The sequence below is a fragment of the Metopolophium dirhodum genome, chromosome 7 (genome assembly GCF_019925205.1).
Source record: "Metopolophium dirhodum isolate CAU chromosome 7, ASM1992520v1, whole genome shotgun sequence".
Lineage (NCBI taxonomy): Eukaryota > Metazoa > Arthropoda > Insecta > Hemiptera > Aphididae > Metopolophium > Metopolophium dirhodum.
In genome coordinates, this window is record NC_083566.1 from 25674917 (window position 1) to 25747005 (window position 72089).

The window sequence follows — 72089 nt, forward strand, 5'->3', positions numbered from 1 at the left end:
TTGAGTAGCATTTATTATTTTACTTAGTCTAAGTAACTTAGATTGCTGATTTATTTTTTAGTGATAACGATATTGGCTGAACGATGTTGAGAAAATTGTATTACAATATATGTAAATATTTCGAAGTGACGTCAACGTGTTCAACGGCTGACAAAATTCTCCAAACATGGATTATATACAATATTATGTGTACACATTTTATAAATCCCATTATTTTCGTACGTCATGGTACATATTTGTATATACTTTACTCTCTATAATTCTGTCACACATAATATAATTCTGGAAAAGATGGTTGCCGATTTTTGAAACTTGAGCTGACAATATTCTTCTAAATTACTACTCCTGATTAAATTATATTTGTTTCAAATATCGGAGTACGCTATTATTTTACTTTATGTAATTGTATACATTTTTACAATCGATACTCAAAAATCGAACGTTCTTTTTAAATTTGAATGTTGTGTTCCATATTAAAAATATAACATACATTTAAATTTGCTTTTAATTGTTATACAATAAGCAGGTATATTAATCATCGAGTGGAAAATGTAATATTTGTTCTTTTTTTCACATACCTAACTATTATTGAAATTGAGTTGTCATTTTAAAAGTAAAATACTAACAGAGATATAGGTAATATTAAAGACAATTTGTTGTTGAATAAAAAATCGTTTTGACCAAATAAAATACAATATAGAATTATTCTATAAAAATGTATATAGGTACCTAAAAGGTATGCCAGTCTCGGGATTAAACGTTGTAAATAGAATCAATTATTCTTTTAACGGTTTAATATTTTTTTTTGTCATCGAAACAATTTTATCACAAAATAATGAAATTTATAAGGACATTACATAAGGAAACATGAGTCACTCGAACGTTCTAATAATTTTTAAATTATTAATATGCAAGCCTCGATGTACCTATAAGAAGCTGCACGTATTGTTTTTGTTAACAACCGGATAGTAGTTGATTTTATATTTTGAAAAATGTCTTATAATATTTTGTTATGTATAAATTAATAATTACCTATATTATTTCAAGAAATCGTGCACCGAAAGTTTACTGCAGTAACGGTGCTCATTGAATAAGTAATTAATCACGTAAAATCATATTTGAGTGTCCATTAACGACGTTAGCGCAGTGCGACTCACAAGTTTCTCCTTAAAACCGGACTAATGTAAAAATCGACACTATAGGTCCGATATTTAGATCACGAACTGTATGTTGCGCTGTGGTTTGCATAACAAAAGAAGTTTTTATTTTAAATGGGTTTCCTTAAAATTGTATCAATATGATTTCTATAAAAAGTGGTTTGCACAGCGAGTTCAGTTTCAGAGAAGCTCCTACAGCTATCCTGCTAAGGACAATAAGGATTGCATTCAGCTGCTTTTGGACTTGACGCTATGACTTTTTTCAAAATTAGTGAGTTACACACTTTTATGTTATTATTATTTCTATTGTTAACCTACATTGTAAGTGACATTTTTTTTTATTTCTGAAAAGAGCATAAGGCAATAATTGGTTGTACCTACTACATTGATGTAGGTATTTAATTTGTTTCGTTACTATCATTTTGTTGGGTAATCGAATATGTAATAGTTTAAAATATTTAGATATTTATTTTCAATATAGGACCCAATGGCTTTGTAAAGAGATACTTTGTTGTTTTCACTTTGTTTGTCTTCTATTATTCTAAATTAAATTTAAGGGGATTCTTCGTCTTGGATCCATTGTTACAATACTCAACCTACTTATAGGATTTTTGAAACATCTTATTTTTGGTCACAACACTTTTTTTGATAAAGTCACTAAACTCACGTAACTATTTAGCAAAGTTTTTATTTTAAACTTACAAAATTTGAAATGTTGATTTTCTTATTCAACATTTAAAGTTTTTTTGGATATTTGATTTTATATATGGATTCGATTCTTCAACCTTTTCTTCGTAAAAAACCGATGATAAGCTTGGTTTTTCTAACAATAATTTTTCTTCTAGTTTGGTTTTTTCTAAATCAAATTTTTTTTTATACTTATATACAGATGATTGTTTTATCTTGTCATAATTTGATCTATGTTTTTTTTCTATGTCATCTAGTTTTTTTTCGAACCTCAGACGATAAGACAAAATCAATTGTCGATAGTATTCTTTGAAATCTGCTAGATTTTGTTCTTTAAAATATCCGAATTCCTGTTTTATATAATGTTCCATCCACGTTAAATATTTTTCAATACTTATATACATCATTTTCTCTGCGTCAATTTTATATTGCTTTTGTTTTTCTTCGCATTTATTGTTTAAGTCCATCGTAATAGCTGATACAGCGTCCTATAAACATTCCCAATTATAATAGTTAATTTAGTTTAAATATAATATGCGGTACTAAGAAATTATTGTGGATTATGGTTATTAACAGGTACGCTTTTAAACAAAATATTATTAAAAACACACAATTTTAGAAAAAAATTCAGATACATTTTTCATAATTTTTACATTAACATTACAACAATTAAGAGGATGCACAACTAAAATAAAAAAATATCATGCAACGCCCGAGAAACCAATGCGAATTGTATCTGTGGCGGTGATGGCTAATGGCTATTATAGCAGTATAAAGCCTATATTATTATCAACGCGCAGTACAGCACTTTGTAAGGGTCGACCTTTGGAGTAATAATCACTCGGGACTGTATTTCTAAACAATTTTATACTGTTAAAATAAAATTACAAATAAAATCATCGAAATTGCCAGAAAATTATGACTAGCCCCCCTCCCGCTAACCATGTATCTGGAGCCGCCCCTGTTAGCGCCAATGATAGGTGATCTATCATGCATTCGTGTTATGCATGTCGCGTCAAACTAGGTGATTTCTATAGCCATTACTGCAATGTTATTACTGCAATATTTTCATCGATGTTATTGAACTAAATGTTACCTATATGTATAGAAATACTACATAGATTATACAAATTTAAAACTACCTATGCAACAGCTCGCAGATTTCATAATATTATAATCTAATAGTATAATTAAATACAAATATACAACGCAATTAAAATGTTAATATTAATTTTCCAGCCAACGTATTGCGTCTTTTACGTTTTAGTTATAGTAACGCACTAGTAAATTGTAAAATATATCGTTGAACAATATCGTGCAGTTTTGAAATTTATTGGCCTATTTTAGTGGTTTGGTTAGTACTATTATCCAAATTGTTCGTTGGGGGAGGACTTCTAATTTCACGAAACATGACAATTGTAATTTTTTCTTCATACTCGTTTGTTGTTCATTATAATATTAATGCATCAGGTCTGCAGATTGTAAAATAAACAAATTTGAAAAAAAAACACTTGCTTGTGATATTATTATCAATTACAATAGATATGATAAAAAAATAAATAGGATTTTAATTTTATTGTTTTTAAACATGAAATCATTTGTTACACTTAGTATTGAGCAGTATTAATAGATAAGCTAATGTATCTCTAAAGGTCTAAATATTTAAAAATGTTACCATATATGGAAAATGCTAATATAAATATTTGCTGAAATTTTCAATCGTCTAGGTTTATTAGTTTTTGAGTTACACCAAAAAAATAAGATGGTTTTTTCAAAAATTGGTTTTACGTAAAAAATTTTATTTTTCCTCAATTTTTTTTCTTTTCCTGATGCTTTTGTAAACTACTGGAAATGTTCAATTTTGACCTCCTGAATACACCGAGTACCAACTAGATTCATTTTCTATCTAAATAGATGTTGAGGTCGAAAATTGAAAAATTTTTACCACCCCAAATGTTGATAACAGACATTGTAAATACAATACTTTCATTCGCTAATCTCAGAATTTTATACTACTAAGAAATATGCCTATTCATTTTTGTATGCATTCAAAACAAAAAATTGAAAATATCTATCAAATTATATTGTATTTTACTTTATTTTTATATTGATGAATATTTTGATTGATTACATCATAATATAATAATTCAAATATTCATCTTCATCTGTATCTAGATAATTGTAAACATAATGTTCATAATCTATACCATATTACGTTTATTACATAAAATATATCTATCTACTTTTGTTTTTATAAGAAAATAAGTAATTTATTTTTAAACTGTATTAATTGGTAGAATACAACAGGTAAAAGTTGAGTTAGAATAAGTAAACGTGTTATGCTTAAGGTTATTTAGAGCGAGACGTTTTTTCGTGAAATTAGTACAATAAACGGAAGAAAAATAAATATACTTCCAAAAGTCCAATTTTAACTTTGAAAAAATATTTGAATTTGTTCGCTTGTTGTCTGTGTTTTGAAGGAGATAAATTTATTTTTAATTTTTAGTAACACTAAAATAAATGTGAATTTTTAAAAAAAGAAAATTAATTTGGTACTATACTAATCAAAAAATATGATTGATCGAAAATCCATTTCTTTCATGAGCTAGAAAAGAGAATAAGGAATACAAATACGTTTTCAAAATTAATATCGGGTTTTTGGTACTGGGTTAATTTTTCTTCCGCTTTTTGGGACTTTCATGTTGAAAATTTTTTGAAAGCAAAATATTATAGTGACGTATGATTGTGCGTATGTACAGTTTTCTTTAATTACATAAAGCGTTCGGGGAACTCAGGCACACCAATAATCAGTTACTACACACACAGTCACACATCACTCACTAAGGACACAGAATATCGCCTAAATACGTCCCCTCAAAAATGGTTTGGTTTCAACTGCCTTAAGTGAAGAGTGTCCAGTGACACCACTTCAGAGTTCAGAATTTATCATTTAGCCATTTAGGTATGATTTTCATTTTAAAAATATACCTACCTCCTTTAGTGATAGGCATACATTTAAGGTGTCAAAAATTGTCTTCATTGAAATAAAGTTGAATAATTATAGCAACAGCTTAAAATACACATTAGTGAGAACAGGGAATAATAGTAACGTTTCATAAAATATTGCTTAGTAGTAAACATATAAATACCATGATTTAATTAAATAATCATTAATATTCTAGAAAATTTTGTTTTTTTTTTGGATGAATGTCTGAATGTACAGTACATCAGTACGTATAATATAATACAATTATTACTAAAATACATATTGTGTTCTAATAAATGTACACCGCACACTGTTAATGTTGTATAATGCATCACTGACTAAATCCAAAGGAATTGTCAAAAGGCAACCACAAGCTAACGCCTCGAGATATTCTTAATATCAATGGGTTAAGAGCACTATCAGTGATTAAGTACGGAAAGGGGATTAAACTATTTCAATATAATTTGTAATATCATTATTCGATATAATATTTTGTACAAACTAATACAAAGAATATATTATGAAGCATTATTTATTTTTATTTAGGCGGGAAGTATGCTTGAATAAAATTAAGATAAGAATAAATAATAACTGCAATATAATATGTGAATTAAATTTAAACTATCAATATCTATCCTGTACAAATGTATTAGTGTTACAATGATGTGTGTTTCTTGTGTGTGTGTCTGGCATCCACTTTTGGAGCAGTAAAAATTCTTTAATTTTCAAATTTGGTTCTGGTTTCTATAGTATAGAATTGGATCTAAGATCCTAATTTAACCTAACTTTATAATTTTGGGGGTCAAATGTAAAATAATTCTGGTTTAGAAAATAATGGGTAAACATAAAAATCGCTTGTTTTAATTTATAATACTTTATATTTAAACTTTATATTTTTTGTCTCTAATTAATTTGACATTGATTTTGATGCGCTTATACCTATAGATATACACTACAGTCTTTTTGAAATTGCCCAACTCAATAATCTATAATAATGATTTTGTACGATCCATAATATAAAGTCACGCAGTGGTCAAAGTGCATTAAAGAAACCTCTAAAAAATATATACCTAATATATTTATCTTTTAAGGTTGTTAATATATTTTGGTATTACTAATAGTTACTCAAAAATACAGTATCTATTAATCAATTATGACAGATTATAATATGATGTAAAATTGTCATGTTAAATTGGTCGAACTTATGAATTAAAAAAAATGTACATCGCGCATAGGTTATATTGTTATTTTTTTTAACTTGGTTAGTGATATTATTAAGTCAAAATATGAGAATATTTGTTTCTAAAAAACACAATAATTGTGATTAATTATAGTAATAAATGATAATATCTCCAAAAATGAAAGTTCAAAAATGTCAATTAATATGCCCTTACTATAAATACCAATATCAATAATATTATCAGTTTATAATATACTATTTAGATACTTACAAGTATTAAAATTAACGGAATATATTATATATAATACCTATAATATATAATAATATGTCCAATATACATTATTTGTTGAAACTAATTATTTTACCTAAGCAACTTTCAATATGAAATAAACCTTTGTGATTAACCTAATTAAATAATTAGATTAAAAATAAAATGTTTTACACCTAACCTATGACTTACACAATAAACGAGTATTTTAAGTAAAATGTTATTACTCAATATACAAAGAACAACCATTTAAATAATTATTTTAATAATTTTTCAACAAATTTGAGGTCAAACTTAGTAACAACTTTCCGTTTAAAATACGTTTAAACGTTTTTGTAGACCGAAAATTTAATTTAAAAATTTTTCCAACCATAGACATTATATTTTATCAATAATATTGTAATAATTGTGTTCATGTGTTATACTCTAATGTCAATATACCTTCCTTACAGAAATAAAGATGTAATTTTAGGATATATTTATTTTCGTACTTACGTTAAACTTATTAATCAGATATTTGGTATCCTGTAACAGTTTGTCGTCGTATTCAGTTCGTATAAACACTGAATCTTTCTCGAGTTGGTATTTCATTTTTCCCATTAGAATTTCTGTTTCCTGCTTAAATATTTGGTTAAATGTTTGATGTATGGGTTCAAAATACGTTTTTTCCTGTGTTGAACCCATTTCTGAAATTTGGATTTTTTTACAGTTTAATTTTATTTTACATACAGCAAACATTTGACGATAGCACCTAAAATATATTTGTGCACTTTCGCTTGGATCTGTTGTGCACGTCTCACAGGACCGAGCTTATTTCCAATTTCTTTTCGAACATTTTCTTTTTTGTTGATTTGTTTTTTCGACTTTGATTGAATTGGTTGATCTTTAAAAGATAATACCATCATCAACATTTACTATGCGTCAACCTGATTAAATACTCAGAAAATAAAAATACACCTGTATTTTTTTTAAGATAGGTAGATAATTAAATTCCGATGGATCAAATAAGTAAAATATCTAATAAATAATTCAATTCGTTTTAATTTGAAAATATTCTCAGTATTTGATGAATATAGTTTTCTTATGAAAGTTAAATACTTATAAAAACAACGTTTTATATTATGCATTTTTCGTACGTAGATCAATATAAAATATTGGCGAAAAGTGACAACTTTTGTGTTTATAATTTAACATAAAATGTATACAAACTAAGAAGTAGTAAGTACCAAACAATTGAGCGCTTGGATTACATCCTGATTTTTTCTTTCGAACACAACTCATTTCAATAAAGTAATATATAAAACTAAATATTTTTATACCAAATGAATATTACATTAATAACTACCTAATAATAATCGATATAAATATCTATAGCTAAGCAACAATTCTAATACGTTAAAACTTCAAAACAAATAATAAAGGTCTAATTTTGTGTAATCATACTGATCAAGGATTTTTTTTATCATGTTCGAATTCATGTGAAAATTTTATCGACATATATTTTTCTTATTTGTTATATACATATTTTTAATATTATTTTATTTGTACCTAATACCTACCACGCTAAGACGATTTCATGACAGTAATATGTAATGCCTACATAATAATATATCATCGATTATCGAATATGAGTTGCCTAGCTTAAACTCATATCGGTGCACACAAGGGTCATAGATGACATATTTTTTTAACGGTGATCTGTATTAATCATTCATATGCATAATTTAAGATATTTTTCATTGTATAAATAAAAATAAATTATAGTCTGTGTTTTAGCGATAATCAGTACCATGGTTATTACATTGGGTACAGCGTGGTCCGGTCAGTTTCCACAGTTTTACCACTCGTTTCCTTCACGGACGCCACTACCAATAGCATTTAGGCCATTCTACCAAGAACCATTGCTACCACAACGTTATTTTGTGCACCAACCACAGTTTCGGCAGCCGTTGGAGCTATACCAACCACCGTCTCCATCGCCGACTATGATACGGCCAAATCTGCAACCTTCACGCGTCTTACCTACCGCTCCATTGCCGTCAAACCAAGTGACCACGACCGGCGTTCATCACCACGTGTACTATTATTATTTTTATTTGCCATCAAAAGACGAAACACTGACCGGTCGAAGAGATGACGACGATGGTCGAGTGACACGACACCCATGCGGCGATCATCGTCCCACCACGACTGCCGAATGTCCTCCGGTATACCTTCCGCCTCCGCCACCTCCACCATCACCAACACCACCAACATCACCAACGACTCAAACTCCAACTTCTACCGTATCAGTGCCTCCACCGTTGCAAGGTCCTTGCAACGATGATACTGTAGTTGTGGACAACGTGGACTATTATCCTTTCAGTAGAACACCAATAGTTGTAGCACCAGCAAACGGCCCCCGAGATGGGTCTGAAAACGGAAGTCGAGACAACTCAGAACAAATTAAGCACAGGCATAACACCCAGCCCAACTTCATTTTGGCCAACTATTTGCTGCCACCGGACAAATGAACACCGTCGGTACCGGAATATCCCAAAATTACAGGATATTGTACATACATATCAATATCATAATATTATATACGACATACTTACATAATAATAATCATTATTTTTATACATAATAATATCGTTTTACGTTGATTATTATTATTACTCTTGTCTAGTGGTTGGTTCCGTTAGAATTCAATATAGAATTCCGTTTATTAACTGATTATAATAAAGTCGCTGCAATCGAATGAGGACCAATGTTATATACCGTCCACCATATAGTCATATAGACTTCGTTAATAATGTGTTAGGTTAATGGTTTGTCAAATATATAAATAAAAAATTTACAATAATGGATATTATTTGTATATGAATCAATTAAGTTATACTTATATTAACTGATAAAAGTATATAACGTTTGATATGTATAATGTATATAAAATGGTATGTTTGGTTTTTGTATATTGAACAATTCTTCACATCTTTGTAAATAATATCTAGATTAGGTTATAAGTATATCGAATTAAACATTTCGAATTTAGGTAGGTACCTATTAATGTTTTTGGAAGGATAAAAACTCAAAGTCCATATAGGCACCATGACTATACTCTTTTGTCAATAATAAGAAATAACGCAGCAGTTCTTCATAACTTGGTATTTGGCTTTAAATTTATTCGTGAATGTGTTATGAGATAGTACACCTACCGACCTTCCACCACCTACATTATTAACATCGTAGGTTGTAGTGTTATGAAAACAAAATAATATAAAATATACATAATTAAAATTAGGTTCAAATGTACGATTCTTTTCTTGTAACCCTTATTAAAATAATTTAATATACCTACATTATGATGAGCAATAATTTCTAATCGTTGTATAAGGAAACTAATCTATAAAAACGAAATGTCCAAACAATGTAATAATTTATATTATATAATAAAATATATTTCTACATAGGTAAGTGTATAGATTATAAATTTGATACTTATCACAAAAGTAAAAAAAAAAACAATAATAACACAAATGAAAAGTAATAATGTTCAACCGAGTACCAACGTTTAATAATAATAATAAATATTAATAACATGAAAATAAGTAATAACTACATTCTAGCTAGTTTATAATATCTATATTTAATTTTTTAATTAAATATTAGGTATGTTTTCTCAAAAAAGTTTATTTGTGGACATATAACTGTGTTTTGTAATCCAGAGGGCGTTGAGTCCATGAAGCGTAGTCACGAATTTAGCCATGTATAGAGTTAAATGACCTTAAAATTCACGAAAACTGGTGTTGAATCATCGTATATTTTCTGGCCAACTACCAAAATAACAAGATGAAAGTAAAATAATTCAAAGGAAAGTGACACAACCAAGTATGGCGAAATAGAAAAAAACTTGAATACATTTACGACATGTTATATAAGAAAAAACAATAATACTCGAATATATAAATATCAAATATAAACCATGTCAAATATCATATTATTTCAGAAAATAATGAAAAATGTAAAAAAGATAAGGTTTAGGTATGTTACAATATGTTAAATTTAACTTTAGGTGCTCCAATATCTCATATTTTTAATATTTTTTTTTAATTTACTTATTCAAAATCCGGTTTTTGAAATTCTTAAATATACTGGAATACTTAAAATCTTTTTTTTGGAACATATATAACTTTTAAAAAATGGTTCAAGTATAATAAATAAGTACTAGATCCAATATTACATTTATTTTATATTTTTGTAGAACCATTTTTTAAGGACTATAAGTATAATTATTCTTAGTATAGACATATTTTAATAGCTGAGAAACAACTCGTTCAAATTTCGAATTAGATACATCAAAGTTTTTTAAAAATGATCAACTAAATAATTTACAGTAAAGAGGAGAGGTTCTTATTTGAAAAACAGAAGTTTGTATCACCACAAGACACTCCTAAAGTAGTACAAAAAATCTCAAAAATTTTAAAATAATATGGTCTCGAAATATAATTAAAAATTTTAATAAGCTCATTACTAAAAGAAAAAATGAGATTGAGCATGCTTGGAGAATCATCCAGTATATATATTTACTTGTAAATAGTAATTGATTTTGCAATATAGTATAATCATTTAAATTATTTTAGCCTAAAATAAATAGGTAACTTTAAAGTAAAAAGTGTGTGCCAACTTTTTTTAAAATCAATATTTTATTTTTACTTTAAATAAATAAATAACTTTCCTAACAATTTGTTCAAAATAACTAGAAATTTGAAATAAATATTCAATTTATTTGTGTATATAAGTAATAAAAATGTAAGAAAAGTTTAATATTTAAAAAAAATCAAATCTGGTTTTAGTGTTATTGAACTTGATGTGATTGTATATATCAATTATTCATATACGATTGTAGTATTTTTTGAAATGATTTCTAATATTATACTTTTAACATTATGTATCAATTAAAATTTTCTATTATTTGACTTATGAAGTTATGCACAACTAAACTTGAACACAATTTTAAGTCAAAATACGCATAGCTAAGTCTATTCAAAATTAACGTACCAACTATAACGTATTGGTACACGATTTTATCAAACTTGTTCGTGGTTTTCCCCAACCCTAAACTTTAGATAACTTACTAAAAACGTCAACCTTTTACGCAAACATGTGGTATTGGATTACAGGATTACCTACTGTACTATTTAAACGATTAATAATTAAAATACACAGCAGAATTAATTCATCAAACGTATATACTAAAATATTATTGTTATTTGTTCATTTAACTGTCCAAATGTAAATCAAATCCTCATACGTCACCCACTTGGCGTATTTATAACTGTACAGCATAGGCGTGCGCACGGGTAGGGCTGATTGGGCTTTAGCCCCACCTGAGATTTTTTTATACGTGGCTGGGTTGGTACATTATGAAGATATGACTAAAAGTAGGTATATAGTCCTTTCAGTTTTTAAACGTTTGTGTTTACCAGAGAGACTATATAAAGCGATTCATTTAACACTGATTATTTCAAAAAGTGTAATTGTTTTTGAAAATTAAATTTTTTTTTACATAGTTTCAGTCTACAAGACAAATTTGTTATTAAAAAATTATATTTTTAAATATTTTTTATACTTCTAATTTTTTTAATTTTTTTAATGACAACATAGAACTTTAATTTCATATTCCAAAGCAGAATATTTTTCTAAGTATTTCGATACATAAAAATCGAATTTAGTGCGTGTAGTTTATGCGTTATAAGTATTTAAAGTTTAGATGAGCGGAGTTGAGTGGTGCGAAATGTATGTCCACTACTCCGCTCATCTAAACTTTAAATATTTATATCTCATAAACTAATAGCCCTAAAGTCGATTTTCCATGAATAATTTATAATAATTAATAAATATGAATGTTAATTGACAATTTTAAATATTAAATATTATATTTTAAACGTTTTTGAATAGATTGTTTTATTAGATTATATTTGGTTAACATTTTAAAACAATATTGATGAATTTTGTATGTGTGAAATAATGGAAACTGATTGTTTACATTTTCCAGTCACCAACAAAAGGGTCACTTAAAAGTTTGTAGTGAAAATGTTTATAACTTTTTTCTTGTGTGACCATGACAAGGTGGTGGGTGATCAGATTGAAAATAGCCATACCTGACTCAGAAGTCTGCGCACGCCCATGTTGTACAGTGTACACGAACTATAGTAATATGGTAATCAGGTAATGTACGGTGGAAAGGCCAAATAGAGTAAACCTCAACAATGAAAATTTTCAGAAGCGAATAACATAATAATATAATATGGTTTTATTTAAAACGAATGTTAAATTTATTTGTTAAAATATTTAAGGATTATATTATGTTTGTATTATACATAATATGGGAAATTTGTGTATAGTTCATTATGTTTTTATCAGAGTTAAAATTTCTTTTTTGTGTGGGGCCTGGGTAAATGGGTCTCATAACTTGGCCTTTACACTATTGATATTATAATACGTGATCCGAGTACGACATATATTATTTTCAAACGCTTAGCAAATATAGGGAAAATACCTTGTTGACACCTTTTTGATTTGAATCAATATTAATACTTACCTACTTATTATAGAAATGTACGATACATTTGAAAATTGTTTTAATTTGGATTATTCTGTTTGAATTTAGACAGAATAATTAGTATTTTATTATTACCTATTGTAATTGTTTCTATATAGCTATATTATTAATTGGAAGAAGTTTTGTTACCTATTTTATTGGTTGACACAATATTATTTTTCTTTTATGTTATGATTTTTGGGCATATTTTCGATATAATTCTTTACTAAAAAATAGGTACCAGTCGATGGATTACATTATGACGTCATAATAAATAATAAGTAATATGTTGTCTAATGTCTATGCTCTGTTCAGTGAGAGAACGCGCCGGTTATGCGATGCCCACGCGATACCCCTTCCATCGAGAGTCGAGACTGGTTCCACCATAGATTTATAAATTAAGTTTGATATAAGCTTAGTTTACACTTTATAGTAAGTTGCCTTATGGGTTTCTCTGTCCATTAGTTTCCCTTTACTTATTAGTTTATTATATTATTGTATAATGTTTCTAAAACAAATAGGTAGGGAATAAAACAATTGAATATAAAGGATGGATATTTTATAAAAAGTAATTATATAAAACCTTATAACCAAAATATTATGTACCTACCTACTTAGTATACTAATCATGTCATACAAGTTTAACATTAGGTATGCCAATTGTCATTTTTATTTTTTACTATGACCAACACAATACGCCAGTAGGTATACATTATATTAAAATAAAATAAATAGTAATAATATAATTTGGAAATTCATGAAACAGATCATACATTTCTGTGTAAAAAAAACATTTTTGATTTTATAGAGTGTTCTGTGTGTACTCGTGAATATAATATTGCATAATTATATGGATTTTTATGACATTTCTATTCTTCTTGATCCTATTGTATTATGCATATAAATACATATATTATTATAGAGTTCGTGTAATACGATTATACCGAACAAATTGAATTTTTTTGTGAATTCAGAACATGAATGATGTTGTTATAATATATTTTATACCTTATTATATTGAAATTATGGACATTTTAAATAATTGGAATATGTAGGTTACCTATATTAAAATTATTTTAATATAACCTCCACACATTTTATCCGTAATGTTTACAATCGATTTTTTTGTTTATTTATTTATTAACAAAAATCGGTATTATAAACAAATTGCATCTATAAATAAATTTTTTTTTGTTGTATTTATGTTCTTACAGTTGTTTCTGCCGGGTTTCAAGGATTTATTAAATTGGTAAACGATTTTCTCATTATTTCAAAACTAAAATGTGAATGAATGTGCGTTTATACATTCTATCACATTTTAGTTAACGCATGCATTTGTCCATAAGATCGTGTGCCTACCATTTGTAATGACGCATAATTGATCATTAAACTAATACAGTAGGTACCTATATAGTGTTGCAAATACTTACTAATATAGTATATATAGCATTCGAGGCTTCATTAAATTGGCTATTGCTTAATACACGATTCAAGTAGTCAGATAAGTACCAAGGCGTATTTTTATTAGTAGTGGTTGGTATTGTGGTGGAAAGTAGGACGAAGGTTCTATAGTTGCACTACGACAGTTCCTGGCAAAACGATTCAAACCTTCAACAGTGAAAGTATTATTTCGTTTTAGTACCCGCAAAGTGCCGTATTCTTACCACCCGGTATCGCGTTTATCATAGTTTTTCGCCATATTTTAAACCGGTGGTTGACAGTCACTGAAGTTCTCCAACGGATTTCAGATACTTTAGTAAGTAGTTTTATTGAGTATTATATCATTTTATAGGTAGACTATTATGTGTGTACAAATGTCACTTAATAATATGTTAGAATGTTTGGTATGAAGTATTTCACTATTTAATGATAATCGTTAATATTGTTATACCCTATATTATAGTGTTCACATAATCCCAAAAATTTTAAATTATAAGAAATTCCCAGTAATTTTCTTAATAATTGCGAATAGGTACAAACAGAAAACAATCACAAAACGTAAATATTTACGCAACAATCGATTTTTTTTAACTCTGAAAGGAATAACCGTAGAGATTAGAAATATTTTAGTTCATTCTGAGCTATCCAGACATGATATTTTAAACTTGCTTCGTTTTTTTATTTAAGTTTATGATATCTTTGTTTTTTAGTAATAAACTTGGCAATTTTATACATGATCCCTCATAAATTAATTTTACAATATTTAAAAAATATTGAAAATATGTAGGTATATATTTTGTAAGTGATTTGAAGTTTACATTTTGACGAAATTGGATATTTTAACTAAAAATAAAAGCTATTCATGAATCTATGTTTGTTATTTTGTTGTAATTTAAAAAATATTCATCACTGAGATTTGATATTACTCATAACTAAATGTATTATTATTTTCTGTACCCAATACAATTTTCACATTTTTAAGTTTCATTGGTACTACAAACCTATTCACATTATTCTACATTGGTATTGACTATAATTAATTAATAAAAATAATAAATTACCTATATAAATATATAAATACCTATATAATATTATAATAATTGATATTATAATTTAGGTATGCCAGTAGATTTATTTAGGGGGGGGGGGGGGCAAAAATGTATTTAGTTACTATTTTTACGTGGTAAAACAGTCCGAAGTAAAGAAGTCCTAGAAAAAAAGTCTGGTATATTATATTGTTTACATATAACAATAATTAAATATTAAAAAAAAAATTCAATGATTATAATTATGTACTTAGTATTATAACCTATATAAAAAAATTGAAATAATTATTACATACAAATAAAATATGCATAATATATTATAATGATTTCTTAATTAAATTGAGTATTAACTATCTTCATATAAAACATAATATATTTTTTGAAAAAAAATCGAAAAAATAATATCGCCATACAATATTTAAGAAAAAAATTCAATAATTATAATATTTATCTAGTATATTATGACTTAGCAGTTTAATTAACTAACTGTCGTCAACAAAATAATATTAAAAAAAAAAATTAATTTTGTTTGGTAGGTAAATAGTTTAGTTACAATATAATTTATATTAATACTAAATTAGAAGTTTGATTGTGCATCACATGGTATTTTTCCTTTTACCTAATTATATGTACCGGACTTTTTCACCGTCGACTTTTTATACCTCGGAATTTTTTATTCAGACTTTTTTTCCTAGGACTTTTTTACCTAGAACTTTTTGGTAGTATATCGATGTTTTGTCGAAATAATTAGTCCAACCTAGTCAACCTACCAAATGACTAATAAAAAAAATTAACAACTTATAATAATATAAATAAAATATGTAGCTTTCAAAATAAAGATGGTGAACGTTTCTATTCAGGATCGTTTTTCGCACATATTCAATGATTTACCTATATCATAGAATTCAAATATAATAAATATTTTACAGTAACTAACTACTAGTTCAATGATAGACTTCCTAGACTACCACAAAACAAGTTCTCTGGGGTCTGCTTTATTATTATTATTTAATATTTATATAAGAGAACTAAAAAAAAAAATTAAGTTAAATGCGATCCATTATGAACTAAATGTAATTATTGATTTTACAATGATGTGTGTTTTTTATTTTTATTTGTGTCTGTCATCACCTTTTAGGAAGTAAAAGTGCTTAGATTTTCTTCAATAGTATCTTTTCTGAAAGGAAAGTGAATTTAGTTGATACTTGGGGGGGGGGTCAAAAGTAAAATGTTTCCAGTAGTTTTCAAAAGCGCCGTGAAAAACAAAAGAAAAATTAAGGAAAAACAAGAAATTGTACACAAAATTTGTTTTCGAAAAATTTGATTTTGGTTTTTGGTGCAACTCTTAAACAAATGACCGTAGGTACATGAAATTTTGACTGAATGTTTATATCAGTATTTTCTATACACCATAACATTTTCCAAATATTTTAAGCTCTACATTTTCAGACATTTTCAGTTTCGGACATTTTCAGTTTCCATTTTTTTTTTTTTTTCTATAAATTTCAATACAATTTTATTTGTTGGTTAAAAAAGCTTGAAAATTTAATAGAAGGGTCCGAGGTTATTTTTTCAAACGCAGATGAAAAAAATTAAAAATCCATAGTCACAATTTTTTTTTATAAGCATTTAAAGTTCAAACATTGACAAAATACGTAAAATTTACGAAAATTTGCAAGTTATTTTGAGTTAGAAATCCATAAAAAATATTCCTTTAAATCTAAAATTTGAAAATTTGATTCAAGATTTCTCATAAGTTTGTCTACCTTTATCAAAGAAAAAAAAATGTCTATAAGAAACTCAGATTAAATTTTTATGAGCGTTTGATATTCATATTTTTACAACATTTGATATTCACTCGATTTCTCATATAACGATTTTCTTATTTTGTTGTAATTAAAAAACGAATGACTGTAGATACTTGAAAATGTAACTAAAAGTTTATATTAAGATTTTCTATACAACATACAATTTTGAAAATAATTTGACTTTTTTTTGAGATGTTTACGGAAATTGTCAGTTTTTTAATTTTTTTAGTTTTTTTTTCTATAATATCAATACAATTTTATTTGTTGGGTGAAAAAGCGTGAAAATCTAATGCAAAGCTCCGGATATATTGTTACAATAGCGGTTGAAAAATATTAAAAATACATAGGCATAATTTTTTTTTTATAAGCATTTAAAGTTTAAATTTTTACAAAATTTATTACATTTAAAATTTAATAATAATTTTGTGGTTAAAAATTTATAAAATGTTCAACTTTTATAATTAATGATTAAAAATTTAAAACAAGATTCCACGTAAATAGATTATATATAAATTACTTTATTTACCTTAATATCATTAAATATACTTAGTAATATCATAGGCTACCTTTTTTTAAAAATATAATTTGCATTACAAATTTTTACAAAAAAAATAATATTTTATTTGTTTTATTTTTAACAAACTGAATTGGAAGTAAAACACTTATGTATTATCCAATTTAACTTCGAATGACTTAAACTATTTCTCATTGTATTCAGTATTGTTTTATAACACTATACTTGTTTTTTATGATTACGTAAAAATACATGTAATTGCTGAAATATGCCCATGGGTAATCATTCTTATTGACTAGAAAAATCCACATCTTAGTATATGCAGCTAGAAACCAGTTGTCTAACAGGATACAGGAAGCTTAAAATGAATCGATGCATGTCTTTATAAGTAATTATAACTACTTTCTTTTTTGGTTCAATTCAATCAGAAAAACATTTTTTACGTTTGTTTACTAATGAATGATCATCATAAGCCATTATAATTTTTAAATAATAATGTACGCTACAAAAATTGCAATGAATTATTTATACATCGATTTATAAACCATCATCAGAGGTGGACTTAGCATTTTACTGCTATAGATACTAGAAATATGCCACCCCTATGTAAATATTAAAAGTGAGCACTGAGTATGATATGGTTGATATTATTATCTATACATTTTTCCACTACAGAAGTCAACATTAATTATTTAACTCCATAGGCACTGCATAATAATCAGGTCAATACAATTAAAATGTAGTTTACTTAAATTATTTGTTATACGGTATAATGCAAAACATAAATATAAATTATTTTAAAACTTTAAATATAATTTAAATTTTAAGCGAATGTTTATCATGTGATGTTAGTTGCGATCTATATTGAAAGCACTATGAGCTATGGCTAGTGATTTACATCAGCATACAATATTACAGCCAAATATTAATAACCTTGTCTTTCTAAACAATAAGCAGCTCACGACACACCAAGAAAAATGTGCAGTGTAACATAAAAGTAAACAATATTTAATATTACTCAACATAATGATAACGGCTACAAACTGTGCGCAAAATCGAGCTGGTTTTTTAGAAACAATCTTTTTTTTTTTAAATAATAGGTAGGTATATGGATCTAAATCGTGAGCCATATAAAATACGATTCATGATGAGGACGAATAGATAATTGTACTACTGTACTATAATAGGTAGACCACAGAATAATCCAAGTTTTTATAAAACAATAATTTTTATTTTGTGTTAGTAATTTCTAATTTTCCATTCATACGTAGTCATTTATAAAAAAAAACATTGATTTTTCTCGCTCAGTTTCTACATTATAAACTAGGTGACGTGTTTCGAAAACACGCGGTGTATGTGTGTCAAGTATAAATGAAAATTTGCGACCCTTTCAAGTCGCTATCATCATATATTGCAACCATTCAAACGCAACACAAGAGGTGTTATTTGTCAATTTGAAAATATTCATATCATAATATATACCACGGCGGTATATATTACGACATCAAAGATGATGACGGCACAATACAACATTACAACGTATATAATATACGCGGACTAACGACTAAGGTCTAATGCAGATATTTAAGTTTTAACGACGGTTCTGTTTTCAGACGAACGCTCAACTTTTCCAATAAGTTTTCGATAAAAATGTATAACGGTTTTGTATTTTTTGGGATATGATAATTATTCAGGTGTTCAACTTTTGCACAGAAAAACCAAACGGATAGAAAAAAAAAACGACCTAAACATGTTTAGCGGTGCACAGTGCACTCCTCCGTGGAGGAAAAATGCAGGGTTAAACGAATTTTGAGTATTTGCTGTACACGGAGAATAAGATACGCAAACGGCCACCAAAGACCTGGCCGGAAACTATGCGGTATCGAAATTAAACCAAAACACGACCTTGCGATTAATTTGGCAAAATCGAATGTTTTGCCAGTTGCCACTAGAGATAGGTCGTACCTACGCGTAACACGCACTCTTCTCGTTGTAATAGTTATGTCAGATAATAATACGACTGAATAATATTCATTACAACCATATTATATTATTTTTTAGTATCTTTTTATGTTGTTTTTTTTTTATTTATGTCCAAATGAAATTTCGTGACAACAATCTTTTAATGATTGTTTATGCTTATGATATATTATATTTTATTACTGTGATCAATTAAATAATATATTGATATTATTAATATTATTAATTAAGATTAATTATATAAACAATTAAACTAACGAAATATATTTCTAAATTTAATCAAAAAATGATTCACAAACTAAGTTTGTACCTATTTAAAATAAAAAATAAAAATTTTAAATTGCATACATTTCTGAAATTTAACATCACTAAATATCTTTCATCGACGTACAAGCGTTTTGTAACAACGAGTAGGTATTCCACCTATACCTACTATCTACCTATTAATAAACGCGATAAACAATTATTTGTACTGCACCGCTGTTTTGATGTTATTAACTTATTACGGGGGCAAAAAAATCCGATTACACGAGGTCAGTGTTTTTCTTTTGATGGAATTTTCCCTTTGTTAAAGGTTTAATCGTTTGTATGTTATTTTTTCGTTCAACGATCAGCCTCTTAGGATATTGTCGTAGGTACATGTTCTCTGCTGCAGTCAAGAGCACTGCACAGTGCACACACACACCGGATGCTGTTGGAAAGGTCACCTCTTTAGACTCCTGCCACCCAGAGTTCCGGTAGACCCTCACTCACTCACTTCTTAGTCACAGGAAGTGCGCCGGGGGATTTCCGACTATAGAATAGCCCACGGACGATAAACCCCTCATAATAAATATTGACGTCCGGTAGCCGCGACCGTGGCGTGGTGCTTGAACGAAAACGACTTAATATTATGATTAAATGTACCTATATACCTACCTACTCCACGTTTTTATGTTTATTTTTCTTATTCGCAGACGCTCAAAAACCATACATCGTAACATGTATATCAAACTTCTTTTCTCGGCGTTTACAATCACGGCGTTCACGTCGGCACGCCCTCAGCAATTGCCGTTATCTCTAGTGCCGCCCATCCAACAGCAGGGTTTCGTAGCACCACCACAAAACAACGCCATAAATCCTTCAGTAAGTCCATGCAATAACTACCTGACCTATAATGTGACTAGGTCGATTCTTATATTACTAACACGCGAGTCGTATTTTTTTTTGTATTTTATTTAATTATTCATATATTATACTATTATGAATACTGGGCCCCACTGAAGAAACTCGTACACCTCGACATATAGAAGTACATCCGTCGTATTAACGTATTCATTACCTATACTAAGTATAGAGTATTGATATTTTTAGTCATAGTTATTTGACAACAGAAATTATTTTTACGGTTTTTGAAACGCGTTCCGTTTCGTTACAATACGAAAACGATTTAAAGAAACAATTAATGAAAAAAGAAAGATTTTAAAGTTTATTTTGGCAGTACCTATATAAAAATACTCATTTAAATTATATAATAATATACCATCAAAAGACTACTGCAGGCGTAATGAATACAAATATTGACGTAACGCAACGTTTATCAATATTCAATGATATTATATAATATGGTACACGTACTATTCACAGAAACTGGTATTTATCAATATACTTTCGGATAAAATATGTTGAACGATAGGTTAAGTGCCCCATTAAAATTGTTTTATTTAAATATCATTGTGAAAATGGAACGAAAAATATAACTCGATTTATTTATAATATTGCTAAACTACCTTTAGTTTTAATCGAGTATTTTATTTTTTCATAAATAATGTTAAGGAGGGGCCTGCTTGTGTGTCTTTAATAAGGGGCAATATTTAGGCAATATGCAATTTCGTTGCCGCCGCCCATGGCATTTGTGATAGTCGTCAATGATGATTAGTGTGATTGTATGCGGGTACCGAGTTATCTACGCACGTACTGCATCGTACGCACAATAAGTCATGTCGACGGCACCGCTGACCAAAAATAAAATGCATGATTTTTTGCTCAAAACACGCTTTACAGGAAAAACTCTCAGTCATCGTAGAGTGGTCTGATTTGATCAATTTTTTTCTCGTTATAAAAAGGAGCATTTTCTACAGGGTGAATTGGACTTCGATTTTTAATTTCGTTGTTTAAAACAGACATAATACAAATAACAAAATCTTGTGAAAATTGGTCATACCTATTCAAAATTGTATTATATATGGTTTAAAATTTTGAAAATCCAAGTCCAATGCACGCCGTAAGTAGTATTTCTCTTTCAAAAAAAAAAAAAAATAAAAATTATTGAAATCGGATCACTCTACGAGGCGTGGGAGTTTTTCCTGTAAGGCATGTTTTTGAGCAAAAAACAGGTCACGTGCAGGCCCATCAATAAAAATGAAACATAGTAATCGTTTTAAGTAATTTAATCTTAATTACATAGACTTATTAAGTAATAAGACAACTTTACTAAATACATTTTGTATTTACTGTTTTGTGATTTTAAATATATTATCCATTATTGTAGAGGTACTTATAAAAAAAACTTTTATAATCAAAGATTTGTCAGACAATACCGAGTAATTTTTAATAATAATACAATATAGAGTTAAAATAAAGTAAGATTTCTATTTATATTAACTGTTCACCTATTTAATTTTTAGTTCATGGTTACTTGAACATTATATTATAATATAGGTATGCTTGAATAATGATGGCCGTGTCAGAGGTTAACGGCGAAAATACGTTAATATGCATACTATAGACTCCTTGGACTAAAATGAAGGAAATTCAAAAATTTAATCTGAATATTTATATAATAAACTAATAACCATTAAATAAAAATTGCAAATGAACCGTTAAGTTAAAAAAAGGATCTAAACATACTGCTAGGTTATAACTGAAACATATTATATTTTTCGTCATTTCTTACCTTCTAAAATGGTAATTTAGGCCAATTCGTATTTCACTAAAACAATAGGTACATATTGGCATATTGCATCACCTATACACAAATTGTTATATATACTGAGTTGTATAATACAATATAAGTAACTTAAAAATAAAGTGTGGCGCATATTATATAGTATATAGTTCATTATTGCAATAACGACCATGGTCGTGGTGGAGATTATCTGTATTGATTTTTGGACGTGACGCAGATTACAATGTATACGGTATACCTAACTCATTTTTTTTTGGTGTCATTTTTGACGCAAATTATATACCTAACCCATTCTAGCTTTTATGTGACACGAATTGATCGAATTAATAAACACCTATGTTATATTCAGCTGTAGGAACACACAACTTATATTAATAAATTTATATTTATCTAACCGACGCAATACAATAATAAATACTATTATTATTTTTAAAAAATTTTAACTAAAACTGTTATAACAGTAATTAAGTGTATGCAAAATCAATAATATTATCATCATATTAGTTATAATTCTGATAAAAAACGCAATTAAAATAATTTTTCAAACTTGTTTATATTGTTAAGTATTATATGAAAAATTTAAGTTACTTAACTTCTACTAGATTACTTCAATATTAAGCCAAAATACCAGACTATCAAAATGATAACGATATAATATATCTTTCTAAAATAATAAGCAAAGCAGAATTAGTAATTGACAGGTATAATTGTCTATTCTTCGTAGTAAAGCGTGTCTGAATTTCACTTTATATGTACCTATACCTAAGGGCTGTACATTTTCGGCCCGATCGGGTCCATCAATTTTATCCTCAGGCCCGGCCCGCCCCGGTACAAAAAATATTGTGAAAAAAAGCTTGGGCCCGGTCCGAAATAATGCTAAGCTCGTAAAAAGCCCGGTCCAACCCTTTATTTTATTTCAAAGACCCGGCCCAGTCCAATGTCACTACAAGCCGGGCTTTTTAAGAACCGGGTCGGGCCTACCTACCTATTATTTCTTGGCGAGCGCGTTAATTCCTTAGTGGGGAAGCAAACAATTTTCTATCGTTCATTTATAAACTTTTTAAATATTCTTATCACCTCAGTACAATAATACGCTACTCAAGAAGGACTATAGTTAAAACCTAGTAGTAAGTGTAAGACACTCAGTTCTGACCACGATTTAAGATATACAGGTTGCGTATCGAACTCCCATAATTTGACCGGTGAATTAACTATCTGAAACAGCTGTTCCTGGTACTAATAGCACACCCTGAGGACAAATTTAAAGATTCAATAATACTATAAACTATAGGTATTATTGGTATCAAAAGTAGATAACCGTGGTAAGTGGTTTATATCGTTATGGTATTATATATATATTTAACATATTTAAACCACAACGAGCGCTAGTGATTCTGGGCCCTCAGCTGTTTCAGATAGTTGGTTCACCAGTCACCGTAAAGCACTATTCATTAAAGGCCGATGTTTAACCTGTATATCTTAAATCGTGGTTCTGTCTGTAATGTGGCTAATTAAAACATATACTTTTATACAACGAAATAATCATTAAATATGTAATATATTGATTTAAATACTATACATTGTTATACGATATTATAAAATTATTATGACCATTGGACTGAAACACGAAACAGTGAAAACTGTATAAATATAAGTCTCTGGGGTGGGGAACTTGACTCTCCCGCACTCAGTGAACGCTTGTGTTGATTGGATCATAACAAATTGCTCCGTACGCATTGCTTAAAATCATTTGTAAACTTAACCTAGAGGATTCAACCTTTTTTTTTTTGATGAAACAGGAATCGAATCTTTTTATTATTATTTTTGTGTAAACAGATGTTGTGATGTCCTTTATATTAGTGCAACGTAATGCTTCATAGCTTAGAGTGCGAATCAGTAAAAATTGTTTCTCTGCCTTACACATAGATTACACCGCGTTAGGTTATGGTATCATTTTCATATACGTATACTATAAACTGATATTGGCGATACTTATAATATTTAGTATAAGCCTTGTATATGAACACTATATTGGACAGTATAATTGTTTATTGTAGTCTTTAATAAAATAATAAGTAACTACTTATAATAATACATGAACTTTAAAAACCTAAAATGTTTTGATTTCTTACAGATCAACTCTATCGGCAAGCCAACCAATCCAATTGTGGTGGCCGCGTTCCAGAGGGAGGCTTTGCTGCCCCCACACATGCAAAATTCGTTTTACAAAAACCCTAAGATAGCAGAAAATTTGGCCCAGAACAGTTGGTTCGGTCCTGGCGAGCAGCACGCTGTAAACAGGGAAACGGAAAAGATCCCAAGAGAGAAAATCTTTCTCATTCTAAAAAACGCAGGACTTTTGCCCACGCCTTGACTGGGCATCATTAATGAACATGATTATAATTATTTAATACTAGAATAAGATAATGCGTTAAATTAACTGTACATATTTTGATCACATCTTTTTCCCGAATCAAACGTTATATTCGTGTTTTTGTATATTTTTTCCACTGGATTATATTTTTAATCATAGTAAAATACGGTGTGTTTAATAAACATATATTTTTTTTATTATAAATACTGTATAACGACGTTATTATTAACGATAATTATGACGTAATTACATCACATCGTGTATGTGTGTGTACATTGTATTTTGTAAATAAAAAATAATTATTGTAACATTATATTACAATAAATCATTATATTTTATCTTTGTTTTTGTAAGTCGAATGTTGTTTTTTTATGGATACGTGTGCCGAAGATAATAACAAGTAAATGGTATATCTTACAAAAAAAATAATTAAAATAAACTAATGTTAGAAATCAATATCTTTATTAATATGTACGTGTACCTATGTTATTACTTATTAGGTTATGACTTATGATCTATTATATATGATACTTATACAATAATAATGTTTGTAAACAAGGTATAGGTAGTTTGGAAGTCACAACTTGTTTTTTTATACCTACTTAAGGACTTAAAGACCTATATTCTTCATCATTTTATTTTTATTCTCTACAGCTCATATTTTTACTACTTCTTTTAAACCCAATATTAAAATGTTTATATGTTTGTTAAAAATAATATTATTTTTGGTACATAAAATTAATATGATTTGATGATTTTTGATTGTAAATAAATTATGAGATTTATGAGATTTATGTTCAATAGGTAATAATAATAATAATAATAATCACACACGTGTAAACAAATCTACAGTACCACAGGCTAATGAACTAGTAGTTGAAGCCTTAACCCTAATAATAATAAAAAAAAAAAAATAAAGATAATAAAATAAAGTCTATTCCGTGAAAATCAACAATAATTCGCCGTTTACATCAAATAATTGTTTGTAATCTAAAAATAAACTAATTAAATTCTAAAACCAGTAAAACCAATGAATAATTGGTTGAAAATGGTTTGAATTGATCGAATCAATTGAATGAATCAAATGTTTGTAATTGCCTAGTACATTATGTATAGAAAGATAGCCAAGAATATTTTCAATGTAATAACTATATTAATATATTGTAGACTGATAACTATTGACTGTTGCTGTATACTACCTACTTAGTACTTGTATAAATGTATAATACATTAATACTATTGAAATTTTTTTATTAGGATCGTTTAATACAATAACTTAATTTAATCATCAATATTGACAGTCAATAAGTATTTTTAAAATTTTAAGTAGTACCTATGACTTATGAGTGTTTTTTTCTGTCCATCGACAACATTTGGGGTAGTAAAAATGCCCTAACTTTCGACATCAGTATCTTTCTGATAGAAAAGTGAATCTATTTAGTACTTTTAAATAGTGAAAATTGAAAATTCCCAGTATTTTTAGAAAAAACCTATAAAAAAAAAAGTGAAAATAGTGAAAAAATTGTAATTTGTACCAGGGCTAAATTTAAAATAAATATATCCTTTTTACGTTTTCTGATATTTAAGCGTTATATATATTATTGTATACAATTTTAATGTTTATCATTATTGTACTTTCAAACTTATTTGATTATTTCCGTTTATCGTTTTTATATTTTAAAACGTTATTTTAATTTTCTGTTTAATGTTTAACGTTTGATATTTTTTTTTTATGAATTATATTGTTATTTTTGGTAGGTAATTAACCACACTTTGACATAAGAACTATCAAATTAATAAAATTAGTTATCCAAGATAGGTTATTTTCAATCATCCTAGGATCTTTAGTAAGTAGCTATAATTAACTGGCAAGTTAGTGTTAGTCTAGACCACGAATTAAGATATACAAGATACAAAACGGAAAGGTCTTATCAATGTTTTTCTAAATCCACCCGCTTCTCACAAGTTTGTTTCGTATCTTGTATAGTGTATATTATCTTAATTTGTGGTCTAGACTCTAAGTGTCAAATATTGCTTAAGTATTATCGCATGAATGAAAGATGAAATAATAGATTTTATTGAAAAAAATATTAATAACAATAATACAACATGAAATGGCATAATAATGTTAATGTTATATATAAGTATTTAGTAGGTAGGTAGGTACACTAAACTACGCGACTGTAGTTTTGTATATTATTGAAATTTGAATTACAGAAATAAATTAATATTCTATTAAATTCAATATAAAGGGATAAAAAGTACTTCAAAAATATAAAGTACTGTTAACATAGGTTTAATAGGTTTGCCAACTTTGAACTGTTTATAGTTATAACTTATAAGATTCATACTAATATAGAATACATGATATAAAAACAATAGTAATGTCAAGTTCAACGTAAAAAAAGCACAAACGTTATATGCAATTTTTTATGTTACGTTTATTGTTTATGTTTAATCATTAATTATGATTAATGATATATCATTATGTTTCATGCTATTATAGATTTTTTTCGTTTTTTTTGTTTATTGGTTTCGTTTATTTTTTTTTTTTTTTCATTATTTTCCGTTATTGGTAAAACAAGTTAACGATACACGCTCTGGTGGCATAATCAACTCGCCGATTCGAGATGTATAGATATAATTTTATACTGGTTATTTTATTGTAATGATAATGCTCACACACCATTATAATAAATAAACTAAAGTCTTACAAAATAATAAATAACGGCCAGACTGTCGTTCGTAGAAATTGGTCATCCCCAATAAAACCATCGTCACCGACAAAATTTGTGTGCTTATTTTTATAGGCATTTTTGAATTTTGATATACATATAAACGAAAAATATTGATTATTTCAATAATGAATTTAGTTATTTTGTTGTAATATTCAAAAAATATTAATTAAACATAGGTAACGACAACTAAACAACAACAACAACAACGGTTATTTTACCTAACCATTAATAAACGGTCAAGTTGTTTCGTAATATTTGTTGCTTAGCGCTTTTGAAAACAAACTGCAGAGTTGTGTTTACAGTATAAGCACTTAAACACGTTAGAAAGTTAAAAGTTCGCTAACAGCTCATATAAGTTGTTTTTGGCTGTCGTGGGTATTGCATATTTTATTGTTGTTGAAAAAAGTGCTTAAAATAAAAAATAAAAATATAAAAATGCAAAAACATGTTATTAAGTTAGTATTTATTATTATTTTTGACAGTAATAAATAAAAATACAATTACTGATAAACTGTGAAACTAATCATATTTTAAAAAATCCTATGCAAAAGTAAACACTAGGTTAGGTTATACCTACGTTAATTATAAATATATTTTACACTTGGTATTAATTAGACTATAACCAGGGTTTACGAAATAAAAGATATAGGTACCACATAGTTTTACATATGTATTAACAAAAAAACATTTGAATTAAAAAATGAAATGGATTTTATCACAAATATCAGCCGATAATTTCAAGTATGGCAACGTGGGTATTTTATAAAAGTCATATTGTTTTTCCAACATACTGGTTGAGATAACTATGCGATAATGATTATGAAAATAAATTAAAACTTTCAGAGTACTTGTTATTTGTGCCGGTTCTCAAATATTTTCGATTTATATTTCTACATTCCAACGAAGACGACTCGCGACGGCGGCGACGGAAACCGCAGAGCACACGTCGGGCGGGTGACGAACGACTATGATACTTGTTATAATATTGTGGCTAGGAACGCGGACGTCAGCAGCGCCGGATCCACGAAAACGACGAAACGTTTCAGGATTCGGCGGTGCGCGACTTCACGGCGAGGCCTTTGGATGCGGCTGCAAACACTGCGCCGACGGGACGCTGGGCTAGGATGAAAACCGCGGAGAGTTTCCAGGACACCGGTGCTGTCCGCCTAGATCCTCTCCCTTTTTCGACCAGTGGCCTGATGATCCCGCCGGCCGAGTCGCCGCCGGTTCCACAGTACAAGGTTGTATCCCTGTTTTCACAATTTTTTATTTTTTTTTTTCAAGTTCTCATAACTGTTTTTGTGTAGTTCCCGCGAAACTGATAGTAGCATAAAACAATCAAAGAAGGTCTATACAATAAAATGCAGTTGCTACATGGACAATAAAGATGTGAATAGGACATAATAGTCTTATCAGCGGTCTTCGAGGGGAACAATTGAGGCCAAATAAAGCATACCTATATCATAGACAATAAAGATATGGATAGGCCGCGGCTATGTTAAATATATTTGAGGCCGCGTTCCCAGAGGGGAAGGCAATTGAGGCTCCTTTATCCATAGCCGTGTAGACACTCGATATAGGTATACTTTATTTGGCCTCAATTGTTCCCCTCAAAGACCGCCGATAAGACCATTATGTCCTATCCACGGACTAAGATATAATGGACTGGAAACGACATAGTCGGCGGGGGTCTGGGAACGGCCACGAAAAGGTGTCACTTAGCTGATAATAATACTGTTCTTGAAGTTTTCAGCGCTACCAATGGTTTTATTTGGCTACACAATTTGTATCTTAGTCCGTGTTAAATGCAGAGGGCGCTGTGAAATTGTGAACTCCAGGAACACAGGCGACCCCCCGCACTTTGCCTCTTGTACATACATTCGTGGACGTGATAAGCTGCTCGTTTCTAGTCAATTATATCTTAGTCCGTGGTCCTATCCATATCTTTATTATCTATGACCTATATCGAGTATCGACTATCAATCACGGTTATAGATAAAGGAGCCTCAATTGCCTTCCCCTCCGGGAACGCGGCCTCAAATATATTTAACATAGCCGTGGCCTATCCATATCTTTATTATCTATGAGTTACTACCGTCTTCGCAGAAACTACACAAAAAACAGTTATGACAACTTGAAAAAAAAAATTGTAAAAACAGAGGTACGACCTTCTTCGCTGCGGCGGGTGATTTATTCTGCCACATTAAGCACCTTTTTTTTTTGTTAAAATTATTATTTCTGTTTTTTGCCACATTGAGCAATTTTCCTTAGTATTAGTTATTTACTTTTCGGCATAAATGTTTCATAATTGTAAAGCACTCGTTAATTATATATCAAATATATCTATATCTATACTATTATATAAAGAGGAGTTGTTAGTTATCGTTGTTGAGGGTAATCTCTGGAACTACTAAACCGATTTCGAAAATTCTTTCACCAATATAATATAAAAGTTACGAACAAATTTAATTAAAAACAACATCGAATTAGACTGTTGGTGGCAAAATAATTTTCGGTGTTTTTCGAAAAATTTGGAAAAAAGTCACAAGTCCGAAAATATTACCTCTATAGAAAATTCGCTCGGCACGAATTCCGATCTCGACCTACCTACAAGGTCGACGTCCAGTCTGACGTCCAAATTAGACTGTTGGTGGCAAAATAATTTTCGCTAGAGTTTTTTTTTGTATACTTGCATATAATATAGATAATTATTAATAACCAGTACTAAAAGTACTGCGTACATTATTGTACACAACATAAAATACATATAATATTATAATTATTTTTAATTTAAAAAAAAACGTATTAAACGTAAAATTTTAATTCATACGCGACCCTAAATCATTAGTTGGCGACCCCCATGTTGAGAAACACTGGTCGGGTCGGGGCGTCGTAATCGCGATTCGCAGGAGCGGTACATTATTATTTCACGGACGGTTGTTCAGGACGTTTCGCCTCAATGCCTCAATGCCAGAGTAAACTGTCGCCCATGTATTTCTTATGTACTAGCATAGTAGCATGCGGTGCACAAGACGCGACTTATATTATACTAATTAAAGTTCCCGTTTGCTTAAAAATATCAACCAATAAATAAAGCAAAGAAATTATTATACACCATAGCTGGATTTGTATTTTTAACCCAATTACTTTTTAAAATACATATGAAATAATAATTTCATTGCGATTATAAATAGATTTTTTGTAAATGTTTCGCGTTTTTTACGTTGTAACTTATAAGTGACCTGGAGTACTTTTCGTACGATGGTTTTATCTCCTGTATAGTCATATACACGTATTAGTATAACATTTTAAATAGTTTTGATTAATATAATATATATTATATACTGTATATATTGTACAGAACTATGATGAGAATTTCCCATCATAAATATTCGAACAAGATTTTGGGAAAATAATTGATACAATAAATTAAAGAAAAAATATAAATTAATAATCCTGAAAAATACATCGTTTTAGTATAAATTTAAATACACACCCATGTTTAAACAATTTTATTTTGATTTATCACATAGCACACTTAATTTTTTAAAAAAATGTTAATTTACTTACATGATCTATACAAATAATGTATAATGATAGCGTCAAGTGATATTTACAGATTGATTCAACATAAAAAAAACTTTAATTGGAGAAGCCACCCATTGACAATACACTCTAACACGTAACAAAACATAAAATAATTATGCTTACATGTTTTCAAACTAAAAATAAAAATCTTCAGTCAATAAAAATGTTAATAGTTATTAATATTATTAACATAACATTGACCTAATTTAATGGTCTTCGTGCGTTTAAACAGTGTGTCGTATACCAAAATCTACATTCCTGTACAGATGGATCGTATCTGGTTCCTTGTGGACAAACAAATGTTTCTTTGAACCCATTGTAATGACATAAGTGAAAAGCCTGAAAAATATAAAATATAAGTGGATATGTATATTTATATATATATTGCACCAACTGGAATGGGTGAAAAATAAAATAGTTAAAACATTGAACATACATTATAGGTACTATAATTACGTATGTAGATAAACAGTTAAAAATTATACACAACGCAACACCGTAAGACGTGTAAGTTGCAAGTTACAATTACATATTAAGAATTTTATTTTACATTTCTACGATTAAGTGTGGAGTTTCTATATATAATCGAATTAAACATTTTCATTTAAGAATTTAGTATAATATTATGCATATTGCATATGCATATATTATACGCAACGACACGAGTTCTTAAGAAAAACTGATGAATAATAATAATGATATTATTTTTATTTTATATATCACATTTCCATAGATTTGATTATAAAAAATGGTACTGTCTCTTCTCTCTGCATTATCTACGTGCATTATCTGCATGAAGCAACGAGCTTGAATATTTCAAATTTTTTTTAGATTCTAAGCGAAGCGATGAATGTATTGATTTTAAAATTATGTGTGTTTTTTTTTTTTTTTGTGTCTGTCATCATCTTTTAGGACAGTAAAAATACTTAGATTTTCTTCAACAGTAACTTTTCTGATAGGAAAGTGAATCTAGTTGGTACTTTGGGGAGTCAAAAGTAAAAATTTCCATTAGTTTTTAAAAGCGACGTGAAAAACAAAAGAAAAATTAAGGTAAAACGGGAATTTTTACGCAAAATCTGTTTTTGAGAAAATCGATTTGGTTTTCGGCGCAACTCTAAAACAAATGACCGTAAGGGACATGAAATTTTGACTAAATGTTTGTATTAGCATTTTCTATACACCATAACATTTTCCAAATATTTTGACTTATTTTGAGCTGTTTACGGACATTTTCAGTTTCTGTTTTTTTATTTTTTTTTCTATAAATATCAATAAAATTTTATTTGTTGGTTAAAAAAACTTGAAAATTTAATAGAAGGCTACTAGGTTATTGTTTCAAAGGCGGATGAAAAAAAATTAAAAATCCATTGTTACAATTTTTTTTTATAAACATTTAAAGTTCAAATATTGACAAAATACGTAAAAATGACGAAAATTTGCAAATTATTTTGAGTTAGAATTTCATAAAAAATTTTCCTTTTTAAATCTAAGATTTGAGAATGTAATATAAGATTCTTCATAAGTTTGTCTACTTTTATCAAAAAAAAAAAATGTCTATAAGAAAGTCAAATAAAATTTTTATGAGCGTTTGAAATTCATATTTTTACAACATTTGATATTCACTTGATTTCTCATGTAACGATTTTCTTATTTTATTGTAATTAAAAAACAAATGACTGTAGATACTTGGAAATTTCACTGAATGTTTATATTAGCATTTTATATACACCATACAATTTTGAAAATATTTTGACTCTTTTTGAGCTGTTTACGGACATTTTCAGTTTTCAATTATTTTAGTTTTTTTTTCTATAAATAGCAATCAAATTTTATTTGTTGGGTAAAAAAGCGTGAAATTTTAATATAAGGCTCCTGATATATCATTCTAATAGCAGTTGAAAAATATTAAAAATACATGGTTACAATTTTTTTTTATAAGCATTTAAAGTTCGATTTTTGACAAAGTTTATCAAATTTAAAATGTAATAATTATTTTGTAGTTAAAAATTTATAAAATACCTATTAAAATTTTATAGCTAAAGATTGAAAAATTAAAACAAGGTTCAATATAAATAGGTTATATAAAAATTACTTTATTTACAATAATATCATCAAATATACTTGGTAATATCATAGGCTGACTGACCGTTTTCGCTCAGAACCGTTTTTCTTATACAATGATATTATATCATTGAATTCAAGTTTAATACAATCCATTATACATTGACCCACTTATAACCTACTGTACATCAGAGCGACATCCACTTACCCGCTTTTTTAAATACATAGTTTTTAAACGAGATGAACCTTAATTAACATAATAATTTATTGACAAATTTTAAATTGGTATTTTTTCAAACGGTTTTTGAATATTCACTGTTCTATTATAGCCGTTGATCATTCATACTTTTTCTGGCCCCCCACCATGTTTGGTCCTTATAATATTAATTTATCATGATGGACCAGATTCAAAGGTATTCGATCAGGTGGGGTGGAGAGTGAGGACTGGTAAGAAACAATATTCCTATATATCACCACCCCGAACACGAAAACAACGCAACTGAAGTCGTGTTGACTGCTGATAAAGGAGCATATTATACAGCACTCCCAGCACGGGTTACTCGGGTTACCACTGGGTCAAATAGGTCGTTAAAACGCGTCTAGAGGGCACGATTTCTCTGCCGACATACACCTATGAACTTGCTGTCGATTTCTCTCGTACGTACAAGAAAAGTTATATTTTTCATTAAGTTCGTCATTGAGTAGACGATGGGTAGGACGTGGTGAACTCATTCGTGCTTACTGTCAAATGGCTATTGAATAGCGACTGATATGAGTGAGAAGTGTTATTTTCTAATGTTTTGTACTAATTGCAGTGTTTAGTGTTAAACAAAAAAAGGTCGTGATCGAAGCACGATATCATGCGCAAAACATGCGACAGTTCAAAGCTAATGTTGAATTCATTATACAAATCATGTCACACTCGCAACTCGTTCGTATTTATTATAATGATGAAAAATAGGAATGTATTTTATTTTAATTCATTTATTTTTAACCTTTATCTCAAAGGAAAACCATTACGCGCACACCCATTTTAATAACGCTCATGAGTTTTAAATTGCAGACAAAACCATGCGTTAATAAAATATACATATCATACCTATAGGTACATTGATATAAAATATTTATCTGATGCACAATAATATTCCATGTATGTGAATACTGAATAGAATAATATATACAGTTTTATAATAATAAAATCATAGTTTTTGTACAATTAAACTATAGATACACCACCGCGCATTAACGAAAACAGTAGACAGTAAAATAATAATTTCTAAGCTAAATAGAGCACAACAGGGCCGATGGCGTTGCTTAGATTACATTCTGGCAGAGAGCAGACAGTAATAAAATAAAATATAAATTTAACCTTTTTAAACTAATGTATATTTTTCCAAGGATATGAATGCCGGTTGGACCGAATTTCCCTATCACAAGACCAAAGTATTTATCCACCAGACCGGCTCATAATATACAGTCGTTTTACGGTAAAAATGTCAAACATTTGTTAATTTACAGCAAATTAATTGTTTCATTAAATTTTGAAGTATCCTTGGATTCCCAACTGCTACAATAGGTACACTAATACACTATACATACATGTATTGGATTTTAGCATTGCCGGATTCGAGTAGAGTTGTTAATTTATTAATAACAGCGTACCACACTATCAAAAATTCTCTTGGCTGCAATTTAATTTATTCATGTCCAAACTGGGTATTTTGTTTTGTGTTTGAGGATTGCAAACGCTTTTCCACATATTATATAGTTCCACACACGTCCGCCGGTGCAATAGGTACGTACTACACAACCGTGGAATAGGAAATAGGAACTCCCGCTAAAAGCGCGTATAGTAGAAATATTTTGCGTGGAGTAAAAATGTCTACTGTGCTGTAAGGTATTACTAGACTGGCTAACTCATATTGTCAAAAGTCATGGTCACAGTAATTTTTTTATTTGAACAATATATCGCGTGGCTGACGACAGTTTAAAACTTATCCGACGAACAGAATGACTGTGAAAAATGTTTCGAAATGGTCTATAGTATGCACTATTAATAACTGCCGTATATCAGCTGTGAATCGGAGATCAGAAAATAATAAATTATATGATCGAATGGATTGTTGCAGATCTTCATTGATAATGGTCAATATTACCAATTACCTATTACATTATTATAGTATTTAGTATTTTTGAAAACTATCAATCAATTATGGATTACAATATTTTTGTGTGAAAGTTCAGCTTAAATAAAAATTATTAGCTATAACATAATATTAGAATACGACTTCATTCAGAATGATTCACAACTTGATTTCGGATTTTTTCTTAAACGTAATAAGGTTTAAGTTTATAAATTTGTTAAATTTTTAACTTGAATACCTAACACTAAAAATAACTGTGCAAATAACATTAAATATCATGTTTTAAGCCATATTTTAGCGAGGTCTGAACGTGGAAATAAATAGAAATGCTTTAGTATTTGATGGTGCACGAGTAAACCACTTCAATATATCTATTTTTATAAATAAATGTTTTTCATATAGTTTTCATTATCAATATATTGTATTAAATGTAAAGGTCTTACAATGGTGTATATTTTTTTTGCATGTGTTTTTCTATCATAATTTTTAGAGAAGTAAAGTTTCTTTGAATTTAAAATTTGAGCGTGGTTTCTGTGTAGAAAATTTGATCAAGTGGGTATTTTGAGGGGTCAACAGTAAAAAATTCACATTACTTTTGAAAATACCAGGACACAGAAAAGGTCAAAAGTTTGATGGTTGAATACAAGGTTCCACCTAAGTTGTTCTTATAGAAATATTGAAAATATCAAAAATACATGTCAACATTTTTGTTAAGCGTTTTTAGTTAAAATGTTGACGAAATTGAATATTTAAACTCAAAATAACGATCTTTTCTCTGAATATATTAGTTATTTTGTGGTCATTCAAAAAATATTAATTGGTAGGTTCTATAACTTTTTACTATAACATAATATATTATTATTTTCTAAGAACATTTTCTATTGAAAATCAAAATATTTAGACTTATTTATGCTTTTTATGTTCGAACCTATTTAAACCGTTATATTTTACGTCAGTATTGAATCACAAGTTGATATAACAATAATACATGATAAAATATAATAAAAGTATTACGCGATGGTTTTGGAAAAAATACGTAACCATTATAATCTACTGTATTGTAGATTACAATAATAGATAAATAATATATAAGTACCTATTACTATTTTATAGTAATAATTTATGTCCTTTAAATCCTACCTTGTTTCGCACGAAATTGTTTTTTGTGTGCAATTAATCGATTATCGAATTAAAATTGAACACACTCATTAGAGTTACCTATTCAATGAAGATGTTCCTACACTCGAAACCTACTATACAGCAGAGTGATTTCTTTGGTTTTGTTTTTTTCCTCGTAAATTTTAAAGCATAAAAATTGAAGGGAAAAAACGCATTCATGATATTCCATATTTTGTTACCACAAATTATAATAATCTATAATAGTCAGTAGGTATTTTCAAAAACATTTGAAAATAAGAGAAATATTTTACCTGACACTGAGTTTCTGGATCTGGATATATTCTCCCAGGCCTACCACACGCAGAACTCGTCAGAGGTATGGTGTTGTAATTTTGTTGGAAATTCATGATTTTATTGGCGTTATTGAACGTATCGACGAATGGCCTGTGGGCATCCAGCGAATTCCAACCCTAGGATAGATTAAAATGTAATTAACTAATTGTAAGGTATGTAATATTAAAAATATTTTATATTCAGAAGGTAATAGTATATAGGTATATCTAGTTTCTATATTATTCTATAGTACTATTATAAGTATTATAGGTTAGGTAGTAATAGGTACCTATACAATCGTAATATTATTAAAATAGATAATCTTAGTTATAGGTACCTACTTACACATTAAAATTGTCAAAATCTATTCAAACTTGTTAGTATACTCATGATGTTGCAGTTTTATTTTGAGAAATTATACGGTTCAAGATATAAGATGGGTAATTCAGACTGGTCTAGTTTTCGTTTTTTAAATAATTTTAATCATATTTTGTTTTACTTCAGACCTTTGCCTGTTTATTATATTAAGTTATAACAAATGAACGAATACATATTTTGTATCATACATAACATGTAAATCATATTATTGTATTATAATAAGTGTAGAGTTTTATTTTTTTAAATTATTTAACATTTCTGAAATTAATTTTCTTTTGTAGAAAATTGTAATAATGCATTATATATTATATAGTATATATAATAAAATACAATACCTACTTATGTAGGTACACAATATAGATAATAATATATTAAGTTATCTTATCGTATTCAATAGTATTATATGACATTTTAAGTCGCAATGTGTTGTAGTTCGATCATAAATTTGATTTTCCAATCAAAATTCTACAGCACTATAGTTGTATCCTAGATATACATAGCTGTGGTGTGCGCTGTACATATTGTGTAGTTGATGGGCTTTCGACGTTAATTGTCGAGTTGAAAACCACCTATCAACCACCGCCGCTTAATCCATATTATGTTGGCATGGGTTCTTCTAATTTATATTATATTTGTTCATATTATATTATTATAAAAGCCTACCTTCCTTGACATTTAAAGTTAAGAGAACACCACCCTGAATCTGTTGTCTCCATCATACAAACGTACAACATAACGAAATTTGTGTTCAGAGGATCCTATTATTGTGTGGAGGGAGTATACCACATAATTTCTAAGCAAGTTATGAGTATATAGATATGTGTTAAATATTATAATTTAAAATTTCTCATTAAAATATCCTCGAGAAGAAATTAATGATCTTTGATCCACACATAATGTTCTTACCTATTTCAGTAGAAATATCGATAGATCGTCGACCCCATGTGGTTTATACTTAAGTGAATAATTTAACTTTGAAGTATCAAAGTTATAACAAATTTGTCGTTTTTACTAAATTCAATCGACGGCGGATTAATACAATCAATTAATACAAAATCTTAACCTAGCCGTTCCAAAGTCCGATGAATAAAAAAAACCAAACATTCGTATGTGTAGATAAAGAAGAAAAATAAAAAAGGTGGGTAAGTCGTAAGTAGATGTCACTCTTCTGTACAGTAGGTTACAAGTGGGTCAATGTATAATGGATTGTATTAAACTTGAATTTAATGATATAATATCATTGTATAATAAAAACAATTCTGAGCGGAGACGGTTTGTCAGTCTGGATATTTTTATATTATTATTATTATAGTCTGTAAATTAAATTGATATTATAATATTATAATTTTTTTTTCGTTTCAATGGTGATACACAGCTCGAAATTAAAATCCCATTTTTAGTGGTTTTTTGTAATTTATTGGTGGTTTTCCCCGTGGCATTAAATAACTATAGAGAAAATCGAAAAATAACCTTTTTAAAGTACCATCTTTGTCAAATTTTCTAAAATATAAGATACTAAATATTGAAATCGAAGCACTCCTTTTGGTAGAAATTTTGTATACAGGATAAAAAAAAAAACCATTGTACCATTGTAAAAACAACTAGCTTCCTAGCTTGCTCCACCCAGAATCTAAAATTAAAAACTCATAATGTCCACAAACAGCTCAAAAAGAGTCAAAATATTTTCAAAATGTTATGGTGCATAGAAAATGAAAATATAAACATTCAATGAATTTTTCATATATTTACAGTTATTCGTTTTTGAATTACCAGAAAATATCAAAATCGCTACATGAGAAATCGGGTGAATATCTAATCTTGTAAAATATGAACTTCAAATGCTCATAAAAATTTAATTTGATTTTTTTTGATAAAGGTAGACAAACTTATGAGAAATCTTGTATTACATTTTCAAATCTTTGATTTAAAAAGAAAAATTTGTGTAAATTTTTAACTCAAAATAATTTTTTGTGATTTATCTGAATTTTGTCAAAATTTGAACTTTAAATGCTTATAAAAATAAATGTCTCTAAACAGTAAAATAAATCAAAATATTTTGAAAATTTTATCGTGTATAGAAAATGGGAATATAAAAAACCAGTGAAAATGTCATGTATATACGTTAATTTGTTCTAGAGTTACACCAAAAACCAAAATCGATTATATATACATTATGCATATGCCATGGCTGAAAATTATTCTAAATATTTTGAACATTCAATTGTGTATGGAAATAATACATTTGTATTTTTGATATATTGATTATTGAGATTTCTGTATGAATAACTTACGAGGAACCTTGTACTAAATTCTATGCTACTACCTTTGCTACTAAAATTGGAAATATTATACTTTTTTGGTAAAAAAAAATTTAAAATTTTCATAATTTTGATATATTTTGCTAAAATTTTAGCTTCAAACGTTTATAAAAAAAATACCCACGTGAACTCGATAAATTTAATTTGCTGTAGTCTGTAAGAACAACTATCTTGGGTCTTGTATTACATTTCAAGGTTTTTTTCACACCATAAAAATTATTATCAACACCGTAAATTGGGGTGACATTGATAATGACGGGTAACTTTGATATACCTCTTTCATTAAATTGTATACTGTGGCTACACTCCATGGAAATTAATAATTTTCATTGCATATATTGTTAATAAAGAAATATAGCCATATAATTATAACGGCATGTTCCGATTTCTTATCAATTATTAGAACTGTGAGTTGTGTATTATCACATTGTTATTTTGGATGAAAAATAACGACATTTAATAATTAGCTGCGCATAGTAAATATATAAGTGATTTAATAATAACTTAATAAGTAAGTTGTATAGCACTATATGATTCAAAAATGTCAAATGCCTAAATAGCTTAAAAATGTCATGTTTTTCGATTTGCTCGGTATCTGAAATGAATACAATAATGACGGCTAATCAAATAGAGTAAAAATGTACTCTAATTTTGTCAAATTATTTTGATTTCTTGTTCGCATTCTTAACAAAAACATTTTTGTCTTCAAAAATGCGATAACCCGATGAACAGTGAAATGTATAATCATTATAAATGATACATTTTATAAGGCATTGCATTTTCTGAAATAAATTAGTTTGTCTCGAGTGGAGCATAATATAGAACTGTGTCAAATTTGATACAGCTGTTCGTAACATCCTGTAATTATTTATAAAAATATGACAAAACGTTTTGTATAGAAACAAGAAATAAATACAGAATGTCATAATATTTAGTGACTGCTTAAAAAGCAGAGCAATGGAATTCCCATATTCATTTCCTGCTCAACCAGATAAACGGGACACCTGGTGATCCATCAGTTGCATGGTTCAAGGTTCAACCAGATATTTTCTTTATGAGTACTTATCAATTTGAAAGTTGTAAATTGTATTTTCGAATTATTTATAGTATGTTAACTACTTATAGTTGAAGTCAGTATATTGCCTTGTTTAAATTAATAAAAAAAAAGTGCGAAATCTTAATAAATTGATTTCAAATTACATTCTAGGATTTGAATATCAAAGGCACAAATTAATTTTCACTCTGGAGGTGGGAAATGTAAAAGGACTGCGATCTACCTACACTCACCATTGGTAATAGTGGCGTAAGTGGGATTTTGTATTGGGGTTTGGGGGAGCTGATAATTTATAACATAGAGGCCTAACTAGAATCTCTGATAAATTTGGTATGTTGATTGCTGATGCCATACAATTTTAGACTTTTGCAGAAACCATCTACAAATCACAACATAGTTATGTCTAACTGATTAATACTTTCACTGTCCACAGTACAGAAAATGTTCTTGAATTTCGTGGAGGGCACATTAACACGCCACTGATTGGGTTCCTATTTTTTTTTCATGGATATCAAGTCCAAACCAATTATAACTGCACGTAATACGCTATATGTTTATTGTAAATAATACATTTACGGATTTAATAAAAAAAAAGTACCGTTTTTTATATAACTTAGGTACCTGCCTAAATTATAGATTTAATAATTTTCTATATAAGTATAACATAAATACCTAAAGTATATAATATTAATTATTATTGAACTTTTTGTTTTGGTCGAAAATAAACTCGGCAGAAAAGGAAAGGGTACGATTTTGGACGAAAAGAAAAGAGTAGGTTTTTAGTCGCCCGTTCATGTACTTGAAATTTTCATCAAATGTTTATTTTATCATTTTATATTCTCTATAACATCATTTTGAGTTATTTATAGACATTTTCAAATTTCAATTTATTTAGTTTTTTATTCTATACATTTCAATAACATTATACTCATTGGGTAAAAACTAAAAATGCTTGAACATTTAATACAAAGTTCCACATAAACAGTTATAATAGTAGTTGATAAATATTAAAGGTCGAAATCGAAAGGCATAGTTTTTTTTTAATACCTAAGTATTTAAAGATCAAATTTTGACAAAATTTATCAAATTCTCGAAAATGTTCAAAATATTTTGTAATTGAAAAATTTTTTTAAAATTTTTATTGTTAAGGATTGAAAATTTAAAACAAAGATTCCCATAAATATTTCATACTGTAACAGAAATATCCAAAAAATATATAAACACAGTTATTTTTTACAGACGTTTTAATTTTAAATTTGGATGAAATTACATATTAAAACCAAGAATAATGATTTTAGTTATTTTGTTGTAATTTGAAAAAGAAATTTTGTGGATATTTGAAACTTTTAAAATGTGTTATTTTTTTTTTTTTCTACAACCTACCTACTACTAATAGTAGTAAAACAGTAGTAAGTTATAAAAAAAAATTACTTTAATCACAATAATATTATAAAATTTACCTACTTAGTACTTACTTAATATTATAGGCTTATATAGACCGTCTTTATTCAGAATCGTTTTTCGTATACAATGATTTAATATCATTGAATTCAAATGTAACACCATACATAACAGTGACTCACTTGTAACCTACTGTACAACGGAATGACACCTATTTTTTGTTTTGTTTTTCCTAATTATTTCGAAATTAACTCGACATTTTTAATTTTGATCCTTATTTCCCAACCAGAAAAGATATTGAAGTTAAAACCAAATAATTGTTTCAAAACTGAAACTAAATATTATAATTTAAATCCTATACATATTAATATCCTACGCTCTGTAGACTATAATATTTAAATATTTCTCTTTCCCTCGATGGGGGGGAGTTGTATAGTTTTAATCTAACAACTAGATAGGGCTACACAATACACGTGGACAATTTAAGGATATTTATGTTCCAGTAGTATTTGTTATTCAGTTACTTTCTTAAATGTAAAATGTATATTATCGTATGTAAGACTTAAAAATATTATGAAAGTGGTATAAAAATGTTCAAATTATGAAGTAATTATATTGATCACATAAAAGTCATTACAATAAAATATACAAATAGAAAATATAGTTTGTGATATATTTTATGCTAAAATATTACAATTTTAGGTGATATATGACAAACATGTAAGACACAAATTAATTAGATAATGTTTCATTATTTATTTATTTTTTCAATCAATCCTTAGTATAAATACATCATTATTAATATTTTTACAATAATAATGGTTATAATGATAGAATCGATTATTTCATAAATTAATTGAATATTATTTTGAATGATGGTAAACAATTATTTATTAAATTATATAATAGCAAAAATTGCATAAAAAAAATACACGAATCAATAGTACATTACTTAACGATTTTTTTAACAATCTATTTAATACTATATATTTTACATATTACAACAAAAATTTAAAAAATATATTAACTCTATGAAGCAAAATCAAACGTTTTAACATAATGCAAGACAAATAATATAGAGCTAAGGCATTTAGAATAATCTAGTTGGATAGAAATAAATTAAAATGTGATTTATAGTTATACAAATATTAAATATTAAATTAGTATGAGAAGTGCGAGTATAAGCAAAGACCACGTGAAATCATATTATACTTTGTGAATATCCAAGGGTTTCTACCGAATTTGTTTTTTTCAATAAAAATGTAATAATTGCAGTTTGCTTTTACAAGAAATATACTGTTTATTAAATGTCAAGTGTATTGGTTTTATTTTGAGAAAACATAACATAGAGTTCTGTAGAAAATTGTTGTATACTTGTATATATGAGTTAAACTAAACCACATACTCGCAAATATGCAAGGCTATAATCCATAATGGGTATGTAATATGCATGGTTGATTACGGCCATTATTGTTAACAGATTATGGATAAATCAAACGTTGTGGTGGCCATCTGAATAATTGTGTATTTATATTTGCATGTAGAAAATTTCCAAAACTTAAGAGACATGGTTATAGCAATATTATACAACTACAACATATGTGATGTGGTATGAGAAATAATGTTCAGACTGAAATCAAATATAAATAGGTGCTATATATTTAAGTCCCTTTTTTAAGTTTTCAAGAGTGCCCATGCGGCCATGCGTAAATATACCAATAAAAATTGTAGACTCGATAATAGATATATATATATATATATATATATATATGATGTAGGTGATTCCAAATCAATTAGTCATGCAAGTCTGTTTCTTGGAACACTTTTTCAGTTTTTTTTTATTTTCAAAGACTGTTAACTATGACATTATAGTTTTTAGAAAACAATTGCAATTTCTCCTTCAGTGAACGGAGAAAATTTAGTAGATTTAGGGGTATATTATAAGTATTTATTAATTTAATATGTATTTTACTTTGTATTATAATTACCATTTTTTAAATGCATAGACAATTAATCAATACTTATAAGAATCCATAGGTATCTAACTAAAGTGCTAATGTGCTGCATACCTAACTCATATTATAGGTAGTTGAATAGTGAGTATATCATGTGTAGTAGTATATTTTAGTACTTTTTAGTTTTTATAACATTTTTTCAATACAATAATGTTCATTACGTAGTATTGATATGCGAATATTTTAGAATTATTATTATAGATAGTACAATAAATTGTAGCCTGTAGGTATCCACTGCCCACTAATTATACTCAGGGAATGGACCGTTTTGATGAAACACAATTCTATCTTGAATTTAGTATCTTGTAATAATATCTATAGTAATATCTTGAATATTTATTTTTTAGAACTATTTTAAAATTATTTTTTAATATATTTTATTTACAAAAAATAGATAAATATTTTATTTAGATAGAAATCATCGTATCAATAATATCATTGAATTGTATTAAGGTCTTTTGAACTGTACCTATGAGTGAACAATTATTATGGTTGATAGGTACGTGATTAAGTAATATATTAAATAATTTTAAAAAAATGTAATTAATTTCCGTTAGAAAAATTTGATAACTTGCACGTTTTTTTTTCTCAACCATTAGTTTCGTTACAGTACAAATACATTTTATTCAATTGGTTTATGGTACGTTCGTATATTATATTATATTTTTCTACTAAACGCGAGATAACTCTGAGAACGATTGAATTGATTTGATATTAGTTTATTATAGAGGGTGATACCGTTTTCGACCAAAAACATACCCTCCCTTTTCGGCCGATTCACTTTTCGTCTTTTCGACCAAATTTGAAAAAGGTCGATTTTCCTTTCGACCAAAATCGTAACCTTTCCTTTTCAGCCCAAACAAAAAGTTCAACAATAATTAATATTATATACTTTAGGTCTTTATGTTATATTTGTATTATTATATTATTTACTTATGGAAAATTATTTAATATATATTATACCTAATTTGAAAAAAAAAATATATAAATGAATTCTATTAATTCTCATAATATAAAATTGTTGTCAATGATTAATATTGTGTTATCATATAATGTTGTCAATTGCCTTTAATTAATATAATAATAATTTGTATAATAAATAAAATAATAAAATAATATACAATGTTAATTGTAAAATTATCGCAAATATAATTTTGAAAATTATTAAAAGTATAAGTTGCATAAAATTTGTAAAATATATAAATAAAATATAATCATAATTATTATATTTAGGTATAATTATTAACAAATTCTAACTTAAACTTTTAATAATTTTCAAAATTATATTTAAATCTAATACTATTATATTTAATAATAATTGTCATTAATTTCATAACCTATCAAACGATTGAGAACGTTATACCTTTTTGGCTGAACGATTGAGAGCACTTAAAAATAACAAAGAACTTACCACTGACCCCCTAAAAAAACCAAAAAAAGAATACAATTGAGAACGAATTTACGTGCAACGTTGCCATATCATTTATATATATATTATCAATTATGGCTATTGAAAGATACATTCCCGTATGCATAAAATAAATATTCTTGAAAAATGTCATCAATTAATAATTTTTAAAACAGTTAAAATATTCATACTAAGGATAATAATCCTTAAATATGGTTTTACAAAAATATAAACTATATGTAATATTAGATGTAGGTAGTATTCGTTATGCTCCAATAATTTTTACAAATTATTTATATTGATAGATCATTAGTAATTACTAATTACTAACATTTTTAGATCATCTAAGACCCCAAATCTACTCAACCTATTGGCTATTGCCATAGGGCATAGACATATTGTTCTTAGTACCTTGACTCTAAGTCTCTAACTATCGTATAGCTATTTTCAATACTATTTCTGCTTGAGTTTCAGTTAGAATTTTAATAACAATTAACATAATATACTGCTAATTTAATATCAACAAATTATCGTGCTCAAATTATCATTTGATTAAATTTGGCAACGTTGGAAAAAAAAATAAAATATCGAGCGTTTTCAATCGTGTTACCCAAAAATTTCGTTCTCAATCGTATTAAACCGATTTCATATTGCCTAATATAATTATTATTATTTATTTATATATTTTTTTATACATTTTAGGCATAATAAATATTTTATAATTTTCTATATAAGTATAACATAAAGATTTAAAGTATATAATGTCAATTATTATCGAACTTTTGGTTTTGGCCGAAAAGTGAATCAGCTGAAAAGGGAAGAATACGCTTTCGGTCGAAAACAGCGATGCCCATTGTAGATACCGTCGGTTTTGGTCGAAAAGTGAATCGGCCGAAAAGGGAAAGGTACGTTTTTGGTTTGAAAACGGCGATGCCCATTGTAGATACCCTAGGTCTTGTTACATAAAGAAATGCCGAGGAGTTCTCGGAACTGCAATGGTGGAAAGATGGGAATAAAATATATTTGGGATGGATTGTTATTTTTTCGGCTACCCATTCAATTTTCCGGTGTAGGACTTTGCGGGTGATTGATAAATGATTAATACTGGTTAACTGTAGTTGTTGTATTGTCATTGTGTTGTTTTTCTCATTCCCCCCACCCCAACACTGCAATAGCATTTATTATTTTTATATATAAATATATGTATTATATCAACTATTTTATTTTTAAATGTCCACAGGAAAAAGAAAACTATACCACGGCAACGACTTACGATACGTATTGGCACACATAGCACTTGAAAAACAAATCGAACGGTATAGGCTTATAATTTATAAACCGTTAGCCACACTCTTTTGGAAAATGACAGGCTATGTATTGCGTTTGTTATTGTTTTCTATTACACAGACGGTTTATAAACGACACATCAAAGACTGCAGGTTATGAGTTTGTCACGCTTGTGCCGATTGTTGATTGAAGTGAAAATATTTGTTGATCCATTTTATTAACAAAAGTACAACTATTTACAAACCTATACAGTGCCTATTTACTATTTAGTACTCCACAGTCCGATTTGACACTTGATATAGGAAATATTGAGTATTGAGTCATTCATCAAATAATAATTATAACATTTTATTTTTTTATATTTACGTGTGTGTATTACATAATAGAACATGTTAACTTAATTATTTGTTATTATTTTGTAGAACATTTTAATCAATAGTTAGCCGCAGGGGCGTCCCTAGACAGTTTTAAAGGGGGGGAGGCGAATCTATTTTTTAAATCAATAATTACCCTATGCGTATTTTTCAATAATTTGGGCGACCTTAAGTCAATTTTACTGACTATTTATTTTTCTAATGTGACTACATTACTAATAAGTTTAAGTAACAAAGTATTGTTTCATAAATTCACCTTTAATGTTTAATTTTTAGTGCTGTTAATATAATTAAGTACAATTACTTATTATTTTTATCTAAACAGTAATGGTTATTCATAGATAATAATTATTATCTTCGTGGTGATTAGTTTTTTTTACTTAGGTATAACGGTAAATTAAAATGTTGACCATTTTTATTTTGTTGATAATGAGAGTAATTTTATACATTAAAAAATAAAAATTGTTATGGCGGGGGCGAACGTATTTAATGTATTGTATTATTACTAGCAAAGTACACACGATGAATATATTAGATATTTAGATGTAAGTACTGTAAATGATCTGGATTAAACTTGATAAAATATAATTTTTATTTAGTTCATAACTTAGAGTTAAAGTAAAACTAAAATGTTCGTTGTTCAGTATTTATATTTTAGACAATTTTAATTGTTGACAATAGATTAGGTAGTATTAAAATATAAAAGTATCCGTGATGAATTGTTAATTTAAATAAACTGGAAATGAGAAACTCGTTAAAATGCGATTGTGTAATATCACAAAACGATGGTTTAATAATGCTAATGGTAATCATGGCAAATGTAATGCATCCATCCGTACAATGTGTCGAGCGTGCATGGAAAGAAACACGAAGATAGCGAAAAATATATAGTATAATATATACATATTTTTGTTAATCTAGATGGGTATATTGTTCATAGAAAATTATATAGTACAAACAATTCATATATAGGTATAGTAGGTAAACAATACGTTTCGCATAAGTCACCATTTTTGAATGAATTAATAATTATACTTTCTATAAATAATATTATTTTAATTATAAAATATAAAATAATGAGCTAAAATCGTATACAATTTATCGAGGGCTTCAAACTAAAACAAATAAATGGAAAAATTATAGTTTAATTTATTTTAAAAATATCATAAGTTAATATTATTCAAAACATTTTTAGTACATTTTATAGTTTTGATAGAAGTTCAGAAAAAAATGTATTTAATCATTTGAAATGTTTTCAACTTAATATTATTTATTTACATAATGTATTTATACAACCTTTAAAATATTAAATTATGATGGCGACGTGTATTTTATAAATATTTATAAACCCGTTTGAGTGTGCAGAGTGTAAAATAAATGAAAAAGGTATAAATTTGCAAATAGTTTAAGAGTATAACTTAAAGATTATAATTTATAATATTAACTGTTAATTGGAGTAAGAGAACTATTGGAAAGGAAATATCGTAAAAATTAAGGCTTTATTAAAAATGTATGGGATAAGGAGAGGTATGTCGGTGGAAGGCGGAAGTAATAATTAAAAAAAAAACCATACAGGATAATTGAACATTATTTTACAGATGGTTTACCTTTGGTATAGTGTTGAAGGGAATTCCTAGTTGTCCCCTCAAGTTGGCGATTGACAATCCGCTTTCGAATACCTGCCGGACTGGTATTTGAAACGTTTCTGATACCGGCCTAAACTTCGGTAGCTGGTAATTTTGCATATATGTGGGTATTGAGATCTTATACGTTGTTTCCACTTCATTATTACCATCGTACTTTCCTTCCGAAGGAATATACCTAATTTCAAGACATAAAACTTGACTTGAAACGCTACACCTGATTATGGTTCAGGATTGTCCTGAATTCATAAAAAAATTGCTATTTTAGTAGATGCCTACAATATTAGGTATTTATTATTTATACAATTAAAAAATTCTTCTATGTACAATGTACACAGGGTTTATAAATAAAAATTATAAATTATTTGGTGTTGAGGAAAGTTAAATGTCTTCTAATACTGAATGAAAAACGTTATAAGACTTAGTGTTTAAAAGACATTAGGCAACTGTTTTAAAAATTATATGTTTTTAATACACAAAATAGATAGGTAGGTATTTAATTTTAATAATAATTATATTCACCCAAACAAATAAATAAATATTTATAATAGCTCGTATGGAAATTACAATTTAAAATGGTACGAAACGGCTTTCAGAAACTCTTGTCTTGTATCAGGGTGTCGAAAAACCACTAGAATATAATAGACAATAGTGCTACACAGACCAAATTTTAATTGGAAATAAAGGATTGGTCGACGGTCGTATTAAGCTCTTAATATTTCTAAAACACATTCTATAAAGCTTAAATATTAATACATCATTTTGATGAATTATATGTTTTTTGGAAAATATGTCATGTATTTAGTAGACATTCAGATGCTAGAATAGATATTGATGTACATGGGTATCCTGGTAGGTACTTTATGTTTTTTAAGAATAATATTATGTAATGTGTTGGTACTGTTGTACTTTATGTTCTATTGTTTACCTGCCGTCTGGCGTGTGGATCATTTTGAGTATTGAGTTGGATAGTTCTGGATCGTTCCGTGGACTTTGATGAAACGATTCTTTTGGTCGGGCTTCAAACAGTATACCATCGGGCACGGATATCCCTTCTTTGTTCAACATATTTAGTGCCAAGCGGTCTGCTTGGAACGCAGACTCAGGTATTTTACCACCAAAGTATGGCAACAAATTTTCATGGAACAGCTGACGCTTTTGCTGTGGAAAAAACCACTCAGATTTAAAATAAAGATGTTGGATGTAATTTACTATAAATATAATTATATCTTAACTCTAAAAGAAGTATGTGTAAGTACTAATGAATAAATTCTATGCCATTTATGTCATGCTACCAACAATTAAGGGTATTTAGAACAGGCGTGTAAACAAAAAACAAAATTCGGTGAGGGGGTCATAGCCTATATATATATAAACATAAATTACATAACTATAAGTTTTCGTTACAGGCATGCGTTACAGGTATGTATATAAAGTACATATTTACTCAAAATTAGTTGAATTTATAAATTGACTATGTTCCAACCACAAATCAATTATTTGAATACATTTTGAGTAAATTTGACTGAAATTTTAAAAATTGTGTAATTGTTTCATTGGAAGTTAATTTTGTATTAATATCGTCCTTACAACTAATAATAAGTAGTATATAAGTCACAAGTTATTTGTGTATTTCTCAAAAGATATAGGTAGCCCAGAGGAAATGCTACCCATATGATCATGCGAGTTCTACGATAACAAAAAAAAATCAGGTGGATGTTACACCCGAATGTGTTGTAAGTTGTAACCGTCAAGTTACAAACATACAGAATTATAGTAAAATATTTACGCTCAGCAGGACCAATTTTCTACTACAACGACAAGCTAGTAAAGTCGTTTCATGAACTACTATATAGCGTATATATTATTTGTTACTTATTGTATACTTATAGTATTGAGCAAACGGTTCACCACCATGTGACACTAGCGATACCAAAATAAGAAAAAAAGGACCAAATTTGTCGTGTTGGCTTTATTTATAGTCAAACTTATGTGTATATGTGTCTAAATATATGTGTGCTGTGTACAATGTACATACACATAATATTATGTTCTTATCTTTGATATTTTTAATTAAAATAAATTCGTTGTTTCTGAATGCAAATATGTTATGTATAATTATGTACGTTTACATAAGACGAAGACAAAACATGCGAGTTCATATTAAGTCTATTAATGATTATAGAAAAATTATACGTTTTAGATAAGTATATGGATATTCAACAATCAGTTTTTCATAGCATAGTTAGGTATAGTAAGTAAAGTTTTTTCAAACTTGCTTAGTATTCTGATATATGATAGCTTAGATAATCGTTAGGTACGTACCTAATTTTATTCGCACAGATACGATGATCTTTTGTCGACCAAGTTCTAAATTGTTTTGTTATTACATCATTAAATTTATAATATGTACTATTGTACTCTTACCTATTCTAAGACTAAACGTATCTTAAGAGGAAAAAGTATAGACAAATAACGAATAATTGGGAGTGAATTATAAAAAATATATCGAATGAAGGAAAAATGAAGAAAAACAAACGGGTAAAAAATTCTAAATTGAACATCAAAATGTATTGTATTGTGATTCTCACGTGAACCGTAGACATGTTATAGCGTTATACATGTATACTACCTATATATTATATTGTACATTACTACATTAGTACTTCATTATTATAATTGGGAACTAATGAACAATTGAACGTGAGTGAGTTTTATTGTATTTTTTACTACAAACAAATAAAACAAAATCACCACTCAGCGTCTCTGCTATCGCTCATCTTTATAAGTCTAATTATATATTTTTAAATTTTAAAAAGTTACCTGTATTATTTGTTTACACTAATTATACAAATGTATACAAATTTGAAGTTATATTTGTATTCATTATGAATTATAATAAATGTATTTCAATATTTATACTTACATAGATAATTATAGGTACTACTGAAGAAAAATATGCATTATATTGGCGATCTGATGATATTAAAAATAAATAAATAAATCAGAATCTAAAAAATAATTCAAAAAACTATTGCACGCGATAAAAAAATATTATCAACACTGGTAGGTACGTAATAATATGTAATATTAAAACGGCAATATATATTATCTACTCAATAGAAATTGAATAATATTCTACTATTGTATTATGAAGTTACGTTCGTCTTTATCATGTAATCGCACTACATGTTATTGTGATTATATATTTTTAAAAATGTTACAGTGAAATTAGTTGTGATGAAAAGTAACGGCGGGACCAACAACCGTCATCCTGACGAGACGCCATATTTTCTTAAATGCTTTAACTCATTTTCCTTATGTAATTTTATACCATTTTCACACTGAATCCCAGATTTGGTTTTTAAACAATAACAAGGTAAGAAAAAACTGTTGACACATAATATAAGATAAATATTAATAGTATAACTAGGTATTAAGTAATACCTACCTGACTGTTACAATATTATGATAACTTAAGAAGAAATTAATGTTTTTTTAAATGTATTTTTTATTATAATAATAAATGATCATACTTTATTAAATGCAAATTATAATTTCAAATATATATTAATAAACAAATTTAATAACTGTTTTATTCTATTATATATTAAATTTGTGTAATGTTTATTTTTGGAAACTAGAAAACAAACTTATCAGGTTCTCGTAATAGGTAGGTATACTTAGGTACTCATTACTCAATAAAGTAATTAATTTAATAATCGGTCTTTTTGAGTCTTATTAAACAAAAAAAAACTTTGGAAATAATATAATATGAACCAATATATTGACCAGGTAATCGTTTAATAAATAAATTAAATTTCTATCAAAACTAGTAATGACGATTAGAAATATTATTCATTGATAAACTAAATAAAATAAGCTCAAATAAAGATTTATACGGGTGTAATATTTTTATGGGTTAAATATCACGTATTTACGTATGTCTCACATTTGAGTGCATTTTTCGTTTTTCAACGAACAGTTAAATAACGACAATATTTGCATACATGACCTTACTTTTTTTGACGTATATGCGACGTTGGTGAGTAATAACGTGGCCAAAGCTACGCGGAACGCCGTAAGCGACCTGTCTGCAGGTGGCATGGTCGATCAGGACAAGTTGTACGATGACCGACGCGTAGATGACTGTGTGATATTATGTTCGACGTTTTATCCGTGTGTATAAGTTATCTGTTATAGTTATTACGAATGAAACAAAAAATCCCAATTAAAGTAAAAGCGCAATTGTGTGCACGCGCATTGAGTTGTTATGTTGCGAATTAAAACGTGTATAACTGTGAAAAAAATAATTTATGTATAACGGTCGTTGGACATCGTATACGGTTTCACGAGACACTATCTTGTACGTCTCGTTTTCTTCCGTGCTAAACCGACCGCATGCTGAGACGTGTACGAGACAATTGATGGTCACTCGACCAGCCGACGCAAATTTATATCGCCAACGTTCCACAACGAACGGTGGAGCGGATGACGTCGCGGCGGTGTGACGATAGTGTATCTGCAGTATCGGGGTAGGGGATCGCGTATCTTATGAAGAACAGTAAGTGATAATCCATCGCCTTGTTAAGTCAAAATTTTTTTTTTTTATTAAAACAACAATAAAAACGAAAACGCCGTGGTGACCACTCAACGTCACGTCGTCTTCGAGTGCATGCAAACGCGCGAGGGCGTAATCCTCGCGAACCACTGCTAATATTATAGTATGGTCGTCTTGCGAAACTGCTGACCATAATATTATTATTATGATTTTCGACGGCATTATTATACGGGGTGATTCACCAAGCACTCCCATCCCACTTTTTTCTTCAATTTTCCAGGGAAACATACATGCGAAATCTGATTTTTGGAATTTTTAAATATGCCTAAAAAATGTGAACATTTATATGCGGTATTTGATTAAATTAAAAATTACTATAATAAAAATTTAAAAAATCTGAATTCGACCAAATCAATTATTATTAAAAGAAAAACTGGGGATGAAATGCTTGGTGAATCACTCTGTATATACTCTATCCAGCGAGACAACACCCCGCAGCCTGACGGTAATCTGTTTTTCTGCGCATCCGTATGGTGACACTTTGCCATAATGGAACAGCGTTGTCGATGGCATGGCGTCTCGTGGGGATGCGCGGAATAGGCATTGTTCTCTATCTAGTCGCTGGACAGAGTATAGTCATATAAAAAGTAAGTCGTTACCTAACCTATAACCTATAGGTAAATCGACAGAATCCTGGGCCATAAAATAAGCGTCTATACACTAAACAGATGCAATAGCTGTAACCAAATCTGCTGGTTTTGTGAGGATATTTTGACGACTTGTTACCTCGGCCCTTTGAGTATGAAGTTTTACTGAACAAGACAATACAATTTAGACGACGATTGTTTGTCCCAGCATAATATAAATAACGCCCAAAACAGGAAAAAGTTGTAGCTTAGGCATAGAGGTAAAACCTTTGTTATAGGAGTATATTATTATTAACTACGGTCATTAGTTTTTGAGTTACATAAAAATAACTAAATCGATCAAGTAAAAAATTTGTTTTTTCGAAAATTGTCCTCCTTAATTTTTTTATAGTTCTTCCCAACGTTTATGAAAACCAATACGATTTTTTACTTTTAAAAACCTGACCTACCAGAATAAATGGTGAAGTAAAAAATTGAAGTAATTTTAGTTTTTACTGCCCCAAAAAATGACGATAAACACAAAAAAAAAAATGTAAAAACACACATCATTGTAAGATCAATACATCCATCGCTCTACTCAGAATCTAAAACGATTTATTTACAAATTAATTTCATATTTTATTGTTTAATTATGTTGTATGTCACTTGTAAGTTGTAACAATATAATATTACATTTCAAATGTAATTTATACAATATATCAAATTATAGAACATAGATTATTACTAGGCATAACAGCAATTTAAAATATCTGCAACATAATTAAAACCACTGATTTAACTTATTGTTATCACATATTGTATCTGTAAATTATACTGCATTCTAAAACACAATGTTAGGAACCTGTGTTCAAGAATAAGATATTCCAACTGCTGCTTTCTTAGCTGGAAAAAATATTATGTAATAAATTGTAGACATGACATAAGTTAAATAATATAACATAATATTATTAATGTGATTATTACAAAATGTATTTATTTAATTTAATAATTTTCAGTTGATAATAATATTAGTTGGATAATGTTATTATATAATACGTAGTATTATTAACCAATAACTCTAAGGATATTACTTATATTTGCTAATATACTTTACAAAGAAAAAATACTTATAATATATATTATATTATTATGAATGAACTCGTATTATTTTCTTGATTAGTCTACTGTTATAATTTATAAAATTGTCAATATTGGTAGATTATATTATTATATGTTACAGTACTAAAACTACGAATATAGGAAAAACCAGGTTTGAGTGTTTGACAAATTTTTCTTGGACCTGATATTTTAGAATTTCAACAAGACTTTGTTACTAAATACTACAAAATAGTTTAGTGGCTATACTGGCTAAAGGTGGCTTACTGCCTTACTGGTTTCACGCGTAGGCGTAACTTATGTTTGCGCGGGAAACGTGGTTTAAAATCACAGATAAAATATTTCACTTAATATCAAACAGCTACATAAAAGTAAATAAATAAACTACGAATAATTAATAATCACTCGGATAAAAGTCACGATCAAAGTTATAGAATTTACAGTAAAAAATTGAAAATACCTTACTATAGTAACTAATATTTTGTGTTAAGGCTATTAATATTATGAACAAGTTGGTAACAACACATTATATTCTTTAAGTGGAAAAAATATACCATCTTTGGAAATCGTTCTAACAAATTAAGTTTGTAGGTACCTATATTAAACAAATATTTTCTGTGATTTAATGTTTAACGTTGTCACTCGTGCACTTAACAATTAACAATAAGCAGTTTATAGACACTAAGTTTATACAGACCATAGGATATACCTCTTCGATTTGTTTTAAATACACCTTTTAGGACGCAGCGTTTTTATTATTAGAAATAATAATATACCTAATTCTTTTTAGATTCTGAGTGGAGCGATGAATGTATTGGTATTACAATAATGTGTTTTTTTTTTGTGTCTGTGTACTGTTATTTAATGTTGAAATTTGGAGGAAATTACATATCAAATAACCAATAATAACGGTTTTAGTTATTTTGTTGTAATTTCATAATATTAATTCAACTTACCGGCTACCGTATTTTATAATAAGTAATAATAATATAAATATAATATAAAATATCCACACTGACAAACCGTCACCGCTCAGAATCGTTTTTCGTATACAATCATTTTATATAATTGAATTGAAATGTAAAACCATCCATTCTGCAGTGACCCACTTGTAACCTACTGTACAGCAGAGCGACATCCACTTATCCACCTTTTTTTTATTGACCACGAATAAATTTGATTTCGGCGACCAGCCATTAGCATTACATAAAATGCATATAGCATTAAAAAAATATATATTTAGGATATTAACCCATTGGTAGGTATTTATAAGTATAATTATTATTACTTGTATAAGTAATACGGATTTTAAAAAAACATGATACATTTAAAGTATATAGTTACATATTATATTATTTTACAATAAGATTAGTTTTTTATATGACATAATAGTAGTATAAGTAGTGATGAATTAATAATGATATTAATTCATAATTTTATGATAATATTGATAAATAATAATTTATTAATATTTATAATATTTATCTAGTATTGGTACTTAAACAAAGAACATTACTGAAACTCATTCCTTTCATTCCTCGGATCTGAACCTATAAACTTTCAGCAATAATATGACTTATTTCATGTTCTTTGAAGTACAGTCTGCATTCGATAAATGTATGTAAAATATTTTAGTGTTAGAGTGGATCCGTACGATTGACATTTAATGGCGTCGCTTTTTTCATAAAAAATCCATATTATTTTCTACTACCACAAATTCTAATCTGAATAAATTTTTTTTAATTTGAGATGCTATTGCTAGGGATTTTTATGACCGATTGTTTTATCTGTGGTTTGATCTGGTTGTTTCGACTGTCCCATAATATACCTACATATGTTGAAGTGTACAACGGTAAAAGTGTTTTGTTTAATGTCGGTGCATAGAGGGATTTGTCAATTGATCGTGTGTCAGGTGTAACGATGGGTAATTTAGCTTGTTTATCCGCAATTACGTTACAAACTATGTCAATGTGTCCGGGCAGCCAGCAGGTCCCTATCCAAAATAAAATTATAATTTAGGTTTTTATTATGCTTCTTCAATTCTATATTAGATTTGGTGTGTTATATCGCAAGGATTGAATTTATTTTTTACACTCATTCGTGTACCGGGCTAGTCACAAGATTATAGAATTTCTATTTATATATTTAAGTGCCAGTAATTTAGCGATATCTTTCTTACGAACCCCTGTTTATAAATTATTAGTAATTAGCACAATAAGCACCTTTTTTGCAATGCCCGTCGACGCAATAACGAAATACCGAATGAGCGTCGCCGGCAGTCGTATTTTATATCACACACAGGACTCATGTGAATTCGTATTCAATAAAAGTATTTAGTTAAGTAAATCAAAGACTATTTATTTATTACCGAATAAGATCCTCCGGGAATCAATCTTAAAATAATATAGTCGTTTCCTCATCGAAGACGATCTTACAAACCCGCAACGGATATAACCGAAAAGGGAATACAACAGCTTGAGCTGTATATGGAACATGTTATTGAGCGTTTAAACGATAACTCAACTCCCTCATCACTTTAGAGGCGTCCATATTTATTTTCTAAAATTTAGTATATGAGATTCAGGTATACTTTTAAAAATGTTTTTATAAATATTTGGTGAAGTGTATTATACAATATATATGTACATAATAATTTAAATAATAATATATTTAATATATTATGCTAAAGTATGGATGGATGTTTTAAATTTTAAAATATAAAAAAATTTCCTTCGGGCCGGATTTGAACCAGCGACCTATGGATATCTATGATTTAACGCCACTACAGTCCACCGCTCTACCAACTGAGCTACCGAAGGATGGTGAATATGGAGCATGTTATTTCATTTAAGCGGATTTGTTCGTACTTTCACCTATTTTACAGACACGAGTACACGACATTGGACAGATTACGTAACAGACAATATAATAAGAAAGTTAGTACGGCTTCTTCGAAGTATTGCGCCGTGCGGAACATTCGAATACATCTACTGGACGCCGACAACCGATACGTATATATGATCGCATGAAAAAATGTCCTCTCAAGCCAGAAATAAAATTTTAAAATAAGGTTAAGGTGCCTATGATTACAGGGTGGAAACAGACGACAACGTTACTCTTGTCAGTTTGTATGGTGCAAAATCAATACATTTTAATTTTTAATATTTTATACCTATCTAATATGCTGCCGTTACTCCTTTTGATAGGTTAAAGAGGTAAAAAATGTTGAAAGGCCAAATAACGTTCAAGAGTAGAACAAATGTATGCTTGGTGCTGATTGGGAATTAAGAAGACATATTTTGAATTATTAGATGTCTAGAACTCAATCGTATAAATATACTCATAAACATGGTATCTTAGAATTGTGTACCTATTGGGTTATTGGTGTTGCTATTGTAAATGCTTAGCATAATAGCCCTAGTGCTCAAAGGAATCAACCGTTGAGAGCTGCTTATAAGTTTTCATCAATTTAACATTGCTGCTGTCTAATGTCATGCAGGAGTGTCATTTTTTCAAAATTCCTTAACGTAATGTTGAATCAACATGTTGATGATAATATAGTAATATACAAAATATAATATAATATGATAATGTCTTGTAGTAATCGACGCGATAATTACCTATATAATACTGGAATTGAATGTGAAACGCTGACCATATAATATTGCCCTAAATACTGATTACTAACCTGCAGAATAATCGATAATATTGTGTTGAGTTTGTAGTTTGTAATGTTTGTATTCGTAATATGAATATAATTTCCCCATATTATTCAACTGCTGTACAACATTGAAAATATCACCAAAATAATAAATATTATGTAAATTATGAACGTCTTGACTCTTAACTGTGGTTAAAAATCGGTTTAAACCGTGGTGATATGATCATTATATTATTTTCGTGTGCATAAACATTAAGTTGTAGGTACCTACTGTTGAAAAATAGACTGTATAGGTAAACTCGATACATAAGTACAATGAGCATGGTAAACGAATATTAAATAAATAATTTTTTTTTTTATGTGTACCTACGTCGCAGTCGTATCGTTTACAGAAAGGTGTGAATTGAGCGTGCACTAGCTATTGGTAAATGTCTAATTTTCAAACTTTCAAATTTTTTTAAGTCCATTAAAATAAATTATCAAGATATGTACTTATAGATAACTAGAATTTTATCTAGATGAAGATAAATATAACAGAGCTGAAATTTATCTGGATAAGATAAAAGATAAATAATTTGTATGTAGATAACTTATCTAGATAATTATTTATCTTTATATTCCTACTCCTCAGCCCTCGGATAGCATTATAATTTATAATAGGCAGTCGCGACGGACAAGTAGGTAGGTACCTACTAACTGTACACAACAAATGTATACAAGAACTCTGCACAAGTCACAGTGTGTTTACAAATTGCATTAAAAGAAAATTATGGTCCCCAACGGGCCACGTCGGTAAATATCATATAGGTTATGCAGTAAATAAATAATGCTGTTTCACTATATAATACCATAAACCATTTAAATGGTAAATAAACATTGCAAAGTTAAAAAACAAACACATTATTATTTACTCTTAAATGCCTTAGTTGTTTTGAGTACAATTCAAAACAAAGAAAGCCACTGGATATATGTGGATAAAAGAACACTTTATGCGACTGCGACTTAAACACTTGAAAAAACTTAGTTCCGAACTGTGTTGGTGTGCACTTTGATCTTAAAATGAACTATTTACATTTATCACCAATACAAAACGTTTATTGTGCTTAAAAGGGGGAAGAAAAATGAGTATTTTTATACGGTTATAGTGAATTAGAATGGAACAAAAATAATTTATATCAAGGATACCTGCAGCAGAGGACAATTATAAACAACGCATGAAACACTTGACTATTTGCATCTAATACGTAGGTTATTTATTGTCAAACTCCGCAACAGCGTTTTCTATATTTGAAACTAGAAAATTAATTAGTTTATGATGTCAAAATAATATAGTAATGAGTTAAGTTTAGAAAAGTATCAAAATATAATTAATTAATATACCAATATAACAGAAGTATAATATAGGCACTATTATTTTTAATATTTTAGCTTCTAGGCATAATTTAAGGTAAGTGACAATAAATATCGATTTATACAATATTGGTAGTTTTACATATACTAATAATATGTATAATATACAATATACATATATGTAATATTATACAAATACATTTTTTTTAAATTTATTTAAGCATATTTACAATCTATATAATTTGTACAATAAGTAAATTTGATAACATAGGTAATATTAAAATGACTTGAATGTCTTGTGGGGGGGAAAACCGTCCATCAACAGTACCTCCTATTTAATTTGATGGGTTCATATAATATGGAGACCGTTAGGCAAGAGCATCTCTTGGCCATTTTCTTTTTAACCTCCTCGGAGGATTGTTGGGGATGGTTATAGAGGACATACGGGAAATTAAAGGGTTTTGGTTCGAGTGCAGTTTGGAGTGAAACTTTTTGTAATGACGAGTTGCTATTTCGTTGACTGTTGGGATTTGGAGATCTTTATGTAATGCGTCGTTGGTCATATACCATGGGGCTCCAGTTATTTGTCTAAGACATATAGACTAGAAAGCTTGTATGGGTCTTATATTGGATAGTTTGGCTTGGCCCCAGATTTAGATATCATATGACCAGAGGGGGGTAATTATCGTCTTGTATATTAATATTTTGTTTTTTAAATTCATTAAAGGAGACATTAATGGACGGAGGAGATGTAGACGTGTGTTTGATTGTTTTCTTTTCTGTTTTGTGTGTTGGGCCCAGGTAAGTCATTTATCTAGATGAACTCCGAGATGTTTGGTTACATTTTGGACAGTAATTGGTGAATTATTGAGAAAAAGTTGTGGACATTCGTTTTTTCAGAGAAAAATTTATTTGAACTGATTTGTTTTCGTTTATTAATTTTCCATTTTTGAGTCCAATCGGAGATTAGATTTAAGTGGTATTGTATATCGTGGGTGGTATTTGGGTCTTTATTTTAGTATAGCGGTATCGTCTGCATATGTCGCTAGAGTTGTATGGTTTGTTTTGGGCATATCTGTAGAGTATAGGTGATAGGTCACTTCCCTGGGGTACTCCCGCTTTGATTTTATGGTAGACAGAGTAGGAATTGTTAAATTTAACAGTGAAATATCGGTCTTCAAGATAAGATTTTAGGATGAGGAAATACGAAGCAGGTAGAAACGATTTTAATTTGAACAATAATCCGTCGTGCCAGACGCGTTCAAATGCTTGCGCGATATCAAGAAATAAACCAGGGCAGTGTTCTTTTTTTTCGAATGACGATGATATTTTGTCGGTAATTCTATGTATTTGGTGGATTGTCGAATGATATGATCGAAATCCAAATTGAGTATTTGGGATGATGTTTTTTTCTTTGATAATAGGGGACAAATACATTTACAAAATTTCTGTGGCCTGGTGATAATTTTTATCTCATCTCCTCACTAATTCACTATCTTTATAAATATACATTTTTAACAATAAAAGTTAATTGTATACATTTTATAGAATTAATTATGTAAAACATATTAGAACAATATTATTGTTTATTCAACGCAAATATCAAAAAGTGCCATCCGGGGCGATCGCCTTCCATTACAATTACGTCTCTACTCTATATATATTATATATATGTCATAATTTATGCAATATTACAATATCCAGTAGATTTTATAAAATATTAGCTCACCATAAAACCATAATCCGTATCCAAAAGTCAAAAGTATAATATATTTAGAATATTATCTTGCCACATTATTGTTAGACTATTTATATCGTGGATTCCTATACCTCTTATATTTATGTTTTATATTCCTATATTGACTATTAGGGTTTTAAAATGTCATGAAATTTTTTTCTTGAAATATTTCATTTTGATGAAAAATAAAAATAAAATGTTTATTATACCTAAAAGTTTGTAGTCGTCAACTTCTAAGTGAATTTTTTTAAAAGTTGGTTTATTGTATGAAACAAAAAAATATGTAACATACATTCATATAATTTATAAGTTGTTTAACAAATCTATAATAGTCATAAACTCATAACAAACTATATGATCTGAATATTAAATAATGAGCCCAGAGCACCTTCACATAATCACATCACTCAGCCACATATACACACATATTATACGACTTTTGTACACTTTATAATTACTGAAAATACACTGTTATTTCATTCATTGTTGAAAGTGACTTCAACTTTATAACAAACCATCATCTTTTGGATCGCTGATATACAACAATATTTTAAAACTCATGTAAAAAACTGTTTTTATTCTCAAAATAATGCCAGGAATATTTTTCGGCACTGTATAATATAGAATATACAAATATGAAATAATAAATCAACAAAAATAATATATTTTTTTTAACTCTAAGTGTGTAATCAATGTATTGTTTCTAATCATCTATAACCGAACACGTTTAAAAGAAGAAAAAATATTTTTCATAATTTCATTGAAATATTTCAAGAACAGTGAAATTTTCAATTTTGAAATATTTCAAATTTAGAACCTTATTGACTATACATACGATTTGTTATTATTAAGTAGTAACACTATAAGTTTTATTTTATTAATTATGCATAATTATGGATGACATTTTTCCTTTAAATAAAAGTTAATGATTGTGGCTCATCGCGGCGCAGTGGCTGAAATCAATCACGTGACGTGATTGAGGGTAAGCAACGGCCGCCGCCACTAGTTCTTGGATGGGTGACCACCCAGTTTCGTAGTGCGCAAAATCCTTGCCACACATACATGTGTTCCAAACCGATCGTACCAACCATACAACCATACTGCCCTGCTACCATGAATTGCAGTAACTCCAAAATTGTGAAAAGTGAGGTTATATAATATTCTTATTAATTGAACTATCCCGCGTCTTTTTTTACTAAGGTAAAATGCACTAAAAACCACTATAAACTCCTTGAAAATCGATTATTATTTCAAAGATATTTTGGAATTCAGGTAAAATACTAAGCAAAAGTGCAGTAACGCCATATACTAAGAACAAAAGCAGCAAGTCCATGGATTTACTGCATAATTTCTTAGGAATCGGATTTCTAGAAGTTTTACATGCTCTTACTGTATATTGTCTTAGTAATATTGTGTGTTCAAATGGCTTCTTTGCCGTAACTCCATAAAATAACTTTTTGACATAACATAGGCTTCAGGATCTTTGAATTTAGATAATTCTAAGTTCTAACCATGGTTATACTTCATAATAATATTGTATTTGATTAGATAAGATTGATTATTTCTAATCTAACAAGTAACAACTGACAAATATGATACTATCTCACTGTTTTGGCGGTTGATAACAAATCAACACGAGTGACGAGTCGTCGTTACACGAGTTCCACACTTCCTGAACATCTTTTAATGAAGTTGGTTTTAAATAATATATTGACTGATTTATTGCTTACATTTTAATAACTAAAATGACTTCTAGACAACGCGTTTTAAAAATGTTAAATAAAGTCGTGCCTAGAAGAAAATTAAAGTAATCTTGATACAAGTCAGTATCTAATCACTACTTTTGTTGTTATTAATGTTAATATTATTATTATTTACATAAATCAGATAATAAAGAAATTATGTTTTAAAATGTTTTATTACTAATTAGTGTTTTTATCTAATAAATTTACAAATCAATCAATAATATACTTTTGTTAGGTATAATTATGATATTTTAGTATTTATATTTCTTGTACTTGGGTGATTAATTAATTGTATAAATATAATTAATAGGCTTTTTTTATTGGGAAAAGATTATTAACTTAATCAACTTTATATTTTAGTTTAACTTAATGTTTCAGTAGAAGGCTGCTGCAGAGTGCACATAATATAAAAATTAAGAATCATAGGAATGGATTTACTGCATTTTGTAAATTTAATGTGGGTTATTTTCTAAGTAAAAATGCAGTAACTCCTATAATATGTTTAAAAGTGGTAAAAAACATACAAAAAATGAATAAAGTACAAAAAAAAATATATCAACAAATAACTTGAACATCTATTAAAAATGATTTATAGAAAAAATCATTAAAACATAATAACTTCTGGGTCAAAAATTAAAAAAACCTTTAAACACGATTTCCCAACATTTCACTTTTTGAAGTTACTGCAATTCATGGTAGCAGGGCAGCATACCAACCTACAGGCTAATGACCTCAGTCGTCAAAACCTTAAACGTAATAAAAAAAAAAAGTTAATGATCAAAATTTATTTTACAGCAATTTAGAATTGTATATGCCGGTAAATTAGATATATACGCTTTATAATTTATTTATCCATTACGTACAAATAATTATAATAATAAGAAATAAATAGTAGGTTATTCTTCGAAATAATTACATGATGTTGGTAACTTTATTAGCACTGATTCGGTCTCTTAACAGCATTTGTTCATTGGTTTATTTTGAGTACATTTTACTAAATTCATGTTCACAATGTGCATGGAGTTGAAAGTAGAGTTCTAGGTAATAAATATAATATATATGTTAATAAAGGAAACATATTACTGCAGACATTATACAGTTTTCGTAACAAATTAGAAATTGAGTTAGTTTGAAGTGTCAAACTTTGTTTATTAATTATGTATACAGAGGTACAAGTGCAGTGCAACTAAGGTAATAGTATAGAAGAAAAGTCCAATTTGCTAACCGGAACGATATCGAGAAACCAACTGTGCGAGGGTTATAAATAGAATATAATAATATTCTCGGTACCTACCTATTCCAAGGAATATTTTAATTTAATTCTAATTTGTCTTAAAATTAAAATTTTCTTTGAACACATTTGTTCACAATAAATAAAATTATTTCACAGGTACCTATGTCTATTGTCTATAAATATTATATATAATATAATGTATTGCATTTTACTCTTCCTACCACTTACCAAGTTTATTTTCATACATTTTAGTGCACTCTTAAAGCTGGGTTTCCACTACATACGTGTACGTTTACGTGCATATATGCCGGATACGTTCGCTATGAACGGTTTCTCACAAACGTTTCCCATCGGTTGATATGGGTTAGATCGGTTAAGATTGGTAACATATTAGTTACCTCATATATTCTTATGTTATCAATATAGAGCCATGTACACGTGAAAAGTTGAACTGGATCCAACTTCATGGTATAATTGGTCAAGCCTGTGGTAAGAACGTATAACACTCTGGTATACCAAAAGCTTACCATGTATACCAACCAATCACAGAAAAGTATTTTTATGCACGTACACGTACACGTATTTAGTGGAAACCCGCCTTAACAGTAGTGTGTTGTGAATGGTCTTTCACTCAATATAATATCTATCAAAGAAAATAATATATATTATTCACCTTCCATTGTTGTCACTGAGTAGGAACATCTTATATTATTATTATTGTCTGAAGTATCGTATCGGTATTCCTGGTCAATGTTCAATATTATATTATAATACAATTTAAACTTAATCTCTTTGACGTCAGTGATATTGTGTATCACTACGGCATTGTATCTATACCTAGGTATACTATTTATGTTGGTTGTACACCTCTTTGCCGCCATTCTTTTTAGCTACAACGCCTATATTTTTATTGTACACTTTACACCAGGGCCTTGCACCCGAATCATTTATTCGGGTTTCGGGTTTCGGGTGCTGGATGTATTTGGGTGTTCAAACACCCGAATAAAAAATTTAAACAAACATTTGGGTTTTCAAAACCGTTATTATTCGGGTTAATATTGGTTAATATGGGTGCTGAGAAATCTGGATAAAACAGAACTTTTGATGACCCCCCCCCCCAAAAAAAAACAGAAAGTGTTCATGTTTATGTTATTTATAATAAAATATAAATGTTTTACCCAAATTTGCAACGTTTGTTTTTAACTAAACTAGGTTAATTAATGTACAGTAGTTACCTTTTTCTATGAACTATAAGAAATAAGACAATGGGAAACTAATTATTTAACTACCTATTCGTTTTATTATAGGCATTAGAGTCCACGTAACTCATTTTTTTTTTTACCATAAACAGTCTAAAATCTAAATAGGTACTGGACTTAAATATCATACTAGTATATTTTAAAAAAAAATTGTAGGTACTTATAAAAAATATTCAGAAAAATTTTATTTGATAAGCAAACAAAAAACAGTCATCAAAAATCAAAATGTTTACAAGGCTTTCTGTGGTCAAAAAATAGTTAACTTGCTAGAGCCTAATCCCATTTAAAAGTAAATACAAAAACATAATGAATATATATAACATAATAGGTATATTTTTTCAAAATCAACAGTTACAACAGATTGATATTTTAATTTTGCATAATGTTACGTACCTATTATATAACAGAATAGGTATTGATTATTTTGTGATGACTTAAAAATTAAAAAAATTAATCTTTATAAATATTATGAATAATATTATTATACTATAACTAAAAAGTAATATAAAAAATATATAGGTATTCACAAATTGTACGATGAAATAATAATAAAATTGAAAATTGAGTAGGTACGTATAGTGAGAGGCGCGTCGTAGACTCGTAGACCAAATGTGATACAAATTAAAAATGTACAATTTCCCCCATGCCAAGTCGATGGATATAATAAATAATAAAATATTAAAATGTTTAAAATAGATGGCCATAGGGGCGCTGACTGTTGAGCCATAGACAAATAAAATAAAATATAAATTATGATTTCGTGATTACCGAAAAACTGGTAAATAATAAATATAGCCCCGTATTACGATATTCGAGTTACTAAATTAAATATTATAGGACATAGGTAATTCCGCTTTGGAAGTTCGTCGCAAATAATGAAATAACACAAGTTATTATTAGTTATTGGTCACGGCTGTCAATACTTTCAGTTTTGTTGAGACCACGTCTATTTTATATTGCTATTGGCTATATTTGGATTTATTTTACTAATAAAGTAATAAAGTAATAAATTATATCATATAATAGGTATAAGAAATAATTAAATACTTAATATTTTAATCAGAATCAATTAAATTATTAAACATTTTAATGGATTTAATTTTTAAGAAATTACCTATGATTGTTTGTTAGATTGTTCCTGTTATTATTATTATTGATTATTTAACTCTACAAAATCGAACTCACCACAAGAAATACATACGAAATGATATGTCGCATGAAGAATGAGAAAAAAATTATTCGGGATTTCGGGTTAACCCGAATATTTATTCGGGTTTTGGTTAACACGGGTGTTTTGAAAACAGAATCATTCGGGTTATACGGGTTTCGGGTGTTTGATTTTTTAAAGGTGTTTAGGGGTGTTAGGGGTTCGGGTTAAATCGGGTGCAAGGCCCTGCTTTACACCGTGTCATACTGTCATTCTTGTTTCATTACATAATATTTTGAAGAACGAAAATAAATGTGTCAATGAATTTCAATATTCAGTACGGCATTTTTTATGCTCAATAATTCAATATATTTATTCGTATACTAATATAATTTTGCATATAGCCGCAGTATATACGACCTTATTGTTATATTATTTTTGATCAAACACTAAAATAAAATTGCATCCTCATATTTTATTTATATCATGTAAGGTTCTCAATGAACTGCAGGACTTTGTTGAACATAATCAATTTTAGATTTAGTTGTGAACGGAAGTTTCAAATGTCTGATATATATCCTATTTTAATATTTAGTTCGATCAGTTCTAGAATAGGAAACCATTTGTAATTCTAAGTATCTTACTCAGTGTCTAAAACTAGTGTTACGATGATTATTTCGTAAATCCACTGCTACCTGTCTTACACATTGGCTGTTCTCCACATTACTGTAACGAGTGTAACCCATAGTTTCTAAGTATACTTATTACTTCATCTAAAGCTCTTCATCTCATCGTCGAGTCAGACGTCGAGACAAAGCGTTTACAATCGAAACATCGTTTATAGGTATATAATAATTATAATAATAATAACGCCACGCCAATTCAGTTTCGGTATTATTGCCAGGCATGTGGCCATAGTGTACATTTCTAAAACAAACTTTCGAATAACCGTTCGATTATGACTTTATCGGATTTATTAATTTTCGGAACACGACACATTTCTTTTGTCAAGAGTTCTATGAAATATCACCCCAACATAAATCATATTCGACAGTATTTATCGCCCACGAAAAGCCATTATTTTACAATGCAAATCAAATATCTATAGAGAGTAAATAATTTATTTGACACCAATTTTATTATTTTCTTCCATTGAAGAATTTACTAACGAGGTCTGTGACTTTGTTTTCTCCAGTTAACTTCGAGTGTTATTTTGTCATTCAAATTATAATTTATCGCTGCCACCAGCCCGTCGTCAGTCCATTAATTATTTGTCCCTGTGGCCCATGTGCAATCTGATATCGAGTTCCTATACTGTCGACCCGATATCTGATAGACACCAATATTTTTGATTTTAAGCGGAGCAATGAATGAGGTATAACCTAATACCTATTGGTTCTACAAAATATGTGTGTTGGAAATAATAATTCAATCTTAAATATTGAGGATGTCTTATGGTAGTATATAAGATACAATATTATTTATTATGTGATAATTGTGATATTTAATATATTATCATATTATAATTTTCTTACAAACATTTGAAATTGTTGACTGTTTTTATCCCGAATTTTGGTTAATGTTGAAAACATTTTTGTTTTCTAGTCAAAGAAATTTTAAGTTGTTTTTAATGGAATTTAAAAAATTGTAGTCAGTAAATTAACGTTAATTCTTTATGAGCGTTAAAGTTAGAATTTTGATGAAAGCCGTCAACTTCGAAAATTATTTTGTAGTTTAAAATTTATAATATTTTATTTTTGAATACTTAATACTTGGAAATTTAATAAAATATCCCTTATAAGTTATAAGTGGTTTTTACTAGAAAACATAGTTAGTGGAAAGGTGCATTAATTTTTTATGAGCATTTAAAGATGAAATGTTGACAAAATTGGATATTCAAAGTTTGAAACATAAAATAACGATTTCTCCTGAAACCATTTCAGCTTCTGAGCGGAGCGGAGCTTTTTACAATGGTATTTATTTTTATTTAACTTTTTTTTTATCCTGTATACAAATTGTTTACCAGAAGGAGTTCTACTATATGTCGTTTTAAACAAATAGTACCTCATCTTTTAGCAAATTAAATCAAGATGGTACTATAATAGAGAGGTCATTTTCCTATTTTCTCAATAGCTATTTAATGCCATGGAAAAAACCACCAACCACATACGAAATACCACTAAAAATGGGATTTTAATTTCTAACGCTTTGTTTATCACAATAGCAACGAATAAAAAATTATAATATTTTAATATTAATTCAACCAACAGGCTATAATAAATAATAACAATATAAAAAATCCAGATTGACAAACCGTTTCCGCTCAGAATCGTTTTTCTTATGCAGTGATATTATTTTATCATTGAATTCAAATTTAATACAATCCATTATACATTGACCCACTTGTAACCTACTGTACAACAGAGCAACATCCACTACCAGCGTTTTGTTTTTTTATTGTTATTAAAAAGGGATGCAAGTGGTAGGGACTTTTCATCACCTCGTATTTTATTTTTTACTATCGCAATGACAATTTTTTTATTTTAAATCACTGTTCTATTTAAATGTCTTTATGTGGATTGTCGCCTGTTCGTATTTATTTATAAGTTAATAACAATAATTTATGATATTTTATAACAATATTATAATTTATACAAAAATTAGTTCAATCTATAATAGTTTAGGTGTAGGTTTTTATTCGTATTATTGAAAGTCACACTAGCATAGATTATTGGCTTTTGGTGTTAACAATGTGTTTATTTAGAGATGGTGTTTAGTATAAAGCTTTAAATTTTTACAGAAATATGGCAAGGGGGAACAGTATTATATTGTGAAATTTCAAAACATGTGAAGGTTATTAAATGAAGCTGTATAATTTGGTTAATTTTATATTTTTTTTATATTGTCCAGTTCAGGGCTTATAGTGCTCCACGGAGACAGTCAGCTAATTTGAGGTTGATACTGATGTCACTGTTTTCTAGGCAGAAGCACATGATGTGTTTAACCGAGGGTATTTCATCACATGGGTTGCGTGGTTCGGGATCCGTTCTGGTCATTCGATGTTTACAATGTTTATGAATCAACCATGTGTGGTCTATTCTAATTCCATTAGGAAATAATTTGTTGAGCCTGGATAGTGAAATACCTGGCTAATGGCTATGGCCTATGGGAGAATGCTTGATTTGATTTAATTAAAGCTTAGTGTGTAGGGTTGACCACGTGTGTTACCATTGATTTAGAATATATTCGTTGATGAAGTGTTTTAAGTACTGTATTGTACGTAATCAAAGGGGAAGAGAGTTAGGATAAGTGAGAACGGTGAGGTGTAGTTTTTATATACCGTATTAGTTTATTACTAAAAATATATACTTAGGAATAGTGGTTGAAACGCCGTCTACTCTTTAAATAGTTTTTCTTATAGATTGGCTAAAATTAAAATTTAAAATACACATTAGAGCGAACAAGTCAATTTCCAGATACTGTCAAAATATATACTGTAAAGCAAAGTGACGCGGTGCCAATACCATTTTGTTCTTAAAAATACACTCTGCGGGATTAATAATACCGCCTTGTAGAATCAACCAAATTTCATATTTTTTTTTAATTTCTAGAGGGAATTATTCTACAGCCCGCATCGATCTCTGTTTTTCAATATTTTACTCTCAAACTTTATAATATGTCTAAACAAATACAAGATAAAAAGCATTTTTGACAAATTTTTTTAATACAATTATTTGAAATAAAATACAAAATCAGACATTGATGTGGGCTGTAGGAAGTCTTCTTCTTTCAGATAAAAAAATAGTCATCAAAATCCAAAAATTCTACAAAGCTTGAGAGTTATTCCCGTAAAGTCATTTTTTTCGATATAATACACCCTATCAACCCCCCTCCCCCCTAAATAGGTATCGGGTAGTAGATTAGTGAAAAAGTCTTATAATTGAGGTGACAACTAAAATATAAAATTTAATTTTCAAATTTTATAGAATTGTGGAAAATTTGAAAAAGTGGCACCGGGACCCTTAATGTAGGTACCCACTTTAATATTTATAAGTGTATAATGTGTATAGATAAAATATGTGGACTATTTTTCTTTTAGGTGTATAATACTTCAATAGACATTGAGAACACTTATAGACTTTGAGTACGTACTAGTAAATCAATAATTAAAGATTTATTATATAATTTTATTTTGATTCATTTATGTAACACATTTACACAGTTTATAAATAAATATTTTGTTTTTCATAAACTAAAAATAGTATAAACAAAAAGTACTTTTGTATTTTAGTAAATATTAATATAATTTGTAATCAATACCACACAAACAACTGATATCAAACTGTATTACTATTTGTTAGACAATTTGTGGCTTCTGACACATAATTACTTAGATCTATTTTTGTTTGGATCAAACAATACGTATTCAATTAATAAATTGTACTTGTAAAATAATATTATCTGATACAATAGATGCATTTAAGAATATTATTCGCAGACTTCTATGAGAGTTTAAGTTGAAAACAATTTTAATAAATTATTTTCATATCGACAATTGACTTAATAATAAACCTTAATAAGGCCTGCGCATATCCAGACAGGGAGTCAAGTACCAAAGTCTACATTCCTGCAATGCTGGATTATATCGGGTTCCTTGCGGACAAACGAATGTCTCTCTGAATCCATTGTAATGGCATAAGTGAAAAACCTGCAAATAGAAATTATATTAAGTGCTGTATATGGCTGTATAAATAGACAGGATGAGTGTTCCAAATACGGTTAAATATAGGACATTATAGGTATATAAATTATATATTTTAG

General features: G+C 28.4%; 4 protein-coding genes, 1 non-coding gene and 1 pseudogene across 5 annotated transcripts in view; 2 read left to right on the plus strand and 4 right to left on the minus strand.

Moving 5' to 3' along the window:
* The first annotated feature begins 1252 nt into the window (after positions 1–1252).
* Positions 1253–9137, plus strand: LOC132949038 (uncharacterized; annotated as a pseudogene).
* On the minus strand, positions 1886–7559 carry LOC132948426 (uncharacterized). Its single transcript, XM_061018874.1, has 4 exons — positions 7505–7559; positions 7030–7161; positions 6774–6964; positions 1886–2332 (listed from the first exon to the last, which is right to left on the minus strand). The coding sequence occupies exons 1-4, from the start codon at positions 7557–7559 to the stop codon at positions 1886–1888; spliced, it is 825 nt and encodes a 274-aa protein (XP_060874857.1).
* A 5246-nt stretch (positions 9138–14383) lies between the features above and the next one.
* On the plus strand, positions 14384–25323 carry LOC132949301 (uncharacterized). The gene is made up of 3 exons (XM_061020122.1): positions 14384–14617; positions 20606–20774; positions 24731–25323. Exons 2-3 carry the CDS (start codon positions 20631–20633, stop codon positions 24968–24970), a joined length of 384 nt encoding a protein of 127 aa, XP_060876105.1. The 5' UTR covers positions 14384–14617; positions 20606–20630; the 3' UTR covers positions 24971–25323.
* Positions 25324–31197: 5874 nt separating this feature from the next.
* LOC132948790 (uncharacterized) lies at positions 31198–53239 on the minus strand. Its single transcript, XM_061019435.1, has 5 exons — positions 52852–53239; positions 49760–49992; positions 48796–49009; positions 36932–37090; positions 31198–31635 (listed from the first exon to the last, which is right to left on the minus strand). The coding sequence occupies exons 1-5, from the start codon at positions 52936–52938 to the stop codon at positions 31498–31500; spliced, it is 831 nt and encodes a 276-aa protein (XP_060875418.1). The 5' UTR covers positions 52939–53239; the 3' UTR covers positions 31198–31497.
* Positions 53240–57862: 4623 nt separating this feature from the next.
* Positions 57863–57953, minus strand: Trnay-gua (transfer RNA tyrosine (anticodon GUA)). The gene is given in 2 exon segments: positions 57863–57898; positions 57917–57953. It is a non-coding gene; the product is annotated as a tRNA-Tyr (tRNA).
* A 13579-nt stretch (positions 57954–71532) lies between these two features.
* Positions 71533–72089, minus strand: part of LOC132949658 (uncharacterized) — a 19125-nt gene continuing 18568 nt past the window's right edge. The window contains exon 5 of the mRNA XM_061020647.1: positions 71533–71976. Within this exon, the coding sequence (XP_060876630.1) occupies positions 71842–71976 (135 nt within the window). The 3' untranslated portion in view covers positions 71533–71841. The remainder of the gene's footprint in view (positions 71977–72089) is intronic.

Bases quoted from the DNA above. Each gene is read 5' to 3' on its own strand.
- LOC132948790 (XM_061019435.1), bottom strand. From the start codon at position 52,938: ATGCCACCTGCAGACAGGTCGCTTACGGCGTTCCGCGTAGCTTTGGCC. The intron at 49,010-49,759 runs GTAAACAATAGA...TCTTGAAATTAG, and splicing joins ATCCACACGCCAGACGGCAG to GTATATTCCTTCGGAAGGAA. The intron at 37,091-48,795 runs GTAAACCATCTG...AATCTATCCTAG, and splicing joins CCTTCAACACTATACCAAAG to GGTTGGAATTCGCTGGATGC.
- LOC132949301 (XM_061020122.1), top strand. From the start codon at position 20,631: ATGTATATCAAACTTCTTTTCTCGGCGTTTACAATCACGGCGTTCACG. The intron at 20,775-24,730 runs GTAAGTCCATGC...GATTTCTTACAG, and splicing joins ACAACGCCATAAATCCTTCA to ATCAACTCTATCGGCAAGCC.
- LOC132948426 (XM_061018874.1), bottom strand. From the start codon at position 7,559: ATGAGTTGTGTTCGAAAGAAAAAATCAGGATGTAATCCAAGCGCTCAA. The intron at 7,162-7,504 runs GTACTTACTACT...TATCTTTTAAAG, and splicing joins TCCAAGCGCTCAATTGTTTG to ATCAACCAATTCAATCAAAG. The intron at 2,333-6,773 runs GTAAGTACGAAA...GAATGTTTATAG, and splicing joins ATCTGATTAATAAGTTTAAC to GACGCTGTATCAGCTATTAC.